The 72,089-nt window shown below is 42.2% G+C and overlaps 1 protein-coding gene across 2 annotated transcripts; it reads left to right on the forward strand.

The window, feature by feature from the left end:
- Positions 1–272: 272 nt before the first annotated feature.
- cyp19a1a (cytochrome P450, family 19, subfamily A, polypeptide 1a) lies at positions 273–28,770 on the forward strand. 2 transcript variants are annotated; one of them, XM_043677368.2, is made up of 11 exons: positions 273–352; positions 4,667–5,234; positions 6,510–6,857; positions 6,932–7,082; positions 7,500–7,654; positions 11,907–12,098; positions 12,678–12,792; positions 13,949–14,063; positions 16,117–16,279; positions 23,530–23,771; positions 27,347–28,770. In XM_043677368.2, exons 3-11 carry the CDS (start codon positions 6,683–6,685, stop codon positions 27,584–27,586), a joined length of 1,548 nt encoding a protein of 515 aa, XP_043533303.1. In that variant the 5' UTR covers positions 273–352; positions 4,667–5,234; positions 6,510–6,682; the 3' UTR covers positions 27,587–28,770. The 2 variants fall into 2 exon arrangements, with proteins under 2 accessions (XP_043533303.1, XP_043533302.1); XM_043677367.2 differs by having other exon boundaries at positions 6,672–6,857.
- Positions 28,771–72,089: the final 43,319 nt, after the last annotated feature.

Raw genomic sequence — 72,089 nt, forward strand, 5'->3', positions numbered from 1 at the left:
CAGAAAGTGCTGGAGAAGGTAAGAAAGATTGAGATCAAAGGTCATGGAATTCAACATGGTGGCCGAGGGTAGAAAGGTGCTAAAGCAGAAAATGAGGTGTTGATCTTCCAGTAAAATAAAACAAGGGACTGTAGATGCTGGAGATCTGAAACAAAAACTATTGAAACGTTACCTCTGCTTTCTTCCCACAGATGGTGCCAGATCTGCTGAGTTTCATCAGCAATTCCTGTTTTGAATTTTGTTGGAACACTATAGGAGGTCTTCAAGACTCACACATCCTCACTTGGAACTAAATTGCCATTGCTGCATTGTCGCTGGGTCAAACTCATGGAAATCCTTCTCGAACAGCTCTGTGAGTATACCTACAGAACATAGACTACAGCAGTTCAAGAAAGCTACCAGATCACCACCAAGACCAAAAGCTAGTCTAACTGAGGTAGATTAGATTAGATTTTTTTTTTAGATTACTTACAGTGTGGAAACAGGCCCTTCGGCCCAACAAGCCCACACCGACCCCGCCGAAGCGCAACTCACCCAGACCCATTCCCCTACATTTCACCCCTTCACCTACCGCTACGGGCAATTTAGCATAGCCAATTCACCTAACCTGCACATTTTTGGACTGTGGGAGGAAACCGGAGCACCCGGAGGAAACCCATGCAGACACGGGGAGAATGTGCAAACTCCACACAGTCAGTCACCTGAGGGGGGAATTGAACCCGGGTCTCTGGTGCTGTGAGGCAACAGTGCTAACCACTGTGCCACCGTGCTAACATATTAGGCTACTTTGTATTTTATATTGGTTTGTATAAACACTGGATTCTAAAACTCAGCTTGTTTTTGTTATAATCTCAATGACATTGTTATTTTGAGTGTTATGCTAAGACTATTTCCTGTTAACAAACATCAAGTCAGGACTCTGAATATTTAAATATTTTTTCCAATTATGGGAACTTTATGGATTCACCACTTTGTTTGCATGTCTTTGGAGAATCCCATGAAAACAAACAGCTTAATGTGATTTCAGATTCTGATTCTTTCTTGATTATATCTATATCTATTTTACAACTTTACTGCATCATATCAATGGTACTAATGATGCATTAATGGTAATTGACATATACTGAAGTGACGATATTGCTGCTTAACTGGTGCCAACCATCATGATGATAAAATATGACAGAAAAAGTATGATAGAATGGTGTTAAATGAAGCGACAAGATTTTATAACATTTTACAGACTTAACATGACTTATGCAGGGTGGTTTATTCTGTAACTATTTCCATATGAAAATTAGATGTGTTGGCCTAAATGACATGCCCCTCTATCACTACAACTCTGTGTGGAGACACACACAAGGCAGGGGCATGTAATATCCAGCCCTCAGAGCTGTAAGGAGTGAGATTTATTGAAAGAGAGGGATGTTGGATTTTAGGTTAAACTGTTCCATGCAGGGATGTAGAAAGGCAATTTGGAGCGAAGGAATTTCAAAAATGTTTGATTGCATTCTGCCCCACACTAAGGAGCAAGTGTGTTTTGGTTATTGCTGAAAAATAAGTGATTAGCATCAGTGGATAAATGAAGAGGCAGCAACACAAACATAAATACGTCTGTTCTATCTAGTTCTCAGTAGTAACATAAACAGCAGCTGTTCCAGTTATCTCCCTCTGTCTCTCTGATCCACTACCCAGCACTTAAAGTGAAGGCAAAGGGTAGTCTCTTGAAGTCTCTAAAGTTTATGCTGTACCTGATATTAGGCCATTGGAAAGATAACAAGTAGCCCATTGAAGTTGAATGGCTAGCATAGCTTCATAAAACAAAACTTTTGAGCATGCTGCTGGTCTGACATTCAGTCCTAGATGAGCAAATATCTCCTCCAACTAACAATTGCAAAGACCAAAGCTATTGTCTTCAGTCTGGGTCGCAGACACTGGCCACCAACTCCCCATCCATCCTTCTCCCTGCTCATTGTTTAAGGTTGAAGGTTCCCAATTGTAGCACTCTGTCAGACTCTGAAATGAGTTTCTGATCACTTATCTGCTCTACAGCATAATTCCAACATTGCCTGCCTCAGCTTATCCACTTGTAAAACACTTAGCAAGGTCTTGGTTATCACTAATCCACTGCCATCTTGGATGGTTACCCAATTCCCACCATCCATCAACTTGAGTGCATTTGAAACTCTTCTTCTATAACTTAACGCACACCAAGTCCATTCACCCACTGCTCTTCTACTCTCTGACTAACACTGGCATGCAGTCCAGCAGCAACTTGATTTTGAAATCCTTAGCCTTGTTCACAAATCCCTCTAGGGCCATTATCAAGTTAACCTCCTTCAGCCTAATCACTCCCTCAAATCTTTGCATTTCTTCATTAATAGCCTCTTGCACATTCCCGATTCTAATCAGTCTAACACTGACAGCTATGCATTTAATAGCTTTGTTCTCAGATATTGGAATCGACTCACTGAAATTCTCCAACTTTCTAACTCTCTTTCTTCCTTTAATGCACGCTCTATAACCCACCTCTTCAATCAGGTAAATTGTGTTTGAGATTGGCTCCCCGTAGAAGTTTCTTGACTATTCTCATGTGATAAAAACACTATTTAAATCTAAGTTGTTGTTGTTCCTGTGGCACTCTGTTACACATGAATAGGCCTACCCTCGTGATCTGCATTCAGAAAACTCACCCAAGTGACACCACAGTGTGAAAAGACAGAAGAAACGCTTGCACTTATATGGACACCAAATCTCCCAAAGCTCTTCACAGCAAATGAGGTACTGTTATAATGGAAGCAATATGGTGGCCAATTTAGGCACAGCAAACATCTACAAACAACAATGAAAAATAAGTAGATAATCTGTTTTGTTTAATGTGATGTTGTTTGGGATAAGTATTGACTAGGACACCAGAGATAATGTTTCTTGCTGTCCTTCAAAATAGTAGCCATGTGAGCTTTTAAGTTCAATTTAGTGTGCAAACGGCATTTTAGGTCAGTTTAGTGTCTCATCAGAAAGACGACACTTCGGACAGTGCAGCATTCCATCAGTATTGCACTGAAATGTTAACCTGGATTGTGTGTGACATAGGAAATGAGGTTTGGCTTAAATGTGACAAATGGGATTTTTTCATACAGATATACCTTCTTTACAAAAATTTTGTAAGCATTAATACACATAGCATTTTTCTTCTTCCCAGTAGGAGTTAGGTTGAAATTCTCTAAAGCGCTTTTGCAGTCTCACCAAATCAAAAATTCTCATCCCATAAATCCTGGATAGGCTAAAAATAAGGTAATAATTCATTTGAAAGTCTACCCTCTGCTTAAGTTCAAGTATTATTAGATACTTGAAAGAATTACAGAGGCTGGAGATAATTCTTTACCATTTATTGAATCAGAGGTGAATGGCTGGATAGACACAATAGCATTCAACATTTTTATTTTACGATCGGTCCAATCCAAAGAAAAGCTATCCAAATACATTGAGCCACTTGCCTGGTTAAATGCAGAGTAACACTGAAGATGCTCAACACCATTAAGCAACCAACTTGAGAAACATTCTATATATTGTCTTTAATATTTCCATTTCCTCATAGTGGCAACCATTTATATGGTGAACTGCAACAAGCCTCCTTCTACAGTACCTTCCAATCCTATGACCTGTACCATTGAGATGGACAGGGCAGTATTGCTGTGGGGAACACTGTTGTGTTCAGTTTTCTCTCCAAGCCGTGCATCATCCTGACTTGGAAATATACACTTATACACTTAATGGTAAGGTCCTAGGGAGTGTTGCTGAACAAAGAGACCTTGGAGTGCAGGTTCATAGCTCATTGAAAGTGGAGTCGCAGGTAGATAGGATAGTGAAGAAGGCTTTTGGTATGCTTTTCTTTATTGGTCAGAGTATTGAGTACAGGAGTTGGGAGGACATGTTGCGGCTGTACAGGACATTGGTTAGGCCACTGTTGGAACATTGCGTGCAATTCTGGTCTCCTTCCTATCGGAAAGATGTTGTGAAACTTGAAAGGGTTCAGAGGCTGTACAGGCTGGAGCTGTTTTCCCTGGAGCGTCGGAGGTTGAGGGGGACCTTATAGAGGTTTACAAAATTATGAGGGGCATGGATAGGGTAAATAGGCAAAGTCTTTTCCCTGGGGTCAGGGAGTCCAGAACTAGAGGGCATAGATTTAGGGTGACAGGGGAAAGATATAAAAGAGACCTAAGGGGCAACTTTTTCACACAGAGAGTGGTACAGTTATGGAATGAGCTGCCAGAGGAAGTGGTGGAGGCTGGTACAATTGCAACATTTAAAAGGCATTTGGATGGGTATATGAATAGGAAGGGTTTTGAGGGATATGGGCCGGGTGCTGGCAGGTGGGACTAGATTGGGTTTGGATATCTGGTCGGCATGGACGGGTGGGACCGAAGGATCTGTTTCCATGCTGTACATCTCTATGACTCTGTATCATTGGATCAAAATCCTGGATTTCAATAAACTAACAGCACAGTCCGTCAAGGACAGCATAAACAGGCAATAAATGCTGGTTTTTCCAGCAACCCTCACATGAAAGAATTTTTTAAATTGGCAAGTCAAAGTGGCCCAATGTTGTTTAAGTACATCCTTAATTTTAATCTTCTTTATAACTGAATGTATTTGTTTGTCATCATAGGTGTTAATTGCCAAGCAACGCTTTGCTTTTGAACTCATGGCACTGGACAAAGTAATTTGCACAGTCCAGGTATCTCCTGATGGGGTAATTTATTACAAGGCAGGTTGCTATGGGAACTCCTGAACAGCTTCTGAAGTGAATCATTCAATTTAGTAAGATTTTGGTTTGCGTTGGAAAGCTGAGGTAAAGCAAAGCTCTCAACTGGAGCAATCAGTAGAAAAGGAACTCCAAATGGACAGCTAATCAACTGGGAGAATGGATTTGTAAAATGCTTTTCACTGATAATTTACCAATTTAATCTTCCAATACCTGTGTTTTTATTGGAAGCATCAAACACCAGTTGAAGGGACAAGGGAAGAATGGATTTTACAAACATGTCCTTGCTGATGACAGCAGCTGTCACTAATTTCCTAGTGTTGTCTCCTGGCAACTTTGCACGTAGCAACCAAAATTAAGCCCACTATAAAAAGGGAACAGGATGAACGCCGGGTTATGAAACAAAACATTTTCAGAACAGCCGGAGCAAGATCAAGAAAGGAATATTCCCTCAAGTCCCAGACCAAGGCAGGTATGTCTGAATGACGGCTATTTCTAATTATTGTATTATATATTAAATAGATTATATGTTGTAAATAAGAAACAATTCAATTAATAATTCATTGAGCAATAGGCTTTGAATAATTGAGTCAATCTATTAAAAGATGTTTCTGTAAGATATACATTGTTTTTTTCATTAGTTAAAACAGGTGATTTTATAATTTTGCTCTAGTCCTGGAAATTCTAAAGGGAAAATATTTAGAGTCACACTTACACAAGTTTAAATACACGTGGGTCTTTTTTTTACTTTGGACCATGTGCGATGCCATTCTGGCAAATTGTTCCTGAACTATTTTAAACAAGTCACCCTGTGAGCAAAATATTTCAGCTAGAAAATAGTTTTTGGTTTCTCTATTAAGTTACTCAAGGCAGGTGTAGGAGAAGCTTGTAAATCCTAAATGAACAGACTTGAGTTGCAATTGTACTGTGCGATTGGCAGGTTTTTTCTGAAAGGAAGATGCTGGGCAATTGATTGAAATAAATTTAAACCACAAGGTGACTCTACCAGTTAATGTACAAAGGAAAACTTTACACTAGGATACGGGCCATAAGGATGGCATTTTTCATATAGATTTGAAGCTGTTTTGGGTGCAAATGAAAATAACTTGTCATTGTAACTCAACTGACGATGGTACTGGCAGGTCAAGTGTGAGAGTCCCTCTAGGAGGTTACCTAATACTGGATTGAATGCAATGTACTTTTATCATTCAGAATATTTCTTAGTCTTTTGCACCAAAGGTTATAGTTAGACAACGTGTTGTACACTGTAATAATTACTTTATGCACGAATAACACAAGATGAATTGCTCACCTGGAATACAGGCAAGGGGTTTGCATGCAGGAAACAAAAGACAGGAGGTTAATAAAAGAGGAGATAATTAGTGACCAGATTCAGTCCTTACAAAGAATTGAAAGAGATGGGAGTGCATCTGGAAATAAATTATCTAGAAGCTAAAAGAAATAAGAATTGCAGATAAAAGAAAAATATTTATGAGCATAATCCACCAAATTTAACAAAAAATAAAATGCACTTAATAATGTTTATAGACATGTCTAATGTATTTAATATAATTATGATCAACCTCAATAGTTAGGCTGAGTTTAATGCCACTAGTGACTGTTCAAGGACAAGATTACAGATAAAAATTAGCACTGAAAAAGGCATTTTAGTTGCTTTATACCAAGGTTACTAAGAATTTTCACTTTGAAAATGTAACTTATCTCTATATTTTGACTTCATTTCCAGTACCTCCTGTCTGAACCCTCCCTATTGCCTTATAAAAATGCATCTCGTGCAAGGCAATTTAATACTGATCGACAACTGCAATACACTTCAACTGCAATACACTCCTGAACAGAAACAGCTTCAACATAATTTGCAATCTACTGTATTTCTTTCAAAATTCAGCTTATGTCGAAATGAGGCAGTTTGCCCTGGGTGATACGCTGTTGCAGATGTCAAAACCAGCCTGTCAGAATCTAACAACTGGGGTGGTGCCTGAAATGGGATCAAGGGCCACTGCTCCTCTGCTGTTTTTCCTGGGGCTGCTCTTCATTTTTGTCAAGACTTTGCAAAAGAAAGCAACTTTGCCAGGTAACAAAAAGTGCATATGTCTATTAAGCGTGTTAACAAGAAGAGCTTTCTAACTGTGCAATGTCTTTAAGCAGGTCCTTCTTTCTGTCTGGGCATTGGACCTCTCATCTCTTATGGTCGATTCTTGTGGATGGGAATTGGCAGTGCCAGCAATTACTACAACGAAAAGTACGGCCAGATAGTGAGAGTGTGGATCCATGGTGAGGAAACCCTTATTATTAGCAGGTAAATCAATTTGCAAGTTTGCAGGAAACTAATTTCCTCCCAAGCATTACTCTGTGATACATTATCTTAATTACACTGGCACTGACGAACAGAAATATGCATTTCCCTTACATTAAAATTAAACAGCTTTTCTGTGATTTTTAGAGTTTTCTATATTTATTGCAATGTGGAAATGGCCAGTTTTCCATTAATGCATCACCAAGGCTTGTGACATATCATTTTCCAACTCTGATTTCTTGTCTAGATCCTCTGATGTGCTTGTCTCATTTATAATTAAACTCAGACAGGTATTTTATGACTTTACTTTGAGTTTATGACTTTTCCACATTGACCTTATCCTGTGCAAATGACCAGGGTTAGACAAGCTGATCACCCAGGGTAGTGATCTCATTCTTTTAATTCCGATTTGTTCTTCAGATCCTCTGCTGTGAACCATGTGATGAGGAAGGCGCACTACATATCCAGGTTTGGAAACAAACAGGCGCTTAAGTGCATTGGCATGAACGAAAATGGCATAATCTTCAACAATAATCCCTCCATTTGGAAAATGACACGTCCGTATTTTGCAAAAGGTAAGAAGCTTTCACAAAACTTGACAGAAATGTGCTACCTCAGGTTTGTTAGTGTCTAATTCTGTTAATAAGATGCTAAATACCGAGGAATTAAGTGTAACAATGAACATGGGCATTGTAAACTAATTGGAAATTACATTCAAATGTGTACAAATTTCAATTTAGTTTCTAATTTCTCTTAAAATCTCAGTTTGAGTTACCATGTCCTGGGGGCTGTCTTGTTTTACTTTGGTTCAATTTGGACTAATTTGTTTACTTGTTTTACCTAAAAGAGGATTCAAATCTATATAAAGCAGAGTCAGCTAGGAGATGACTGAGATTTATAGTGAGTACTTGGTTGAAATAAAACTCTCTCCTGGAAAGTCTACGTCTGCACTTTATCTGAAAGTATTTATCTTCTAGTGTACAACAAGTCTGTCCCGAAGGACTCAACTGTGGGTATGATTTGATGCATACACTTCAGAGATCCATCCATAAAGGTACATGGAATTAACTGCACTGAAACTAGAAAATCTCCATCTTGATTAAAGTGCAATCTTCACTCAACTGTAGACTGAACATTACGAGAGTGTGTAGCAAAGTGTCATTGTCAACTGCCTCTTGGAGTGATATTACAAGCCACTCAGTTGTGTCAACCACTACAAAAAGTATCTACCACTACATGGTTCAATATGAAGGTTCACTATTACCATCTTCGGCCAACTAAGAACCAGTTAACTAATAGAAAACAGAGAGCTGGTCCAAGAGGAACAATGTCAGGATAGCAATCCATAAATAATGGTGTGCTGCAGGAACCAGTGTTGGGCCTACAATTAATTATTTTATATATTCATGACTTGGATAAAGGAAGTTAATGTACGAATGCCTAGTTTGCAGAAAGCTAAACAAAAAGATGGAAGGCAATTTGTGAGGATGGCACAAAGAGACTGCAGAGGGATATCGGCAGTTTAAATGAGTGTGCAAAACTAGTCAGATGAAACCTAATGTCGGAAAATGTGACATTATTCACTTTGGCAGGAATTATACAAGAGATGAAATCTATTTAAATAGAGAAAAAATACATAAATATTTTAGGAAAGACATAATGGCATTGGAGGTATTCCAGGGACTGTTTCTTAGGTCAATCTGCATACTTTTTATGAGGGAAATTGAGTAACTTGTACTCATTGGAGTTTAAACGATTGACAGACAATCTTACTGAAACATAAGATTCAAAGGGGTCTTGACTCAGTAGATGCCAAAAGGGTTATTTCCCCCTGTGGGAGCGTCTGGGACCAGAGCGCCTAATCTCAGAAGAAGGAGGCATCCAGTTAGAAGACAGCAGAGGAGAAATGTTTTCTCTCAGAGGGTGGTAAATCTGGAACTCTGCTACAGAAGACTGTCATAGAGTCATAGAGTCATATAGATATACTGCATGGAAACAGACCCTCTGGTCCAACTCATCCATGCCGACCAGATATCCAGATAACCAGTCTCGTCTATCTTTTCTCATGACAGAGAACTTTAAATCAGATCTTAACTGGCTCAACAAAGCATCAGAAACAAACACTTGATCTGGCTGCTGCACCAGAATGAGAAAATCAAACTTTGATGTGATCTGAGAGTGAGACTCAATAAACTGCAGCTGTAAGGATGAGATGGTTGTGGGATGGGGTGTCATCAGTCTTGACTCTTGGTCATTGTTTTTATGTATACATTATGTGTTCCTCAGAGTATGCTCTCCATACTTAGCAAAGAGAAACGCTGTTCGTGTCAATTTCCCAGCAGTTTGACTTAGAAAACTGAATGGCAATAGATGTCTGCACATGCCATGCACCTCCAGCTGATCATGAACAAGTTTCCTATTTTTATAGTGAGGGACAAGGGCCAGAACGTAGAGCTGCAAAGTGGCTTGCTTGTGTTTTGTTTTAAGTCAGTGGAACCTTCCCATTTTTGATTCTAGGGTGGTTTTTAACTATATTGTCTAAAGAGAACAAGATTCATAAGTTGAACAAGAATCTTTTTTACTTTAAATTCTTGTTGTTGTGGATCGGTGATGAATTTACTGTGCTTGTTTTCCTATTGCAGAATGATTGATTTCATTCAATTACAAATTAACTAAGGCAGAATTTTACTGTTCATCACAACTCATAGTCTATTCCCTTCCAGTGTACAAAGTTAAAAATCACACAACACCAGGTTATAGTCCAACAGGTTTAATTGGAAGCACACTAGCTTTCAGAGCTCCACAACCACCTGATGAAGGAGCGTCGCTCCGAAAGCTAGTGCTTCCAATTAAACCTGTTGGACTATAACCTGGTGTTGTGTGATTTTTAACTTTGTACACCCTAGTCCAACACCAGCATCTCCAAATCATTTCCAGTGAGATTTGGAGATGCTCACAGACCTATACCCCTGTAGACTCACACTCACAGACATACACACACTCTCTCACAGACACCTATAACCTACCCCCTCCCCCAACACACACACACACAAGTTTGTGAGGTGAATCTGTACTTGCAGAATTACATTTTACTTTGCTCAAACACTGCATTAATCCATGTAAAATTCTGTAAATCGTTTTTTTAGATTAGAATCAGTCTGACCATTTGGCACAGACAGTCTCACACAGGGAAGCTCACAGCTTCAATATGTTATCTGGGCCAACATGACACCAATTGTTAAAGTTCACTTGAGAATGTAACTTTTAAAAAGGTTTTGCAATTTACATATGAAAGAACTGAAACCAACATGGTCATTCTAACAGATGAGAGACTTAACAAACAATCCAGGTCTTTTTCAATATATAATTTCAGTTACATCACACTGTAAGCTTTTGCAACAAATTCTGTGTCTTACAATCTTATTCTCCACAACCACCTGATGAAACAGCAGCTCTCCGAAAGCTAGTACTTCCAATTAAACCTGTTGGACTATAACCTGGTGTTGTGTAATTTTTTACTTTGCATTTCCAGTTGTAGTTCTTGACCCATTAATTGTTCCCCAGACTGCAACCTCGGAGAATGGACCATCAGTCACTAAATCCCTCATCTCTAATGCATCTATTCCACTTTGCTACATTCACAAGCTCTTCAAAGGAAACGCTTTTTCTTAAAGTTCTGATCTCTCCATTCAAAAGGAATTGAGATGTTCTCTGCAAGACACACAAGCATAAAGCCCTTCACTTTACCACCTCTCTTCATTTCTGAAGACCTCATAACTCCACTTCTCTCTTTGTATATGTGCTCAGACCTGCTCCTCTCTTTGGTACTTCCTGGTTTTATTTCAGATTTCTAGTGCAGCCTCTTATTTACTTCTCAAATATAATTTATGTTTTTTGAAATAGAAATCTCCATCAGCAGGCCTGGAAGCATCTGTGGAGAGAAATCAGAGTTAACGTTTCAGGTCCAGTGACTCTTCCTCAGATGGTAACTAGAAAAAGGTTGGTTTAGATGCAGAAGACAGGATGGGATTGGGGAGAGGAGTAGTTGATAGATGAAGGTAGAGCCCCAAGAGAGAGCAGAACCGTTGGACAGACAAAGGAGTGGATAATGATCAGCCTGGGAGAATGAATGGCTATTAGTGGACAACCAGTGGTTAACAATGGGTATGTGGAATAGCAAACCATGTGATAACAAGGCCTGGTGTGTGTGGATTGCGCTAAGGACATGGGAGAAGATGCCTCAAGGCCTAAAGTTGTTGAATTTGATATTGTGTCCAGGAGGCTGCAGTGCTCCCAAGCAGAAAATGAGGTGCTGTTCTTCCAGCTTGTACTGAGCTTTGCTGGAGCACGACAGCAAGCCTCAGACAGAGGAGTGAGCCAGAAAACAAGGTGGTGTGTTGAAGTGCTACTAATTGTCCACTAAAAGCAATTTACTCTTCCAGGCTGATCGTTTCCCATTCCTTTGTCTATCTAAGTGTTCTTCTCTCTCTTTGGACTTTATCTGCACCTATTGTTTCTCCTTATCCCCTCTCCCACCCTATCTTCTGGATATAAAAGCCATCTTTTCCTAGCAACCATCAGTTCTGAGGAAGTGTCACTGAACCAGAAATGTTAACTCTGATTTCTCTCCACGATGCTGCCAAACCTTCTGAGCCTTTCCAACAATTTCTGTTTCTGTTTCTGATGTGCAGCATCCACAATTCTGTCGGTTTTTATTCTCCACCATCAGGACTGAACTCTTTCTCCACATTGAATTACAATTAAAATGATGCGTGGTTTTATAGTCATTGTGTACAATGCAGGATTCGTTGTGTGCATCTGTTTCAGCCTTGACTGGCCCAGGTCTTCAGAGGACTCTCGCTGTGAGTGTGGAATCGACTCGTAATCACTTGGACAAATTACTGGGGAGTAACAGCACCACAACTACCAGCACTACAGCCTGTGTGGATATACTGCTGTTCCTGAGAGCAATCACACTAGACATTTCCAACAGGCTATTTCTCAGAGTTCCAATGCACGGTAATTTGAATTTCTATCCTGTTTAAAGCAGTCAACTGGAGTATGAGTAGTTATAATAATGAATATACAGCTTCAAATAACCCAATGCTGAATTTGTCTATGCTGTCTAAATGAGTTAGAATTCACTTTGACACATCCAATGCCAATACTAATGTTATCCGAATAGCAGCCAATCTGGCACTGACAATAAAAACATTAGTTACAAACACACTGTCATCTCACACAAAATCCATCTGCGCCATTTTCATTCATTAATGTATTTGCTTTATTCATGAACTTGATGACACACAATGTCATTATAAATGTTCAGGGACCTCTTGTTCTATTGACACATTAATCAGGGATACAAATTGTAATTCATGGAAATCTGAAGCATCAATGAGCAGGATTGGATTTGACTTATTTTTTTTTAATAAACAGCAAGACAATTTATGACTTCTTGCCAGGCACTTTCACATATTTGCATATTGAGGGGCCATGGCTTCAAATACACATTCAAATTCAAAATTGCAGCATTAACGGTTTGTTTCTGAGGAAAAGGAGACATCGCACATTTGACATTTTATCTTGTCTTTGTAGAGGGCCAAATTGTGTCTAAAATCCAGAAGTATTTCGACACGTGGCAAACGCTCTTGCTCAAGCCAGACATTTTCTTCAAATTCAAGTGGATATATAAAAAATATGAAAAAGCTGCGTGAGTATTATTCGACTATTAGATTAGATAACTTACAGTGTGGAAACAGGCCCTTCAGTCCAACAAGTCCACACCAACCCTCCAAAGAGCAACCCACCCAGACCCATTCCCATACATTTACCCCTTCACCTAACGCTACGGGCAATTTGGCATGGCCAATTCACCTGACCTGCACATATTTCGACTGTGGGAGGAACCCCAGGCAGACACGGGGAGAATATGTAAACTCCACACAGACAGTTGCCTGAGGTGGGAATTGAACCCGGGTCTCTAGCGCTGTGAGGCAGCAGTGCTAACCACTGTGCCACCCATATATATATTGGACCCATTGCTTAGGGTGACTGTAGCTTGGAAGACAGCTTCATGATAAACAAAAATGTCTTCAATATTGCAGCCCTTCAAAATAATGAAACCTATCCCACATTTTAAAAAATTATTTGTAAACTATATGAACCATTAGATTGGAGTGAGTGGTCACCATCCTAAAGTGGACGTGGAGGAACAATTCAGGGCAGATGAGGAAGCAGCGAGGTTTCAGGATGTTGAAGTTGGAACCTTAAAACCTCGTTATAAATTTAGAACCAACTGTACCATGAAATCTCTGCTGCATGTATCCTTATCTTTGTGCATGTTATTTTCTGGCTAATTACTGCGAGCAATCACTCTTTTCCAATACTGTAGCCATCTTTTGCAAGGTTTGTGAAGGTTTGTAGCTCAGGTTGAGATTTAGGGTGTAGGTTTGCTCGCTGAGCTGTAGGCCCATGGGTGTGCCGTTGGTTTGTTTGTAGACCCATGGGATCTCCGCTATCAGGATTCATAGCAGAAGCAGTAATGCAAAGACTAGAACAAACAGCCCTACCAACCATCAAACCAAAAATCTGGGTCTGCAACGTAGATGACACATTTGTCATCACAAAACAAAACAAGATAGAAGAGACATTTAACATCATCAACAACACCCTCACAAGCATAAAGTTCACCAAGGAGGAAGAAACCGACAACCTACAGCTCAGCGAGCAAACCTACATCCTAAAACTGTAGCCATCTCTTGACAAGACAGCATTTCTTGTCTAAACTTACCTAATATTTGCTACCTCCGAGTAAATGTTCATGTGCACAACATTACATTGAGCTGTGATGTGTTCTGTACTTCTAGCCAGGATCTACAAGATGCAGTGGAAGAACTGCTGCTGAAGAAGCAACAAGAACTGCAAGAAGCTGAAAAACTGCAAGACATCACTGACTTTGCGACTGACCTGATTTTTGCACAGGTAATCGCATCTATGAAAATAGCAATTCAAAAGAGTTCACATTGTATATATACAAAGATATCATGGTGTTTATCAATATAGTCATTACATTGATAACCACATTGTCTGAATGTCTGTTTCAGAACATTTTTGACTTGAATTCTAGTGCATGAAATTTCTTTGAATTTCTGAATTTCTTCCAAAATTCTATCGAGTCTAGAACAGTGTGTACATTTGGAGGGCTTCAAATGTGATGTCACCATTTAAAAAAGGGAGGAAAGGGGAAAAACAGATCAGGAAAAACAGGCCTAGCCTAACATCAGCACTGAGTAAATACTGGAGCCTATTGTCTCAATGCTGCTCCTTTAACAAGGTTATGTTGTCCTTGGCTTTTTTCAGAGACGTTGTAAAAGAAACAGATTAAGAAAAGTCTAAGTTGAAAGGCTTTAGGGTCAATTTCATTATAGCTAATAGATACAGCCTCAGGCAAAAGGCTTTTAAGTTTTAAAAAAATCTCTTATACAATGAAAGGGGAGTGGCCAGTTCTCCCAGCTCAGCTTCCATCTCATTTGGTTTAGGTTTAGCACAGTAGAGTTGAAAAGAAGTTGGACCCAAGGAAGAAGGTCCATGCTCATCTCTCTCTGCCTTCTCTCCTGTAAGACCCTGTGTTTGATTTTACCTTTTATGCCAAAGAATGTTTATAGGGATTGTTGCAAGTTTTGGGAATGGCATCACTAAGTCGGAATGATCTGTTGGGTTTTTGGATAGGTTAAGTTATTTGGTATTCTGTTCTCTTTCGTTTGTGTTTCATTTGGTAATTTTGTAAGTAAATTCTGTTTTGTTTAAAACTAAGTGGTTTGATCAACTGCATCCTTCCTAGAATATCTGCATTACACCCATTTAAAACAGCTAGCAAAGTTAGAGTTTGGGCTGCTTTCTTGAAATGTTTTGAGGGGTCTGGCCTGGTCCAAAACACTATTGTAAAAATGTGATAACAGAACATTTGGAAAGCATTAAACAAAGGCAGCTGGGTTTTTTGCACAGCAAATTCATTGGCTGGTTTACAAGCACAAAGTAGATGTGCCTGTGCAGCAAGCAATTCAGAATTTAGAACTAGGAGACACAATCTCAGGATACGGGATAAATTATTTGGGACTGAAATAATGAAAGGTTGATCAAAGTGTCGAATTCTACACTCCAGCAGGCTGTGGAGGCCAAGTCACAATATCGGCAAGAAAATGACAAGCCTAACCTTAACATAAATGCTGTCACTTAATTTGTACTTGAAAATCTGCACAATTTTTGTCTACAGCTGACTGTGCTCTAGGTCTCATCAATCTGATTCAAAATGAATACTGTTTAATGACACTTTGTGAAATGACATAAAAGTCAGCAAAGAAAGACTCGCTAAAAAGACAAAATGTTTAAAGTTCATAAAAGTTGTCACATACCTTAGAGCAATGATGAGCAAGGACACCCATGACAGGAAACAGTAGAATAAGAATATCATTAACTAGTGGCCTTGAGACAATAACATTTACTAAAGGTTAAGGGCTAAGAATATGTCCTATTTCAGAAAAATGTGTGCTGACCAATAAGCCTGAGAGCAAATACGGTTTAAAAAAAAAAGAAGTTTGCTTGTTCCTACATTCAAAAATGATTGGAAATATGTCCACGGCATGATTTCTGCATGCTGAGCTTTACGTTCACATTGTGCTGATTCTGAAGTCTACGCTCAATCCTGGCCCCTCATGACACAGGTAGAAGCCAGTAGTCTGCCTTGATGATAATGTCAGAGGAAAGGTAACAGCACAACAAAGTAAGAATCAAATGGAAATCCAAATGCAAATGTATTATTTTTAGCAAAAAAAGTGAAAAAATGTATTATTTGTTCAACTTTAGTGAACCATTTATGATTTATTTGTGAGGTAGGCAATCACCGTTCTACTATATTTGTATTTTTGTGTATCTCTCACCTGAGGACTGTGCATATCTTGGTTTTGGCCTGTCATGTTTGTTAATATAAAGCTCATATCAATGCCAGAATAACAGTTGCCTTTCTGCTGTTCTGTAGACGCATGGGAAACTGACTGCGGAGAATGTGAGGCAAAGTGTGTTGGAAATTCTAATAGCAGGACCAGACACAATGTCTGTCAGCATCTTTTTTATGCTAATGCTTATTGCCCAACACCCTGAAGTGGAAAAGAAAATAGTTGAAGAGATTCAAGAAGTTACAGGTATGATAGAGAGAAAAAGTTTAAAGCAATAAGTGCAGATTGACTTTCTTAGTTTAACTCATCATTGTTTGAACCTTGTTTCTGGATTTAATTTTGGATTTAATTGTTCAATTGCCATTCCTGTCCTTTGACCTGCCACCTCAAATGACTATAATGTCCCGCTTGATCATTTGTAAAACTGTTTCCTCTTGCCATCATTATGGCTCCTCAAACTAGCTTCCACTGCACCCACAGCATTGCTCAAATTATCAAATGACATCCATGCACCTAGGACGCTGTCTCCATTGTTATAGATAGAATTAGATAGAATCGCTACAGTGTGGAAATAGGCCATTCAGCCCAACAAGTCCACACTAAACCTGAGAAGAGTAACCCACCCAGACCCATTCCCCTACCCTTTATTTCCCCTGACTAATGCACCTAAGCTATACCTCTGGACACTATGGGCAATTTAGCATGAATAATTCACCTAACCTGAACATCTTTGGACTGTTAGTCCAGCTCCAGTAGCTCAGTTGGCCAGATGCTAGTTTGCCATATAGACTGATGCTAATAGCAACTTCCTGCACTGGCTGAGGTTACCATGAAGGCCTCTCCTTCTCAACCTCTCCCCTTGCTTGAGGCATGGTGACCATTAGGTTAAGCCACCACCAGTTATCTGTCTCATTGGAGAGAGAAGTTGCCCTATAATCTGGTAAGACTGTTGTTATTTCATGTTTCATTGCACCAATGTAATTGTTATGTCTGAGTCTCAGCTAAAATGCAGGAGAAGCAGACAGATTTGTCAGAGATGTAGAACAAACTGATTCAAGATTGGAGGACTCAATACACCCCAGATCCAGTACATTCCAAGTCTGCTGGATATACACACAAATGTCATCACTCCAGCCATTGAAGTTCAGCACCTAAAGCAATGCAACAGGATAGTGATAGACTTTGGCCTCTCTCTCCAGGTGCCCTCTTCTCCCAAAGGGACTGGGAGGTGCAGCCAGAGGAGGAACCATATATAGGCCCACTGACGTTTCCCCTCGGAACACTCCAGAACTGGTCAGGCCTCCCACCTCCACCCTGCCCTCAGCCCTATGGAAATTCAAACTGAGGAAGGTGCACCTGCCTTTGGGAAAGATAGACTCAGCATGTTTGGGCTCTCCAGCCACTAATGCTGCTGAGGTGACCCAACCAAAACTCTAAGGCCAATAGGTACCACTTTTGGGTGAGCTCCATCCAGCTCAGCTGTGAGCCTAACACTGCAGTGAGCCCAGTGGAAGGGAACAAAGGTGGCCCAAGTGAAACTCCATTGTCAATATGTTCACTGTTCAATATCAGCTGTGTGAGCAAATATCACTCTTGTTGCAAATACAAGAACGAACGGGGTAGCTACCCTAAGTGCTATACAGTGTTTTATAGCCCAAAGTGTGAAGTGAGCAGCTCCTGCACCACATGCAGGCTAACAGACCTTGCAAAGTGCTTGTCCCCAGGTGCTAAAGGTAGCAATCTTTCAACGTCACAATATATTTCCTATGTCTCACAGCCATTATTGCGATCGATTCCCGATGCTGCATGATGTACTCAAGGGATCCTGGGGCATGGATTTGAACTCCAAACAGTACATCAATGCATAAGGTTCACATCCAACAGTTTGTGCTCCAAAGCAATGCATTAACGTGTAAAACCGTCGTGCAAGTAGATTAGACTTGCACCATGAGGGTACACTGAGGACAGTACATGCCTGATCCCAATATTCATGGAAGAGGGGATGCAGGTAGTCCCTGACCATTGAGGGAGATTGACATGATACTGACTTGTGTCCAAGATCAGGGGCATAAGTCACCAGGTAACCATTCTAACTTCCATGCTGTAAATTACCACTGTCTAGTTTCTATCCGGCGGAGGGTGGGGCAGGGGAATGGGAAGCTGCACATCAGTAAAGTGAGATGAACTAATAATGAGGTGTTAATGTCTGCAAATGGATGCTGATAGACTTCTAACCAACCAGGAGTGAGATTTATATCTCACCGCTCAACACTTGGTTGTAAAGTGGGACATTTCTTTTCCTCAACATTCAGAAGCTCCTTAAGTTGATCTCACCTTATTTTCCCACCTTTTTCACTAAGTCCTTCTGTGACTGAGAAGATGCTGCCTTTAATTTCTCCAAATTGACAAACAATGGCATAATCTTAAGAAATTAAGGAAAACTCAGAGTTTTAATTTTGCAATTTCATAAATAAAACATTAGATGGTGATGGTCTGGTATTGTCACTGGACTAGTAAGTCATTTTGAGTGCACCAGCAATAGTGAGCTCACAATTCACCACAGCAGCCGTGGTGAAATTTAAATTCTAGTAACAAATCTGAAATACAAAGCTGATATCATCAATATTGACCATAAAACATCATTGATTGCCATGAAAGCTCATTTGATTCGCTAATATCCTATAGGGGAGGAAATCTACTGTCTCTATCTGACCTGACCTACATGTGACTCCGGAACTACAGCGATGTGATTGACTCTTAATTGGCTTCTGAAATGGCCGAGAAAGACATTCAGTCCATTCAAACAAATGCTGACATTTCCAGCATTGCCCACATCCCACAAAAGAGTAAAGAAATAAAAGGTGGTTTACGATGCCTGAGACCCTGACCAATATTATCGGATTGGTCTTGTTAAGGACTCAAGCTGCTAAATAATGCAAAAGGAACAGCTAGAGTTTTCTGGGTCACCATCAAGGTTGGCAAGGATCCAAGGAATGGTTGCTGATTGGACCTGTTCTGTACCCATGCACCAACTTGAAGAATCGAAACTGGAGGAACTGCCACACTCGCTCACAGCATAATTTAGATTAGATTAGATTAGATTACCTACTGTGTGGAAACAGGCCCTTCGACCCAACAAGTCCACACCAATCCACCGAAGTGCAACCCACCCAGACCCATTCCCCTACATTTACCCCTTCACCTAACACTATGGGCAATTTAGCATGGCCAATTCACCTAACCTGCGCATCTTTGGACTGTGGGAGGAAACCGGAGTACCCGGTTTTCACAGTTCCTTCTCTAAGGGTGAAGCCAAAGAATGTGCATTCTGCAGTAGGCTGTCCAGCCCTCCTCATCACATGACTCCCTCTGTTACTATCACATGTGATAGTGAGCAATGCCTTTATGAGTCTATTTGTCCATTCAGATTGACCAGTGCAAAATCTAACATCTTTGTCTTCTGTCACTGCACTGCAGGGGGATTGACTCAGACAGATATTTTGTTTCAACTTTCATGCATTGCAAACCTACTGAGTATCTGTTTGGCTAGCCAACAGACCTTCGATGCTACACTGTCAAAAGATGTTATCAGTGTTTTATGACGAACAAAGCTACAATCTATGTTAACAAATGTTCAAATTCTATAATGTCTAATGGTTTAAGAGAGCAACATAAATGCCTACTTGTTTATTTGAAGAACGATAAATACTGGGACAATGGCATTGTGTGTAAAATGCCAATTCAGTGTCTTTTTGGTGACAGTGATGCTAGCGCACTTCCTGATGGCACTGTTCTGTAATCTTGTTTCTGTACACAGTGTCCTCATGTCCTTGGTTTTGCCAAAGCAATTTGCTGCAGAGTTAAAGCTATGATTCCATTTAACTTAGAATCGCATCTTGCCATTAAATGACAATGAAGCAAAGTCCCAATGTAATTCAATTTGGTTTAATTGCTCTTAATTTCCAATGAATAGCTTGTGAGGAGGACCTTAATTCAGTGGCACAGCTGTACTTTCAGATCTCATTGGTGTGACTCCTTCAGACAAATATTCCATCAGTTTTAGCATAGATTGATTTCATTTCAGCGTGTTATTTTAAATGTACATTTTGTCCCCTTCATATTGTGCAGTGGGCACCATTTTTGGAAGAATGGAAGGGACCTCTCTGAGGTGCCTGTACTAAAATGAGTTGAAAGGATGCATTTGAGGGTTTATTTATTTGGAAGAGTGGAGAAGCATTTATTGTTCAATCTCAAGATTTCCGTCATCCATTGGCTTCATTTGACACAGTGCGAATGGTTGAGATATCACGAGGAATATGTCTCTCAGGGCAGCAGTACAGTATCTGAGGTCCTGCTTAGGAACCCTGCAGCTTTCAGAATGTAATATCGAGTTCAATAATTTTAGAACCTGAACACTTTTTCTCTATATCCTTTACCCACCTCCACACCCCAGGCCCTGTCATGACTTGGGTTGCTTTCAGCACACTCATTTTTACCCACCTACCCACCTCTATCAACTCCATTATCATTTTCTATTACACCCAGGCTTACTATCATTCCCCGCTTTGTCTGCCTAATTATCATTCTCCCTCTCTAGGTTCAATCTCCACCTGTCCACTTACTCTTTTATTCTTTCCCCCTTATCATGTCATCAGCATAGATACCACCTTTACTGAGCTACTAACAGTTCTGAAGAAAGGTAACTGGATTCGAAAAATAACCTCTGTTTTCTCTCTACAAATGCAACCAGACCTGCTGAGTTTCACCAGCAATTTCTGGTTTCGGTTCAGTGTTTGGATAATGGTATGACTCGAATGGTCACGGTCACACGCAGCTGTTCCACCTGTGAAACAAGTGGCTGCATCCTTTCCCAATGCTTCCTCAAGCAGTTAGAGGATTCTCCAAAATTCCCAAGGAAAGTTGAAACCTGGGGCCTTACCGCTCGGGTTAGATTGAAACCTGGGGGCCTAGCACTCGGGTTAGGTTGAAACCTGGGGGCCTAGCACTCGGGTTAGGTTGAAACCTGGGGCCTTACCGCTCGGGTTAGATTGAAACCTGGGGGCCTAGCACTCGGGTTAGGTTGAAACCTGGGGCCTTACTGCTCGGGTCAGATTGAAACCTGGGGCCTTACCGCTCGGGTCAGGTTGAAACCTGGGACCTTACCGTTCAGGTCAGATTGAAACCTGGGGCCTTACCGCTCGGGTCAGGTTGAAACCTGGGGCCTTACCGCTCGGGTTAGTTTGAAACCTGGGGCCTTACCGCTCGGGTTAGGTTGAAACCTGGGGCCTTACCGTTCAGGTCAGATTGAAACCTGGGGCCTTACCGCTCGGGTCAGGTTGAAACCTGGGGCCTTACCGCTCGGGTTAGGTTGAAACCTGGGGCCTTACCGTTCAGGTCAGGTTGAAACCTGGGGCCTTACCATTCAGGTCAGATTGAAACCTGGGGCCTTACCACTCGGGTCAGGTTGAAACCTGGGGCCTTACCGCTCGGGTTAGTTTGAAACCTGGGGCCTTACTGCTCGGGTTAGGTTGAAACCTGGGGCCTTACCGTTCAGGTCAGATTGAAACCTGGGGCCTTACCACTCGGGTCAGGTTGAAACCTGGGGCCTTACCACTCAGGTTAGATTGATGCTGTTTATAGTCAGTAAGGAGGTGCATCATCGAGCAGTGGGACCATCATCAGTTTCTAGAGGTTGTTTCAGTAGGACTTGGAGATTACAGAGCAGTGTGTGAGGTTTTGTTGAGATAATGTGTCACTAGTTGTGACTCATTAGCTGTTAGTAGGTGCTAGACTTTGAGGTGGATGTTATCCTGTGCACATCAGTTTGCACAGGGAGCCACTCAAATTGTGTGGGTCTCATCATCCCAGAAACAATTCATACAACTTGCTGGAGGTGGTGACTGTTATGTCTGTGTGACAACTCCTGAGTCAGGACAAACAGCTCCATTGTTGACAGACCAGGGCCTCTGACGCAGTAACTTCCAAATAGAATTAAATTCCAAATAATATTAAAGTGAGCTTTCCCACTTGAAAACCTACAAACTAATGTTGCCAACAAGGTGACTAGATCCTGGGCACCAGATTCCCAATCCAAGCAATAAAATGAATTGGAAAATTCTTCAGAATGACTGATGGCAATGCTCACTGTGTATTACTCCTTTAGGTAATTAGCAGAACTTTCTTTCATTCTCTGGAACTTCCATCATGTCTTCCACTTTTAGATTCATTGCATTCCCCCATTATATCATACATTATTCCCCCCAAAATTACAGTTAATAGGTCTTCTATTATTTCATCAACTACTCCCCCTGCACATCCCCCACAATTTAATCCCTTGCTATTATGCTGGCCATACTTGCATTCCCATTATTGACTGGTTACAAAAAAAAACAAACTTACCAACGATATAGCAGCTTTTACAACCACAAAGTGTTTTACCTGAAATTAAGTACTGATATAGGAAGCACAGCAACCAATTTAGACACAGCAAACTTCCACAAACAGGAACGTGCTCTCAATGTTGTTTGAAAGATAAATATTGGTTACGACAGTGGGAAAGACTGCCCTATGCTTCTTCAAAATAGTGCATTGTATATTTAAGTCCATCGGAGAGAGCAGACTTGGTTTAACATTTTGTCTGAAAGGCAGCACCATCAATAATGTAGCACTCACCCTGTACTGCCCTGAACTATCAGCCTTGAGCCCAAAACCTTTTGGCGCAGAGGCCAAAGTGCGACTCAGTGAGCCACAGCTGACACTATAGTGTTACCACTTCAATGGGGAACTCAGATACCTTTGTGACAAACTGTTGGTGATCATAGGTATCTGAGAGGGGAAAGTGAGGACAGTAGATGCTGGAGATCAGAGTCAAAGAGTGTGGTGCTGGAAAAGCACAGCGAGTTAGGCAGTGTCCGAGGAGTAGGAGAGTCAACATTTTGGGCATAAGCTCTTCATTTTTTGACGCAGATATCTGAGACACTGCTATCCACCACTGTTGGCATTGTGCTGGATGTTACAGCAACCATCTGGGATATTGGGTAGGTTCACTGCCATCAATTCCTCTTCTGGCTATTTGTCTGTGTTACTGATACCCAATAGGGAAGGATGACAACATGAAGTATTAGGCAGCGGATATGCTCAATCTTGACAAACGACAAATAGGATTCTTTCTATTATTTAGCAGCTAGCGCCATTACATCTGAGATACATGATGGTCTCTTGTGACACTGATGACTCTTCAAACTCTTCAAACACTCCTTTATATCCTGATAGTTAGAGTCTATCCTGTGATGTCAATTAACCATTTCAGAACAGAGCTGTCTTAAACAACAAACGAGTTCTGAATCACAGGGATATATCATCTGACCATTCTCTAAGTGCCAATGATGCAAAATCAAGGGGAACTGGAATTATTGTTTTATGTTAATATGTTACTTCAATAACAGCATCAGAAATCAGATGGTCAGCTGGGTTTTCTCTTCCCTTCTTGTTTTTAGGGGAACGGGAGATACAGAACAGTGACCTACAGCTACTGAAGACTGTGGAGAATTTTATTTATGAGAGTATGAGGTACCAGCCCGTGGTGGACTTCACTATGCGCAAGGCTCTTAAAGATGATGTGATCGATGGCTACCCAGTTAAAAAAGGCACCAATATTATCCTTAACCTGGGCCGTATGCACAAAGATGAATTCTTTCTCAAGCCAAATGAGTTCAACCTGGAAAATTTTGCACAAAATGTGAGTTGCTGAAAATTGAGCTTTATATCTAACAGTTCTACAGATGATTCAAGCTTCATGAAGGCAGTTAAAAGACAATATTCATTGTATAAGGTGATCTTTATGTGGCAACATGCTGTCATTTCTCTTGTTCATTACAGCATGTATTGTTGTTTTCACTAATTCATGCTTACTTGATGCTCTGAGTCAGCAAAGCCAACATATAGAGGATAACATTTTTAGAATAGCTTCCTATAGCTATCTCAGGCTGACCTCCATCTTCTCAATGCCAATTACAGAGGGCAATGAATGATAGGGTGATCTTGTGGTAGAGTGTGCATTGTTGCTGGCTTAATGGCAGAAGCTCATTGTTCAAGTCCCACTCCAGGAGTTGTTGGCAACAGAAAGTATATTCATAACACAGCCAACTTGCAAATCCTCTCCATACACCAATGACAGATGGTAAGAGTAGGAATGCCTCCTGGTCAGCTATGCTTGATGTTATGGTAGTCTTTGATGGGCTCATGAAGAAGGGCTCATGATGGGCTCATGAGTCCTAAAGAAGGGCTCATGCCCGAAACGTCGATTCTCCTGCTCCTTGGATGCTGCCTGACCTGCTGCGCTTTTCCAGAACACATTTTCAGCTCTGGTAGTCTTTGATATCAGCCTCGCAATCTGTAGTTAAACCTCGCAATGAAAACAAAAGGAATCATGTGTATGTATAGCGATTGTAACAGGGTCATTCAGCTGGACCTCATAAAACATGAGTTCCCTGTTTGAGGCTGTTAACCTGGTCCAATCAGGGAGCCCTGGCTGACAGATAAGAAGATGAATGTCAGAGGTTCTGTTCACTCTGAGACCTGGCTCTGGGGGAGCTGGATCAGTGTCAAGGATTCTGCATGTGTAAATAAAGGGAAACTTGGTGACAGGATACCAGTTTCTGTGGAGTTATTTCAATATGTCTGTCTGAAAAGTCATTCAAGACAAGACTGTCTCAAAAGCAAAGAATAAATGCTGATCTTACCAATAATGCTTACATTTCATAAATGAAAAATGCTCTGTCTGATTCAATGCTGATCCAGTGCAGTCTGGCTGGAGTGGAATTCTATTTATTGAACAGAGGCTTTACAGATTTCAACAAAGACCATAACATTTCGCCTGATTTACTAAAAGCATTTTTGGCCAGACTTCCAAACAAAGCTGGTTGCTGCTTTCTTTAACGCTGCGTGAGCAGGTGGTGTAAAACTTTTGCCTGACTCAGATGTGAGTGAAAATTGTGCTTGCTGAAAGTGACATACAAGAGCTGGGTCAATGTAGAAATTCAGCACAGTCAGTTCTTGTTTGCCATTTCTCAACTGTGTTGGGTTCAATTCTAACAGTCACCAGTCCTCAGGGCCTGCAAAACAAATATCCTCCCTCAGTTAACGGGTGCCTTCTGTCTTGTGTCATCCATCTTTTACACAGTCAGCCTGCAGATAGATAAAACCTGCACCTGTGCCAGTCAACGTTTTTGTGAACCTTTATGAATTAGCGTATGTTACAGCAAGGACGGGTTTGATTCAGTCAGATCATTTTTAATCTCCTTCCCAAGCATAAAGGAAGCAGTCAAGTGGGTGCTCTGTAAACAATACTTGAGAATTAACACAGACATTCAGGGTGTTGGAAAGAGATAGGTGTTGCACAGAAACCCTTACATGTATACATGGAGGGATATTACCAACAGGGAGGAGAAACTACAAACCTCAGAGTCCCTTTCTTTTAAGTGAAATCCAGGAACCTCAATACAGTTTCATGAATTGTTACTTGTAACCAGAGTCACCATTTGACTCAAACTGATCTTAATACTAGGAGCTCCATTGTTGAATGTTTGTATTATTGAATGGTGCAGTAGGCCTAAGGAGCTGAGTATGTGGATATGTTTGTAGGAACATAAATCAGAGCTGCCATATTAAAATAAATTGCAATTGCATAATACTCTTATTAAGTTTTTGTTTCAAAAATCTGGTTGAATAATCTGTCTTGAGCCATTAAACTCATCTCTTGGATTTAAAAGGGAGCAGAACCTCACTTAGATCTTCTCAAATATGATTAGAGTCACATAGCATTATTACTATGTTTTGTACGTACATAGTATGGTATTCATCAACCTTTTCATCAGAGTTACAGCAAAGTCAAATCATAGGTATTTCAACAAGAACATTTTTCCCCCAAAAATGTCCGTTCATTTTTGCTTCTCTTTCCTTTTTAACAACTTAGAGAGGTTTCATTTATGGTTGAGGCAGCTTCACTCAAGATGACGTTGTTTAGATACAAACGTAATAGTGAGGACCAGCAAACTGTAGGATTATGAAGAAGATCACAGATAAGCCTCCATCTGATGATGAGGCACACAGTGTTTTCAGCAATGATTCCCAGATAATAACCAGGAGCAGAAACTCTTGTTAATTTATCCTTCCCTAACTGTGATGTTCCTACTGTCACTCATGAATTTAGCTTTTTAGTATAGACTAAGGATCAAACCTGAGGTCCAACTGGCTTCACTTCTCCCCGAAATCAAACACACTGTACTTTCAACTTTTAGCCTTCTGTCAGACTTTGAACAAGTCATTGGGAGTAGGGATGCCATTTGTCAGTTATATAAACAAAAGGATACAATTCCAAAAGAGGTATAGAAACAGAGTGACCTTGTGGGTGTGTACATACATCTGTGGTGAAGAATGCAAGTCAGACTGAGAAATTAGTTTACAAGTCATACAATATCCTGGCTGTGAGAAATAGAGGCATAAAGTACAAAAGGTATGTTGTTCTGAAAAATCTTTGGTTTGGCCTCAACTCATACGCCATACTCAATTCTGGGCACCGCAATTTTAAGAAGGATGTGAAGGATTTTGGAGAAGTTTCACCAAGAATATTTCCAAGTTTGAGGAACTTCAGAAGTTTAAGATGAGATTTGACAGAAATATCAAAAATGAGGAGGTTCTTGACAGACTAGATGGAGGGAAACTTTTCCTATTGGGAGAAGGGTTGAGAACTAAAGGACACAGATTTAAGATAATTGGCGAAAGCAACGTGAAGCAAAATATTTTTACCCACTGACTTCCACCTGAATGGGAAATAGGAGCAAAGGGAAGCAGATCAACACTTGACAGGAAACCTTTGGGTGGCCACGGATAAGGTTGGAGACATGGAGCCAGCTCGTTCAGAAAGTCAACACAGACTCGATGGGCTGAATGTCCTCCTATGCTGAAACCATTTTATGTCTCTTGGCAGTCTTGCCTGCCAAGAGCAGACAATAGACATCCGGGCATAAGCAATGAGATGGGGCCTCACAGGTAAAGCATATGAAGCTATCTTGGAACTTGTTCATCATCTGAAAGTCAACAAGGGCCAGGCTAGAACTTCAGAAATTTCTCTGGATCATCTTGCAGTCCAAAGATTTCATCAAATCTCATTGAATATTTTGTCTAGATAGTGGCAATGATTGGAATTAAACTTCTTACGAACTGACATAACCATAATTATTTATCTATAAATTATATCCTGCTCCTACCCATCTATATCAGTGTAAAATAGCTCTAATTCTCCTGTATTTGTAGGTTCCTCATCGCTACTTCCAGCCATTTGGCTGTGGCCCTCGGTCCTGTGTGGGAAAATATATCGCCATGGTGATGATGAAAGGTATCTTGGTGACCATGCTGAAGAGGTACAGAGTGCACTCACATAATGGAACAACATTAGAAAATCTCAAAAATAATCATGACTTGTCCTACCACCCCAATGAGTCATACTCGCTTCCCCGAATGACCTTTACCCCAAGGAATCAAGCAGAGGCCTAAGATCCCAATTTCTATGCAAGCAGCATGCACAAGGTTTCATTAGCATGGTGCAGAGTGACTGGAGGGAAATCATCCAAATTAAATGTGCCACCTTTTCATAAAAGTTGAACCAAAGTGCTGGTTATCATTAGGATTCAAATCTTTGTGATAAAAAGATTTTTTTTCCTTCTTTAGATCCACTGGTATTATTGTTCTAGGGATAGTTTTGAAATAAAGCACTCTATTTGCAATCATGGATTATCATTTTTAAGTTGTAGCTTCCACCAGGACCTTCAACCCACTCCAGGTCTCATCTCGACCACAGGGGGCAGCAATCTGGGAGTGGGCGAGATGTAAGGAGGATGAAATCAGCACAAGTGGCAAGTCAGAGAGTATGATTGATTATTTCTGTTGAGAGACCTGTGAGGCCTCGCCATGCTGTCTTTTCAGCAGAAAGAAGAAGTATACTGTGTGCACTGGAGATATGAAGATTCAGGGAAGAGGGAAATGTGGTAATGGAATTAAAAAGAATATTATTTTCAAAGTTCAGAATCTGTTCCTTATTTTACCAGTCCTATATGGAATTGTACTTTATAAACACTATGGCACTTAATATTAAATTAATAGATATGGAAGAGAATACTGTATAGACAAATAGAAACAAAACCTTCTCAACTTTACTTAATGCATGACTGAGGGGGAGACAGAGAAAAATTAAACTTTCTAGGAGAGAATGATAATGTAGGTGATAGTAAAGATAAAGAAAAACGAGCATTGTCAATTCTGTTTTGGGGAGAGGGAGTTGAGTTCTATTCTGCAATAAGGAAAGGATGTGAATTCTATTCTCTGAGGGTAGGTTCCACTGTGTGCTGAGCATGCCAGAATCATATACCTTCCACATTTGTAAATGGGCTCCATAGAGAGTAGAGGAAACCTATCCATGTGGTCAGGCTCCAGGGTAGCTGGAGGTGACACTTATCAGGCTTTCTGTGCATGGAACATTTCAAAATGTTTATACTTTAAAGACTGAAACATTCTTAAGAAAGCTCCCTAATTAGGAAGTGGCAGAATATTTTTCATATTGCACAGAGATGTTATAAACATGGATGTATAATGTACTCTTTTACAGACTTTATAGCTTTGTACATGTTTTTACATTTTGGGCCAGAGAAATTATTATTAAAATGTTCAGTATTCAGAGCACTGTCAGCACCTTCTTCACTGGCACAGAATGCCAAGTATCTATTTTGATGAAGCTACAATAAAGTTGTTGTTGTGGCTTGGCTTACGATCTTTTCTCTCATATTGAAAACAAACACTGAACCATGGTGAAACATTGTAATGATTTACAGGCAAAATGGTGCTTCAAGGCAATACTAGCACTTTATCTTCTAACCTGTTCAGTCACCAAATGAAAGGTAATCCTGTCCCATTCTGCATGGCTCCTATAGGATTGAAGCAAAGTAAAACAAGTCTGGAAGGAGGGTTGCAGGTGGAATGCGATGCCAAATATTATTGAAAGTACATTTATTGGCATTATTGAAATGCTAATTTGATTGAAAACTTACCATTTACCCCATTATTGTTAACTGAGTTATTCACATTCTAGTTATAAACAATTGTAAAGTGAAAACGATTTCAAAACTAAAACTAGTGATAAGACCTAACTGTTCAGATGTGCCCAGACTTTTTGTGCCCTTCAGATGAAGAACTACACAACAGTTGCTGGGCACTGCAGTTAATTCATGACTACTTATGTAACAACAGACAAGCTCCAATCTACAGGAGCTTCAGATTTTAATGTCTCGCTTGATAATTTTAAATGAAATCCTGGGGGTGATTAGTGATGAAGAAGTATATCGGCTTGGCCTCAACTGTACGCTATTAATTTCAGTCCATTAGAATGAAAACTGAGCTTGCAGACATGAGTATATATTACTGTGTACACACAAGTGTGTATATATAGCACTTTTCATAACCTCAAGGAGTCCCCAAAGTTTCTTGCAGCCAATAAAGAATTTTAAAATCATAATCGCTGTTGTAATGTAGAAGCAGCAAGGTGCTATAAACAATAATGTCATCATTACTGGATATAATTAGAATTATATATTGGGTAAGGGATAAATCATGGCCAGAGCATTGGAGGCAACTCTTCTGTTCAACTTCAGAACTATACATTGGATTCTTTTATGTTCGTGTGACACCACAGTTTATTATTCTTTCCCAGCGCTTGGATCTCCAACACAGCAGCATTCCAACTGGAGTGTTAGCATAGATTCTGAGCTCCAACCTCTGACATGGTACGTGTGTCTCTGACTCAAAAGTGGAAGTGATGCCACTGAACCACAAACGTTCCTTTTATAAATCAAATTGCAGGCAATGTGCCCATGACGTGACATTCCTGACTCAGTCGGTAATACCTTTGCCTCTGGATCCGAAAGTTCACATCTTTGACTGAAAGACTTGAATACAAAATCCATGCCTTACTCCAGTGCAATACTGAGGGAGTGCTGCACTGTCATAGATGCCACCTTTTGGATGAGACATTAAACCCATCTATTCTCCCAGGTGGTTGCAAAAGATCACAAGCTTTATTTCCTGAAGAACTCTGACATTCAGACCAGTGGTTATCCCTCAGTCAGCATAACAAAATGCACAGATTATCTCATCATTATAATATTGCTGTTTGTCGGAGCTGTTTTTGACACGGGAGAATTGCTTCCCTATTCCATAGATACATACAAGCACTCAGGAAATTAAGTGATGATAGGTTATAAATTAAAAGTTTTAGTAAATTCAGAGGTACTGAAATCAGTTCATGTGAGTTTCAACTTACCGAGGGTCAGTGTCTAATAATAACTTCCTTGATGAGCTGAGTCCAGTAGTTTTCTACCTTGCAGGCAAAGTGTAGGTTTCATTCCAGTTGACAACCTGGAGTCAAGGATGGAGTGTTTGAGACTGGCAGCCAGCTCAACATGGAATGCTGCTCTCCCTCTTGAGGTCCAATAACAACTGACTCAGAAGCACACAATTTAAGCACTTCCATCACTTCCAATCTCAGTTATATGACAAAAGAAGGCATTTCAAGTGCTGATGGCTCATCTCAGTGGGATAATTGTAAGACTGCTAAGCTAATAGTGTAACATTACCTCCTCCATTTGAGCTTCCATTGCGAGGTGACCTAATAACTGTAAAAGCATTAGTGCTCATTTTAGCATAATTTGTCTAGTTGTTTCTCGCTTGTCCAGAGCTCGTTGCAAGCACACAGCTCATCTCCAGGCCCTGTATCAATTTTAGCTGAAGTATCTATGCAAAGCAAGGTGTTCAGAAACTTTTAGAAACACAACATGTGATCAGCCTCAGTCATCTTAAGAGTTCAGTAAGGTTGCCAACTTTTAAATGAAACAGAAGTTAAACTTAGAAGTATCAAACAGAATCGAGCTTTATTTTAGATATTTTTTTGTATGTTCTCTTGCCATGACGCCACTTAATTAAATTATAATTGATTAGAATCAGAAATGATCTTACCTTACAAAACAACCAACTATTGGAGCGGCTCAGTGGTTAGCACTGCTGCCTCATAGCACTAGGGATCCCAGGCTTGATCCCAGCCTCGGGTGACTGTCGGTGTGGAGTTTGCACATTCTCCCCGTGTCTGCATGGGTTTCCTCCCACAATCCAAAGATGTGTGGGTCAGGTGAATTGGTCATGCTAAATTGCCCTTAGTGTTAGGAGGGAAATGGTTCTGGGCGGGTTACTCTTCAGAGGATCGGTGTGGACTGGTTGGGCCAAAGGGCCTGTTTCCGCACTGTAAGGAATCTAATCTAATCTCAGTTTTGAATGTTCCTATATCTGAAGAATATTGACCTAGATTTTGTCATCATCACTTCTCTGAAACTTCTCTGTGGGAATGCAGAACTCGTCATCAGTGATTCCATGTTTCCCCATAGAATTCATAGAAGGTGTCCTCCCATCCTGAGTGTGCAGTCAGTAAAAAGTACTGAATGAATTAAAATTTGCCCTTTTAGTCATCTTATTGTAAAACTACAGGAAAAATGTACACCCCATTGAATAAGGTCAGTTGAGCCTTGAAAAACGTTAAGTTCATAATTATTTATGAAAAGTCGCTCTGGCTCTGGAAACCTTTTATATTTGGGGAATGTCAAATTGCATCATTATTATTTTTAAAATAAATTTAGTGATAATTTAATTTCGTGTTTAATCTCATTTGTATGACCCAATGGTTTATTTTGCTCTCTGTAAAATTAAATTAAAAATCAAAAATGATTTTGCTTCCTTGTTTGCGATCTGTGAGGCTATGTCAATGTGATGTGCTGCTTGCTTGATTACAGCACTGTAGCTGGGAAAGCAACCATCCCCTTCCCCTTAATGGGGGAGGTGGTGCTGCAAGTGCTAATGTCACCCAGCTAGTAATCCAAGAAAATGGGTCCAAATCCCACTTTAGCAGAATTATTTTTTTTTAAATCTGGAATTCAAAGCTGGTCTAATGGTGACCAGACAATCATTGCCAACGGTTTTGAAAACCTATCTGGTTCACTCTTGCATAATGAAAAGTAAATCTGCTGTCCTTACCTGACTTGGCCCTATATGTGACCCTTAACTGTCTCCTGAAAAAGCCAGTTCAAGGGTAACTAGAGATGGGCAATAAATGTTGGCCTAGACAACAACAGCCACATGAAGTCCCTGCAAATGAATTTTAAAAAACTTGACATCAGATCCAACCTTGGGAAAAGTTAAATTAATGTCACAAAGGGCACTAGATCATTATGGATAGCTTTCCTCAAGATCAGCAACCACTTTGTCAGTGACCACAAAATCCAAGCCTTATGAACAGGGATTTCCTACACTCACAATTACCAGTGAAGCCATAAAGAAGGAGAACAGGAGGACTGCAGATTCTGGAGATCAGAGTTGAGAGTGTGGTGCTGGAAAAGCACAGCAGGTCAGGCAGCATCCAAGGAGCAGCAGAATCGCCGTTTCAGGCATAAGCCTGATGAAGGGCTTATGCCCAAAACGTTGATTCTCCTGCTCCTCGGATGCTGACTGACCTGCTGTGCTTTTCCAGCACCCACACTCTCAACAGTGAAGCCATAAACCTGTATATTAAGAGTACATTTATGATTTCTCTCCAAAACGTGAGGAGCAGAAAGTCACCCCATAGTGTCCAGTAAAATTGCTAAATTGCCCATAGAGTGCTAGATGGGTTATTCAGAAGGAAATGGGTCTGAGTGGGTTACTCTTTGGAGGGTCGGTATGGACTGGTTGGGCCAAAGGGCCTGTAGGGAATCTAATCTACGAAGTTTAAAAAAAAAGGGGCAGCATGGTGGCGCAGTGGTTAGCGCCAGAGACCCAGGTTCAATTCCCGTATTGGGCAACTGTCTGTGTGGAGTTTGCACATTGTCCCCATGTCTGCATGGGTTTCCTCTGAGTGCTCCAGTTTCCTCCCACAGTCCAAAGATGTGCAGGTTAGGTGAAGGGGTAAATGTAGGGAAATGGGTGTGGGTGGGTTGCTGTTCGGAGGGTAGGTGTGGACTTGTTGAGCCAAAGGGCCTGTTTCCATACTGTAAATAATCTAATCTAACGAATCTCCCATGGGGAACCTTGTCGAATGCCTTACTGAAGTCCACATAGATCACATCTACTGCTCTGCCTTCATCAATCTTCTTTGTTACTTCAAAAAAAACTCAATCAAGTTTGTGAGACATGATTTCCCATGTACAAAGCCATGTTGACTATACCTAATCAGTCCTTGCCTTTCCAAATACATGTACATCCTGTCCCTCAGGATTCCCTCCAACAAATTGCCCACCACCGAGGTCAGGCTCACTGGTCTATATTCCCTAGCTTGTCTTTACCGCCCTTCTTAAACAATGGCACTATGTTTACCAACCTCCAGTCTTCCGGCACCTCACCTGTGACTATCGATGATACAAATATCTCAGCAAGAGGCCCAGCAATCACTTCTCTGGCATCCCACAGAATTCTCGGGTACACCTGATCAGGTCCTGGGGATTTATCCACTTTTAACCATTTCAAGACATCCAGCACTTCCTCCTCTGTAATCTGGACATTTTGCAAGATGTCACCATCTATTTCCCTTCAGTCTATATCTTCCTTTTCCACAGTAAATACTGATGCAAAATACCCATTTAGTATCTTCCCCATTTTCTGTAGCTCCACACAAAGGCCGCCTTGCTGATCTTTGTGGGGCCCTATTCTCTCCCTAGTTACCCTTTTTCCTTAATATATTTGTAAAAACCGTTTGGATTCTCTTTAATTCTATTTGCCAAAGCTATCTCATGTCCCCGTTTTGCCCTCCTGATTTCCCTCTTAAGTATACTCCTACTTCCTTTATACTCTTCTAAGGATTCACTCGATCTATCCTGTCTATACCTGACATATGCTTGCTCCAACTGTCTTTTCATCACACAACTAATGAGGAATCTCTCCTAGTCTTCTAGTCTGCCATTATAGTGGGTTGGGAAAGATTTGCAGGCTTACACAGAGCCAGTTTAGCCATTGTGAAGATAGTCGCATTATGACGATGCTCCTTTTACTATCAAGTCTTTCGCTGGAACTTGATCCTGGCTCAGAGACAGTGATGCTACCCTGAAATGCTTTCATTGACAATTTTTAACTCAGTGGAACATTTACCTTTCGGTTGTAAGTGTGAGTTTGACAGTCATGGGATGGGGAGCATTGTCAGTTAATTTAAGTACCACTAAAATGGAACAAATCTGTTCATTCCTCATTTTACAGTTGCCACAAATAAGCAAATCCCGAGAACCTTAAAACGTTTATAGTATTCCAGAAGGGGAATGCCACAGTGTATAATGTCAATTGCCTGATTATAATAGAAATTCTCGTATGGCAGGTTTCTTCATTGAAAAAGGCAGATAGAGACTGCAGCTCATTGGATTAAACGGAACTCGACTTGATTTTCTGCTTTCTTTTCGACAATTAGCCAAAAGCCCTTGCCCGATTTGATGTATTCATTTGAAGAAATGTGCACTGTTCAATAAATTGAATACCACCAAATGGGATGATTCTGAGAATAATGCATGGTCATTCTCTTGCTCAAAAAATCCATACTATTGAAATGTTTGTGTTAAAAATAAGTGTTGAGTTACACTGAGTTCAGTAGGTGTACTACCAATGCATTTCTGAAAGTCTCTTTGTCCTTGAAGCTGAACACAGCCTCGGTTCATTAGGTTTCATATAATCATTCTTGTGTTTTTTTTTCAGTAAATAGCTTTACACAAAAACTTTTCGAAATAAAATGTTCAACAGAACATGGATTTTACTGTATAAATTCATATTGTTATTACTTCGTTATAAAAAATGCATTTAAGTGAAAAAGTATGCCTTATTTGATGAACATAAGCAACATTAACGTATCCTTCACTTTCATTTGTTCATCTTTATAAAGGCTAGATGTCCCTTTTACAATGAGCTCAAGTCACTGTGGCTAAGCCTTGCTATAAGCCATGTATTATTTACCTGCTGTTTCTATAGTTACCATAAATTATAAACATCCAGTCATACACACAAGCAAGAACAGTCGCTTGCACAAGCATAGATCTCAAGTCTGTACTTTTGTCACCATATACCTACTAGTCTCAAAGTAAAGCCACCTTGAATTTGATAAATTATTTGCATCCTTAAATATAAAGCACAGTTGGACACGTTGATTTATAGGAGGTGCATTGGCATTGAGGGGACTTTGACAACGTTGGCACAACGTGTAGAGTTGATAAGCTTTACTATATCTCAAAGCACTTCATGAACACAATGAGCTACAGCTAATGTTTTTTCATACAGCGTCAAATGGTGGCCATTCTGTTATCAAGAGCCTCCCGCATACCCAAATGAACAAATTAACATTAATCTGTTTTTGGATGATATGGTAAAGGCTCTATTGCTGGCCAGAACACAGTAGCTCAATGGAGGGAAATCAGAGTGAATATTTCAGGTCGTGTGACCCTTCCTCAGAAATGTTGACTCTGATTTCTTTCACAGATGCTGCCAGACTGGCTGAGCTCCTCCAGCAATTTCTGTTTTGGTTTCTGATTTATGGCACCCGCAGTTCTTTTGGTTTTTATTCACAACAGTTCCATAGAAGTTGTAATCTCCACCTGAGCCATAGTCCTCTGGTAATAGTTCTAGGTTGGTAACAACTTTTTGCCAATAAAGGATTCAGTCAGCAGTGGACCATCAGCCTAGTTTGAACATCCAAATCCCAGAATGTGTCTTTAATGTACAACATTCTGACTCAAAGCTGAGACTGCTAACAACCGTAATAAGCTGCACTGATAATTTATTCACATTAAGGCAGATCTTGGCTTTGTGCAGAATTACAGCGGTGATTGTGAGCCAGCATCTCTTATACATTGCTTATAATTTTTATTTCCTTTTACTTCAGCGAGTTGATTTTAAAGAGATTTAAACTAGTTGCTCATTAACTATCACCTGTTTTACACTGTTGAATAAATTCAAATTTTATTTCAATATTGTCTATTTACATAGATCATAGGTGCCAATGAAAAGGTAGTTACTCCTTATTGTAACATTAAATTTAAAACGTCTATTTATTCTGGGGTTTTTTTTTGGTGAGGTTTGGTCTCTGATGATTTTGATGGAATTACATCTCTGATTAAAATGTGTAAAGTTGGCAATTAGGAACTGTCATGTCTGTCAGGGCTGCGCATGCTACAGCATGCAGTGAGCAGACAGAGGGCTGTGCCACTAGTCTGTGTTACTTTGAATAGCAGCAGTTTTTCAGGCTCTTTGGAGCTGTGCGGTGATGTGGATTAGAGAGTACCTGTTGTGAAGTGAATGAAAAACAGTGGCTTGGTCAGGACAAAAGGCCTGAATGAAGTCTGCTCAGCACTTTCAGTGCATGCTGAGCTGAACACAGACTTCCTGTTGCATGTTGGAATCAGGGAGCTGAGTGCTGCTTAAGTTAAAAAAGAACTGTAATTTACCCACTGGGAATCCCGAACAAAGTATCAGAAAGTGGAGATTTCTCTAGCTGTGCAGGATGTTGCATTTTGTGTATTTTTAGATGGAATGAACACCTCAAAATGGCTAAATTATTGATTCTCATAGGATGGAAAAGATGGAAGGATTGAAATTGAATGTACCCAATTTGCACACACGCTGATCAAGGGTTGAAGTGCAGAGTGGAAACGTCAAAAGCACAACTAAGCCAAGCCGAGAGGAGTTGGAAAGCAATTATACAGTCATAGAGTCATAGAGATGTAAAGCACGGAAATAGATCCTTCGGTCCAATTCATCCATGCTGACCAAATATCCTAAATCAATCTAGTCCCATTTTCCAGCATTTCGTCCATATCCCTCTTAACCCTTCCTGTTCATGCCTTTTAAATGTTGCAATTGTATCAGCCTCAACCACTTCCTCTGGCAGCTCATTCCATACACACAGCACCATCAGCATGAAAAAATTGCCCTTGAGGTCCCTTTTAAATATTTCCCCTCTCACCTTAAACCTTTGCCCTCTAGTTTTGGACTCTCCACTCCGGGGAAAAGACCTTGGCTATTCACCCTATCCATGCATTGAATCTTAATAACTTTATAGCTGCTCCAGAAAATGGCATCCTTGAAAATGAGGAGAAAGTGAGGTCTGCAGATGCTGGAGATCAGAGATGGAAATGTGTTGCTGGAAAAACGCAGCAGGTCAGGCAGCATCTAGGGAACAGGAGAATCGACGTTTCGGGCATTAGCCCTTCTTCAGGAATGAGGAAAGTTGGTCCAGCAGGCTAAGATAAAAGATAGGAAGGAGGGACTTGGGGGAGGGGCGTCGGAAATGTGATAGGTGAAAGAGGTCAAGGTGAGGGTGATAGGTCAGACTGGGGTGGGGGCGGAGAGGTCGGGAAGAAGATTGCAGGTTAGGAAGGCGGTGCTGAATTTGATGGATTTGACTGAGACAGGCTGGGGGGAGGGGAAATGAGGAAACTGGTGAAATCCGAGTTCATCCCTTGTGGTTGGAGGGTTCCTAGCCGGAAGATGAGGCGTTCTTCCTCCAACCGTCGTTTCGCTGTGGTCTGACGATGGAGGAGTCCAAAGACCTGCATATCCTTGGTGGAGTGGGAGGGGGAATTGAAATGTTGAGCTACAGGGTGGTTGGGTTGGTTGATCCGGGTGTCCCAGAGGTGTTCTCTGAAACGCTCCGCAAGTAGGCCGCCTACTTGCGGAGCGTTTCAGAGAATACCTCTGGGACACCCGGACCAACCAACCCAACCACCCTGTAGCTCAACATTTCAATTCCCCCTCCCACTCCACCAAGGATATGCAGGTCTTTGGACTCCTCCATCGTCAGACCACAACAAAACGACGGTTGGAGGAAGAACGCCTCATCTTCCGGCTAGGAACCCTCCAACCACAAGGGTTGAACTCGGATTTCACCAGTTTCCTCATTTCCCCTCCCCCCAGCCTGTCTCAGTCAAATCCATCAAATTCAGCACCGCCTTCCTAACCTGCAATCCTCTTCCCGACCTCTCCGCCCCCACCCCAGTCTGACCTATCACCCTCACCTTGACCTCTTTCCACCTATCACATTTCCAACGCCCCTCCCCCAAGTCCCTCCTCCCTATCTTTTATCTTAGCCTGCTGGACCAACTTTCCTCATTCCTGAAGAAGGGCTAATGCCCGAAACGTCAATTCTCCTGTTCCCTAGATGCTGCCTGACCTGCTGCGTTTTTCCAGCAACACATTTCCATCCTTGAAAATGACTTTTATATACTGCAGATGCAGTTAGCCAGTTTGCAAATCTTAATGAGGCAGTAGGGTGTAGGCTCCCTTGCACAGCCCAAATATCTTAGCAGTAAGGGACAGACTAAAACAGATGCACAACCTATCTTATATTTGAAAATCCCTACAATAGCTTCCTGGGGAGATCCCTTGCTGCTGGCATGTGGTCAAACATGGAGTTACATTAAATGTGCCATTGGCTCATGTAGTCTCTGAAGTAGCTTCACTCCCTCAAGAAGGTTACATCTTTTAAGAAACCATGAACCTGAAATTTTCCCAGCTCGGCACTCTCAGGATTAATATCCAGGACCCTGACCACAGCGATTGTAACGTGGTCAGCCAGGTAGACCGCATAGAATATGAGTTCCCTGATTAGGGCTGTTAATCTGGGCCAGTCAGGGAGCCCTGGCTGACAGATAGGGACAGGAGTGTCAGACATCTTGTTTACTCTGAGAGCTGGCTCTGAGGGGGCTGGATTAGTGTCAAGGACTCTCCATGTGTAAATGAATGGTGACTTGGTCTTGGGATATTGGCCTCTGTGGTGAAATGGATGAAAAGATCCCAGCCATTTCTTCGAACACATGGCTGGCTTTGGACAAATGTAAAAGATGCCCAAAGCATATCATTTTCATGAGGGTGAGAGTGACATGGGGATGAGTAGGTTAGTTGTACTGAACTTGTAAAAGATTATGATTGCAGAGTGTTACATCCTAATTCTCTATCTCCTTCAAGTTAGAAGGATACTTGGGATCAGGTTCCAGCTTGTTCCTTTGGTTGGCTTTCTACCTGATGAGAATTCTAACTGCCTTGTTTTGGACAAGGAACCTAACATCTTTCCAAATACATATCATTTTTAGTTGATGAGCGAATCTTTCATCAAGTTATACATGACTCGCTCCATTTTATAATTCATGTAAAGTTAGAGTAAGTAAGTGTTACCAAAAGACGATAAGACATTGGAGGAGAATTAGCTTCAAAAACAGAATTTGCTGAAAAAGCTCAGCAGATTTGGCAGCATCAGTGGAGAAAAATCAGAGTTAGTGTTTCAGGTCAAGTGACCCTTCCTCAGAACTCACTCCACCGAAATGTGAACTCTGATTTCTCTCCACAGATGTTGCCAAACCTTCTGAGCTTTTCCAGCAATTTCTGTTTTTGTTTCTGATTTACAGCATCCACAGTTCTTTCAGTTTAGGTTGTATGAGAGTCCCTCGTGCAAACCACTTTCCCTTGCATGCACACTGCACCACCCACCCCTCCAACCCCCCAGAGAAATCATAACTGTGAAGCCCTGTTTCCCGTTTTTTCATGCTTTGTCAGTGTGACTAGTTAGATTGAACAGTGGAGAGGAGGTAGTAGTAAAGAAGCAATGTTTCTTACCAAGACCTACAGCTATCTTTTTAAAATAAATGTAGAGCTGTTGTGGAGAAATTAGACTCTTCATAAATTCCCTTCCGACATTTCCCTATTAAAAATGTACTGCACAGCATGTCAGTTGTTCACCAGTAGAGGACAGTGTGTGAAAATTAAACTGTGGTATATGTTACAATATGTTTTTTTTAAACATGAAATAATACTCTAAATCATTTGGGCCTTTTTCCATAAAGGATTCCACTAATTTCATAAAATAATGTTACACATAGAAGATATTCTAGAACGAATGTAATAATGATTGTCAATATTCTCTGAGAGTAGGTATTCTGTACTTCCCATTTTTCACTGAAAATCTTGGATAGCCTTTATAGCAGTCTCTCTATAATATTTTACATAGCATTCATCATTAGAAAACATCACAACTGAAGGAGACATAACTCATCACACAGTATTAGAATTGGTAGGATGTAAAACAACTGTGTACGTGCTTGACTGAGGACCCTTTCTGTGCAGGGCTGGCTAATTAACAAAGGCACACATTTACTTTATTCCATCTTTTAGAAATAAGCCAAAGCACTTCACATCCAGTACATTATTCTTCACTGCAATGACTGTTGCTGCGTAGGCAAATCTATTAAAAGGAGGATCAGAAAATGAGTTGAGGGAATCTTTAATTTCTACTCCTACTGCTTTGTGCAGTGCATTTTTTTCACTAACTATATTCTGTGTAATAACCCTCCTTTTCATTTCATAAATAACATGGTGTCTTTTCATAACAATCTAAACACAAGAATATTCCTTTCCTTTTCACTGTGTTGAGCCAATGACCTAATTTTTTGTGTTTCATGGTAGTGGGTGTGCAGAATTAGCAACTTCACAGAACCTCATTATTCACTTCATACTCTAGGCTGCTGCTTTTACATTGAATTCCTGAAAAGAGGAGTAAAGTGTTTCTGGATATAAATATGTGACTTTGTCTAGCTATTTAATCACATCCATCCAAAATCTTTTAAAGTGAGTCTGATTTCTCAAAACTCAGCTGCAGATTTCAACCATTATTCTGACGCTGATTAATTATTATAGACCTTAGACTATAGCGTATAGGAACTGGAGTAGGCCATTTGTCCCCTTGCACCTGCTCCACCATTCAGTAGGCAAACGTGAGGACCGCAGATGCTGGGAATCAGAGTTTAGATCAGAGTGGTGCTGGAAAAGCACAGCAGATCTGGCAGCATCCGATGAGCAGGAAAATCGACATTTCGGGCAAAAGTCCTTCATCAGGAATGCTACCGCCAAGACATTAACCGCCTCAAACTGTCTACCCCCCCCCCCCCCCACTCCAACCTCTCACCCTCACAACGCGCAGTCCTCTGCTCTAATCCCAACCTCACCATCAAACCAGCAGATAAAGGGGGTGCAGTAGTAGTTTGGCGCACTGATCTCTACACCACTGAAGCCAGACGCCAACTCGAAGACACCTCCTCCTACTGCCCCCTCGACCATGACCACACTCCCCATCAGAGCTGAAAATGTGTTGCTGGAAAAGCGCAGCAGGTCAGGCAGCATCCAAGGAGCAGGAGAATCGGCGTTTTGGGTATAAGCCCTTCTTCAGGATTCCTGAAGAATCTGCAGTCCTCACTTTCTCCCACTCCCCATCACCAAACCATCATCTTCCAGACCATACAGAACCTCATCACCTCAGGAGATCTCCCACCCACAGCTTCCAACCTCATAGTCCGGGAACCCTGCACCACCCGATTCTACCTCCTTCCCAAGATCCACAAGCCTGACCACCCTGGCCGACCCATTGTCTCAGCATGCTCCTGCCCCACCGAACTCATCTCCACCTACCTCTATACTATCCTATCCCCCTAGTCCAGAAACTCCCCACATACGTTCGAGACACCACCCATGCCCTCCACCTCTGCGAAGACTTCCGTTTCCCCGGCCCCCAACACCTCATCTTCACCATTCCTGATGAAGGGCTTTTGCCCGAAATATCGATTTTCCTGCTCCTCGGATGCTGCCTGACCTGCTGTGCTTTTTCAGCACCACTCTGATTTAAACCCTACCATTCAATAGGATCCCACATTCCTCACATCCACTTTCTTGCCCTTTCCCTTGATCCCTGACTGATCAAAAATCTATCTCTGCCTTAAGTATCCACAAGGACTCTGCCCCAACAGCTCTCTGCCCCAATGAGTTCCAAAAACACTCAACCCTCTGAGAGAAGAAATTCCTCCTCATCTCAGTCTTAAATTGGTGCCTCTTTATTCTGAGACTATGCCCTCTGGTCACAGATTCTCCCATGAGGGGAAACATCCCCTTAGCATTTACCCTGTCAAGCCCCTTAACAATCTGATATGTTTCAATGAAATCAGCTCTCATTTCTCTAAACTTCTGTTCCCACCTGTTTAGCTTTTTGAATAAAAAGCAATGAATCAGTGCTGGTCTGGGACCTAATCATTATTGTTCATTATTTTCATTTATTTTGGCATGTAGGTAAATTCAAAAATAGCCACCAATAGCTATACAATTTATAAATTGAAGATCTCATCTTCAAAAAAGTTAGCACTGCTGCCTCGCAGCGCCAGAGACCCGGGTTCAATTCCCGCCTCAGGCGACTGACTGTGTGGAGTTTGCACGTTCTCCCCGTGTCTGCGTGGGTTTCCTCCGGGTGCTCCGGTTTCCTCCCACAGTCCAAAGATGTGCAGGTCAGGTGAATTGGCCATGCTAAATTGCCCGTAGTGTTAGGTAAGGGGTAAATGTAGGGGTATGGGTGGGTTACGCTTCGGCGGGTCGGTGTGGACTTGTTGGGCCGAAGGGCCTGTTTCCACACTGTAAAGTAATCTAATCTAATCTAAATTTTGAAGGATGGTGGAGGCAGAAACCATTGCAACTTTAACAACAGCTTGCATTTATGTAGCATCTTTAATGCAATAAAAAGGTGCTAAGTGCTTTCACAGACTCTTTATGAAACAGAATTTGATACCGAACCACAGGAAGCCATGTCACGGTATGTGATCAGAAATTTGGTCATCCGCTCATTTTGTGTCACTGAGGGTCATGAAAGACTGAAGCTGTCTACAAGGCACCAGCAGCTAAGGGAGGCAGTAGCCATGATGAGACCTGTCGCTGCCTCATAGGGCAGAGGAGACAGCATCTCAGAGGGCCAGCAGCCTCACCCAGCACAAAGTTACCCAAACAGCCAAGCTGATGGCAATGCACACCATCAATTGCACACCACATCCGAACATCACACACCCCCTCCCATTCTGCACCTTCTCCTGGGGCCTCTATATACTGAAATGAGTACCAACTCATGTCAATGGTGAGAGGAAGAGGGAGACATTCCTGATCAACCATTACCATTATCTAGAACTCCTGACTACAAAATGTAGAAAGAAGTGTGTGCTGGGACATAGATAAGGTGAATGACAAACTCCTCCAAGGGTGAAGGAGTTCGCATGTTTAAGGTGAGAGGAGAAAGATTTAGCAAGTACATGAGGGACAACCTTTTTACACAGAGAATGGACCATGTGTGGAATGATCTGCCAGAGAAAACAATGGATACAGGCACAGCTGCAATGTTTAAGAGACAATTGGATAAGTTCATGGATGGACAAAGATTGGAGGGATCGGCGTGGATTGATTGGACTGAAAGATCCATGCTATATCACTCCATGACTCTATAATTTGAACTCAGTAGGGAGTGGGGTGGGGGTGGGGGTGGGGGTAACCAGATCACCAGTGTGGATTAGATTGGGTTCGACAGCCACTCTGGCCGAGGTGACTTTTGGAACCTGCCTCTTTGTTGTACCCGAGGTGGAGTTCACAATGCTGAACTTTGGACCTTCCATTCGGGGAGAAACTCGTTCCAACAATTTCTAACCTATGCCTGTAAATTAGAGGATAAGTGTGTGGATTCAACACAGAGTGTTAAGTGATGGGAACACAAATCAGAAATTCAAGCACAGATCTGAGCTGATCTACAATAATTTTGGTGAACAGAAGATTACGCAAATCCATGTTGGAAATTCCACTGCCCAGCCTGTTACGCCAGGTGTGCTCAGGTGTAAACTAAACAAATTCATCAAACTTATAGCAAATGAAAAGAAATACAGAGCATTTTACTGTATCGCTTTGCCTGTTTCATAGTAATTACTGTGGTGAAATAATGAAATAGCGAGTTAATAATTCCCCTGCCTGCCTTGGCACAGTATCAAGCCACTTGACAAACAAGTGCTGTACTCAATTTCATGCCAGCATTAATGAGGAAATGCATGATAACATTAGATTGAACTGTTAAGAAAAATCCTGATTTTAATCTACGCTAGCCAATGGGCATGAGACAAGTTTGGGTTAGTTTTATCCAATTTTGACCAATCTTACTTGTTATTAAAGTCAATGGAGCAGAAAATCATAAAAGTATGAATTAAGGAGAGCATTAAATTCTAAATGATAAAATCCAACATTGAAAGAACATTTAATCCAAATTTTTCCATTGCCCAATTGTTTGGTTTAGATTAAAAATTGGATCCAGAAAGTTATGTTTCTGCTTAAACCCATATTATTGTAATTGCTTGAGAATTATTTCCCCTTTCTGTTTCCTTTGACTCAGATGGCAACTGTGACAAGCACAGATGGCTGAAGCTTTTATTTTGGTGGTCGTTTGGTGCACAGCAGAACTAAGAGAAATTGTACTGGGGAGCCAGAGATTTCACATCACGTCATGCATGCTTCAGCAATATGTGTTTCAGTGATTTAACAACTCACAAAAAAAGTTCCAGAAGTCCTAAAAATCTGGATTCCACGGGTAAACATAAAGTCACCATGGTCCTACTGGGCCATAGGGCTGCTGTCCCATTAGAGAGATGCCTGAGGATGGTTTAACCCAAGAGTCACCATACCACAGGTGAGGTAGAGGTCAAGAGTCCTTCATGGTCACCTCAGTTGGTGTGGAATTGAACCTAGACTGTTGGCCTTATACTGTGTCTCAAATCAACCATCAAGGGTGCAGCTCCACAAGTCGACAAAGATCTAAGGGCAGCGAATGAGGAGAAACTTGGGGTTAAAAAAGGACTAGTGGAGAAATTGATTGAGAATGTATCAGTGGGTGGCATGTTAGTGTATCAAGACATTTATTGTGAATATTTGCTAAGATGATTGGACAGATTGTGAGGGATTATCCTCACCAAAGTTGATTCCTCAGTCACAAGATTAAGCTAATTTCTTGGTCATTATCATATTGCTGTTAGTAAGCATTTGCTGTGTGAAATATGGCTGTCACTTTTCTGACATTACAACACCTTAGCATCTATGACAATAGCTGGAAAGCATTCTGAAGATGCTAGCGAAATGCAGTTTCTCCTTTTGGGGCAAATAGCTCAGTCTTTAAATCTCTGCCATTTACATCAGGAAAAAAACGACACAACATAAAGATTCCCTGTAGCCTTTAATAATAAAAAAATGAACTGAGTACATTGTTAGACTTTTTACCGAAGAAAAATACATATCTGCCTCATGGTGTAGGCAATGGAAGTTCACCAGGTTGAACCTTGGGATGACAGTCTCAGTCCATGAAGAGTTATAGAGCTGGATGGTCTTATTATCACTAGGGATTTGAAAAATATAGGGTAATCTCATGAAGAATGTGTAAAATTCAGGACTGGTTGTCACGTCAAATGCTTATTAGCCAATAGGGAACAGAGCCTCAGGGAGGGAGCTGTACATGGTGGGATAGTGACCAATGCCACAGCGTGATCTGTAATCGAGGCTACTGTTGGGAAATTTCCATGGCAGCTGGGAATCTTTGGGGAAGACATTCATATTTCACCTGCTATTCTCACTGGTCTCATTCCTGACTGTCCCCCGGTCCACTTCACCACCTCCAAGCCTGGCACCACACGGTTGGAAATAATTCAAACCAAAGAGACAGTTGCCCGGGGCTGGAGAATCTGGAAGCTAGGGCTACAATTTGAGAATAAGGTGTCAGCCATTTTGTCAACAGAGTTTCGGAAAAGAAGGACACCACTTTGATTGGGACAACACATATATCCTGGGACAGGCGAAACAAAGACATGCACGAGGATTCTTAGAGGCATGACATTCTAACCAGAACTCCATCAATGAACACATTGATTTAGATCCTATCTACCTTCCCTTGAAAAAGAGAACTGGTAATGACATCACCTTCTTCAGGAAGGCTCATGCCCGAAACGTCGATTCTCCTGCTCCTTTGATGCTGCCTGACCTGCTGCGTTTTTCCAGCAACACATTTTCAGCTCTGATCTCCAGCATCTGCAGTCCTCACTTTCTCCCAGAAATAGAGAGGCAGAACATACCACCAGCACTTCACCAGAGACCCTCACTGACGATGTTACCTAGTCATGGTGATGCAACATCTGAAAACAAGCCTTCCAGCTCAGCGAGTTAACTTACATACTTATTATCAGCCTGATCTACAAATCTTCTCAAGAATTGTTGATAGAGAACTCTCTCCAGTCAAAGGGTTGTGCATCGTTGGAATTTTTAAAGCTGGAAACCTATAGAAATTCCGATGTTGAATATATTCAAAACTGAGATTGATACATAAGGATACACTAAAGACAGAATCTTCCCAGCCAGAAAATAGTGGGCTATGGTGAGAAAGTTGGAGGTTTCATGTGAGACAGCTAGTGAGTGCTTTCTGAGAGCAACCATCCTATTTTCTAATGAAACAGTGGAATGAGGTTCTTTTGTTAAATGACAAGAGGCCTATTTTCATGCATTAGCATCTGATTATTAATTAATATTGATACTGTTATGGACCAGACCAGACCCCACCCAAGATGTATTAAAAAGGTAGACTTGACCCTAACTTTTTCTGATTTTAAATGTTAATGTAGGGTGCTGTTTTTTTCCGATGCAATTCGATTGCTCAAACTACTTGAGATTAAGCAAAATGCTATTTATTCAAAAACAAAGAAAGAGGAGCTTGGAATAACTTAACAGAATAATAGATCATTTTATTACAAAACAGTAACTGTTCCGGTATAATAACCTCCCATAAACACACCTGCGGAAAAAGACAAATTCAGAAGATACTAACAACGTAGGAAGGGAAGGGAGACTATTATAAAGTTAGGCAGGAATTTAAAAAGGAGGTCTTTGAGATTGTAATATCTGGATTACTCCCGGTGCTACAAGTTAGTAAGGGTAGGAAGAGGAGAATAGAGCAGATGAATGAATGGCTGAGGAGCTGTGCAGGGGAGAAGGGTTCACATTTTTGGATCACTGGAATCTCTTATGAGGTAGAAATGACTTGTACAAGAAGGACGGATTGCACCTAAATTGAAAGGGGGCTAATATACTGGCAGGGAAATTTGCTAGAGCTGCTCAGGAGGATTTAAACTAGTAAGGTTTTGGGGGAGGGGGGGGGGACACCCAGGGAAATAGTGAGGAAAGAGATCAATCTGAGGCTGGTACAGTTGGGAAAAGGAGCGAGTCAAATATTCAGAGCAGGCAGGGACAAAGCAGAGAACAAACTGTGTTTTCTTCAATGCAAGAGGCCTAACAGAGAAGGCAGATGACCTCAGGGCATGGTTGGCAACATGGGACTGGGATATCATAATAATTACAGAAACATGGCTCAGGGATGCAAAGGACTGGCTACTTGATGTTCCAGGATACAAATGTTACTGGAAGGATAGAAAGGGGGGCAAGAGAGGAGGGGGAGTGCCAGTTTTGATAAGGGACAGCATTATTGCTGTGCTGAGGGAGGATATGCCTTGGGAATACATCCAGGGAAGTTATTTGGGTGGAACTAAGAAATAAGAAAGGGATGATCACCTTATTAGAATTGTATTATAGTTCCCCCCCCCCCCAATAACCAGCGGGAAATTAAGAAACAAATTTGTAAGGAAATTTCAGTAATCTGTAAGAATAATAGGGTGGTTATGGTAGGGGATTTTAACTTTCCAAACATAGACTGGGACTGCGATAGTGTTAAGGCTTTAGGTGGAGAGGAATTTGTTAAGTGTGTACCAGAAAATTTCCTGATTCAGTATGTGGATGTACCTACTAGAGAAGGTGCAAAACTAGGTAAAAACAATGACTGCAGATGCTGGAAACCAGATTTTGGATTAGTGGTGCTGGAAGAGCACAGCAGTTCAGGCAGCATCCAAGGAGCAGTGTGCTCTTCCAGCACCACTAAGCCAAAAGGTGCAAAACTTGACATACTCTTACAAAATAAGGCAGGTGACTGAGGTGTCAGTGGGGGAGAACTTTGGGGCCAGCGACCATAATTCTATTCATTTTAAAATCGTAATGGAAAAGGATAGACCAGATCAAAAGTTGAAGTTCTAAATTGGAGGCAGGCTAATTTTGACGTTATTAGGCAAGAACTTTCAAAAGCTGATTGGGGGCAGATGTTCGCAGATAAAGGGAGGGCTGGAAAAATGGGAAGCCTTCAAAAATGAGATAGAGAAAGTTCAGAGACAGTATATTCCTGTTAGGGTGAAAGGAAAGACTGGTATGTGTCGGGAATGCTGGATGACTAAAGAAATTGAGGGTTTGGTTAAGAATAAGGAGGAAGCATATGTCAGGTACAGACAGGATAGATCGAATGAATCCTTAGAAGAGTATAAAGGCAGTAGGAATATACTTAAGAGGGAAGTCAGGAGGGCAAAAAGGGGACATGAGATAGCTTTGGTAAACAGAGTTAAGGAGAATCCAAAAGTATTTTATAAATAGATTAAGGATAAAAGGGTAACCAGGGAGACAATAGGGCCCCTCAAAGATCAGCAAGGCAACCAATGTGTGGAGCCACAGGAGATGGGGGAGACAGTAAACAAGTATTCTGCATCAGTATTTACTGTGGAGAAGGATATGGAAGGTATAAAATGGAGGGAAATAGATAGTGACATCTTGAAAAATGTCCATATTAGAGGATGAGGTGCTGGATGTCTTGAATTGCATAAAAGGAGATGAATCCCCAGGACCTGATCAGGTGTACCCTAGAACTCTGTGGGAAGCTAGGGAAGTGATTGCTGAGCTCTTGCTGAGATATTTGTATCATCGATAGTCACAGGTGAGGTGCCGGATGACCGGAGGTTGGCTAACGTGGTGCTACTAGTTAAGAAGGGCGGTAGAGACAAGCCAGGGAACTATAGACCAGTGAGCCTGACATTGGTGGTGGACAAGTTGTCAGAGGGAATCCTGAGGGACAGGATGTACATGTATTTGGAAAGGTGAGGACTGATTAGGGATAGTCAACATGGCCTTGTGCGTGGGAAATCATGTCTCATGAACTTGACTGAGTTTTTTGAAGAAGGAACAAAGAGGATTGATGAGGGCAGAGCAGGATACATGATTTATATGGACTGCAGTAAGGCAGTCAACAAGGTTCCTCATGGGAAACCGATTAGCAAGGTTAGATCTCATGGAATACAGGGAGAACTAGCTATTTGGATACAGAACTGGCTCAAAGGTAGAAGATAGAAGGTGGTGATGGAGGGTTGCTTTCAGATTGGAGGCCTGTGACCCGGTGCTGGGTCCATTTCGTTTGCTCATTTATGTAAATGATTTGGATGTGAGCATAAGAGGTATAGTTAGTGAATTTGCAGATGACACTAAAATTGGAGGTGTAGTGGACAGCAAAGAAGGTTACCTCAGATTACAATGGGATCTTGATCAGATGAGCCAATGGGCTGAGAAGTGGCAGATGGAGTTTAATTCAGATAAATGCAAGGTGCTGCATTTTGAAAAAGTAAATCTTAGCAGAACTTATACACTTAATGGTAAAGTTCTGTGCAGTGTTGCTGAACAAAGAGACCTTGGAGTGCAGGTTCATAGCTCCTTCAAAGTAGAGTCGCAGGCAGATAGGATAGTGAAGAAGGCGTTTGATATGCTTTCCTTTATTGGTCAGAGTATTGAGTACAGGAGTTGGGAGGTCATATTGCGGCTGTACAGGACAGTGGTTAGGCCACTGTTGGAATATTGCGTGCAATTCTGGTCTCCCTCCTATCCGAAGGATATTGTAAAACTTGAAATGGTTCAGAAAAGATTTACAAGGATATTGCCAGGGTTGGAGGACTTGAGCTACAGGGAGAGGCTGAATAAATTGGGATTGTTTTCCCTGGAGCATCGGAAGCTGAGGGCTGACCTTCTAGAGATTTATAAAATCATGAGGGGCATGGATAGGATAAATAGACAAAGTCTTTTCTCTAGGGTGGGGGTGAGAGGGAAAAGATATAAAAGGGACCTCAGGGGCAAGTCTTTCATACAGAGAGTGAAGCATGTATGGAATGAGCTGCCAGAGGAAGTGGTGAAGGTTGGTACAGTTACAATATTTAAAAGGCATCTGGATGGGTATTTGAATAGGAAGGGTTTAAGAGGGATATAGGCCAAGTGCTGGCAAACGGGACTGGATTATGTGAGAATATCTGGTCAGCATGGATAAGTTAGACTTGTGTAGCATAGACAAGTGTCTGTTTCCGTGCTGTACAACTATATGACTCTGAGAGATTGTGTCACATATAACTGCCGTAGCCGACAGAGAATCTCCAGCTTTTGGCTGTAACCGAGAGAGGGAAAAGTAGCTTTCACTTCCTCCAGGCCCCAACAGCAGCTGCTGAATGCTAAGCTAAAAGCCCTGGTTCTGTGGGAGCTCAAGCCCACCCATGCAGGCTGCTTCTACTGTTCCAACTTAAAATAAACCCCAAGACCTCACAAGCTGTTTACTTTCTGAAAAACTGCTCGGAATTTCTCACTCAATTTCTCTTTTGAAAAACCAGGACAAAATAACCTCTTAAAGCCACAGCACCACCACAGGGCACAACTTTCCTTTCTTCACCTGCCAGTACTAGGTAGAGCTAATTCATGACATGATCTACTTGATGACTCTAACTTACTCCTCTGGGCTTCCATCTTGGACACCAGGCACCAAAATCTCAGCACACGCTCCACAGTCAATGAGCTGACGGATTCGGAATTATTATGAAATATATAACCAATCTTAACATTCTCGACCTCACCCTATATTGACCCAATCAGCAAACTCAAACAAGAGACTACAGTCAAGAGAGTCACTACTGCGCAAAAGCAATTGTCATAAATTTATATTGCTACAGGTGTGGACCCATTTACACACTCAGGTGTTTGTAAAAGATCCAGGTTTACATTGCCAAAGTAGGGTGACAATTTGCCTCTGCCTGACATATCTGGAGCGATTGATAGGAATCCCAAAAGGCAACTGCAGACTGCCAGCATGTGACCAGGTCACGGCTGGGTTTTCAAGGTAACATTGGCAGCACGGCCTGGAATCTCAGGTGGTCCCAGCAGTAGTCAGTACGTATGCCCATGATGGATGGAGTGCCTCAGGGCATGATGCACAGTTAAGGAAGCGAGCTCAGGAAGATAGCATAGAAAACCCGCAAGGCTTTGCGGAAAGAAATCCGCCAAAATTGGCACTTGTAGCAAGATTCAGCCCGGAGGAAAGAAGGACTTGAGTAGGAAACTGGAATCACTATAGAAGAGCAATCATTGAAATCCCTTCCCTGATGGCATCTGTTGTGCTCCTATATCAAATGGACTCAGCAGTTCATGAAGCCAGCTCACCAGTGCTAACCCAAGGGTAGCTGGGTTTGGGTAAAGAAAGGATGAGTCAATGACACTCACACCTCATGAACACATTTTTTAAAATGATCTAACTGAATGGCAGATCAGATTCACATTGATACAAATCCTCTTGTGCTTATATTTCTCACATTCTTACAATCCTCAAGCTATATACCGAGAGCAGAATATCTAACCAATAGGATCTTAATCAACTCAGAAATTATATTATCTCCTCATTCAAAAGAATATAATTTTCTCTTTGAAGTACCTGTTCAAATGCTACAAACAGTTAACATTTTGCTTGAGCATTTTATTTGAGATTCCATGTAAAATAACACTGGACAAATCAGGTTTTTAAATCTATTCAAATGGCATCTTTCCCACAAACTCTGATTATTAAATTCAGTAGCTGTTGCAGTTCTCCTGATGACTCAATAAGTGTGTGTAGTGAGAAACTGAGTCATACAAACTTCGCAGGCACCAAGTTCCACTGCTGCCTGCGATGTCTTAATCAATCACATCAGGAAGACCAACATAGCTACTGGCGTCAGTGGTCCTGGGTTAATGAAAAGAAAATCAACCGGAGCGCAACTTCCATCTTGAGACTTTAGCTGCAAGTAAAAAATATCCCAAGTCACATCCCAGCTACAGGCAAAAAGAAAATGGAGGCTGAGCCAAAGATTGGTACAAAGGCCTGATGACAAGATCAATAAGGTCACTTTTACAGAATGGCTTTTAAGGAGGAGAGTGTGATGGAGGAGATTGAGCAGGAAGTTACAAAGTATGAGGCAGTTTGAGGGCTTGTTGTCGAGCGGACAGGGCACTAAACAAGCCATTGCACTTAAAGGAACCAAGAGCTTGGCAGGAATGGAGGGCTGTTGGGAGTCAAACCAATACATGTCATAGAAACATTCAGAGTGGAACTGTGACTTACAAGAGTGTATCAGAAATAGGAGCTCTTTTCTCTAAGAATAGAAAGGGGAACTACCTGAAGATTTCATATTAAGAAAGAGTTTGACAAAGTAGACGTAGGGAAGATAATTCTACTTGTGGAGGAGACCAAATGTGGAGATCGTGATTCTCAGAGAGTAACTATTTAATTCAATAGGAATCTCAAAAACCCAGAGAGCGAGTACGATTTGGAACCCATTACCACACAGGGAGGGTGAGAACAACAGCATAGAGGCTTTTCAGTGGAAGGTAGATAAGCACACAAGGAAGAAAGATTTAGAGGATTACACTGATATTTGATGAAGAGGGCTGGGAAAAGGCTTAAGGTCCAGTTAAACATTGGGATGGACTGGTTGATATAAATAGTCTATTTCTGTGCTATTGTCTATGGAAACCCATATAACGTGAGTCAGTACATCCTTTGTCATTTGTATAAAATGATTTATAAAATGCACTTTTGAGGGACTAACCTTACAAGTGAGTCCTACCAGTGGCAAGACTTGCCCCAGTGAGTCAAAATGATTTCTGATAGCTGCAGCAGTGGCTCTCCCTGATGGGAGTATGCATCCTAAAACATGGCTCTGAGGTATTTGTCAGAACAATCAGCCTGTCCTTCATATTCTTCTGTTTAAGGCTGAAACAGTCCAGTGCTGAAAATGTGTTGCTGGAAAAGCGCAGCAGGTCAGGCAGCATCCAAGGAGCAGAAGAATCGACGTTTCGGGCATGAGCCCTTCTTCAGGAATGAGGAAAGTGTGCCAAGCAGGCTAAGATAAAAGGTAGGGAGGAGGGACTTAGGGGAGGGGCGTTGGAAATGCGATAGGTGGAAGGAGGTTAAGGTGAGGGTGATAGGCTGGAGTGGGGGTGGGGGCGGAGAGGTCAGGAAGAAGATTGCAGGTTAGGAAAGTGGTGCTGAGTTCGAGGGTTGGGACTGAGACAAGGTGGGGGGAGGGGAAATGAGGAAACTGGAGAAATCTGAGTTCATCCCTTGTGGTTGGAGGGTTCCTAGGCGGAAGATGAGGCGCTCTTCCTCCAGCCATCGTGTTGCTATGGTCTGGCGATGGAGGAGTCCAAGGACCTGCATGTCCTTGGTGGAGTGGGAGGGGGAGTTGAAGTGTTGAGCCACGGGGTGGTTGGGTTGGTTGGTCTGGGTGTCCCAGTGTCCAGTGCCTACTTTGGCAAACACGATGCTGAGAATTTATGAACTACATACATGTAAGAGTACATGAGAATCCACATTTACAATGTGAACCAATTCAAATATTACAACTGTCTGATGAGGCAAAACAGAATATTGTGTTGGAAGTCCCATTCAAGTCACATGGAATTTACGGAGAGTACTCTAACATATTGAAAGATGAGAAGAAAAGTAGGATTTAATATCCCTATTTTTGACGTAAGTATTATGCTTCGCTAAAGCTCATCAGTTAGCTTTTGAAAGCCATTCTTAAGCATTTGAGAGGGAATTAGACAAAGACTTGACAAGAGAAAATATTAATAGGAGAGCAGGGAGATGGGATTAAAGTGATTGCTTTGATGTGCAGTTTGCTTCAGAGCATACACAGGGCTAAACAACTTCATTCTCTGTTAAAATATTCTTGATTCTGTGACCAATTCAAAAAGGCAAATTAAAAAAATATTTATACTAATTTCTACCATTCATACTAATGAGTGGCAGATTGACAAACATTAAACTACTTTTAAGGGGTTTCCTTTATCAAATTTCTTTTGTATTCACTTGTTCTGCTGTCCATTCCGAATTCAGTCTCGTGATTGTAACAAGGTTAGCGAAGTGGACCTCATAGAGTATGAGTTCCCTGATTGGGACTGTTAATCTGCTCCAATCAGGGAGATCTGGCTGACAGTTATGAACAGGAGTGTCTGTTTCTTTTCTTCCTGTTGGTGGAAACTGAATAAAGATTTGTGCACCTTGTGTCTTTCACTGTGTCTTACACCTGCACACACACAACATAAAAAAGAAAAAAGAAAAGAAAAAGAAAAAAAATGAACAGGAGTGTCAGAGTGTCTGCTCACTCTGAATGCTGGCTCCGAGGGAGATGGATCAGTGTGAAGGACTCTCCATTTGTGTCAGGGGACTGACTCTGAGCTGGCTGCCCACATCCAGTGTGTACTGCTGTGGTTTCTGTTTTTTTGGGGGCAGGGGGAACCTGATTCCTAAACTGGCTGAACTATATAGCCAGGTTTTATTGAGGACTGATTTTTAAACTGGCTGATTTCACAATCAATGTGTTTCAGGTGTAATTCAGCCCTCATTAGGGGACTGTTGTTTCATGGCTGCTTACAGCCTGTGTGTTACTTTTTTCTCTTTTACTTTGAGAAAAGGACTATGCTGATTTTGTGGCAGGGCTTAGCCTTTGCATTCTGGTTTTGTTTGTTTTTTGCATGTGTTTTCACTTTAGTTTTTGTGTTTAGACTGAGCCCCTGTGAGAAAACGCACCTTTCCACCTACCCACTGTTCCTCTGTGGCTAGGTGCATTTGCTGTCATTAGCAGTAGACTCTGCATACCAGAGTGGACCCTGCCTTTCGTTGTGGACTCTATTTCTGCATACTGGAGTGGACTGTGTTCCTGGAATGGATTCTGCATTCTGAAGAGAACTGTTTATGGTAATGTGTATCAGAAAGGACTCTGTTTGTTGGTAATTGACTCTGTCTTGTTGCTTGTTGGGTTTATCACCTGCACTGTTTTGTGTCCCTGGGTCTGGCAGGCCTCACTGTGAGTGGGAGGCTCATAGGTCGTGTTGAAAGCTGTCATCCTGAAAGCCAGAGGCTGGGTAGGCCATCCTGTGAACCTGACTGTTGGTAGACTGCCCCGAAAATCAGAAGGTGGGTAGTCCACCCGATGCCAGTTGCCTTGAGAGCTGGCAGGTGGGTAGGCCGTTTTGAGCGCTGTCATCCCGAGAAGGGGTAATCAGGACGGGCTGTCCTAGAGGTTGTCGGAAGATGTGGCAGAGCGACCAAGAGCCAGAAGGTGTGTAGGGGCTGGCTGAGATCCGGAATGCTTGTGGACTTCCCTGCGTGTTTTCGTCCCAGGGAAGGGGGATGGGCTGTCCTAGAGGTAGCCGGATGGTGCATCAGACTGGGCAAGGGCTAGATGGTACGTAGGGGCAGACTGAGAGCCGGAAGGCGGGTAGACTGTCCTCAACTCTGTCAGCCGAACAGGTACCAGGGCAGGCTATCCCAGAGGTGGCCGGAAGGTGTGAAGCATGGTTAGGGAAGCCGGAAGGTGGGTAGGCCATCCTGATTGCTGTCATCCCGGGGGGAGTTGGGGAAACAGGACGGGCTGTCCAAGAGGTGGCTGAGAGGTGTGTCAGGACGGACCGAGAGCCAGAAAGGGGGGTTGGGCGGGCTGCCTTAGAGTGGCCAGAAGGTGGGAGGGACGAGTGGGGGGTGGGGAGGTAGGGGAGGGGGTCTGTATTCTATGACTGTTTCTTATTTGATTGGACTGTCTTGCATGTATTTGTTGCTGTTAATTTGTGATGAATGAAGGTGGGATTTGAGATTTGTCATTTCCCTGGAAACTGGCTGAAAGTTGGGGTTTGGGGTCTGGCTTTGCCACCCCTTTCCCCTGTAAATTACTGTTTCTTTTATATGGCTGTTCATGTTAATCATTTGTTTGGAATTTGTACTGGTTAATAAAATTAAATATATATATATATATAAAAGAAACAGGAGTGACAGAGGTTCTGCACACTCTGACATCCACAACGGATGAATGGGCACCGCACAACAATCAACAGACAGGAGGGTTCTCTCCCAGTTGGGGAACACTTCAGTGGTCCAGGACTTTCAGCCTCGGACCTTTGGGTGACCATCCGCCAAGGTGGACTTCGGGACAGGCAGCAGAGAAAAGTGGCCGAGCAGAGGCTGATAGTCAAGTTCGGTACCCATAGGGAGGGCCTCAACCGGGATCTTGGGTTCATGTCACATTACAGGTGATCACCATTGCACTACACACACACACAGATATTCCTACACACACACACTCTCACATACACACAGACACAGGTACACTCAGACGCACACACAGACACTCACACACACCCTTATAGACACACACTCCCACACTCACACATGCATCCCCTCACAGACGTAAGACACTCTGCACTCACTACACACACACACACTTTCTCATACTCACAACTCCCACCCCAGACAGACACATACACAAACAGACAAAGACCCACATGCACACATATATTTTGTGGGGTGAATTTGTACTTGCAGAGTTACATTGTACTTTGCTCAAAAACTGCATGAATTTATGTAAAACTCTGTTATCTCACTTTTTAGATTAGAATCAATCAAAACATCATGGTATAGACAGAGAACACAGGGGGCTAACACCTTCAACATATTGTCTAGCTATCACCATTGTTAACAGCTAACCTGAGAATGCAACTTTTAAAAAAAGGTTTTGAGATTTACACATGAAAGAAGTGAAACTATCACTGTATTCTAACAGGTGAAAGGCTTAACAGACAATCAATTTTTCAATGTATAATTTCAGTTACATCACACTGCAAATTTTTGCTATAAATTCTGTTACGATTGAGCCCTCCACTATCACCTGATGAAGGAGCGTCGCTGGTGTGCTAGTCGCTAGGAAGCTAGTGTGCTTCCAATTAAACCTATTGGACTATGACTTGGTGTTGTGTGATTTTTAACTTTGTACACCCCAATCCAATACTGGCATCTCCAAATCACTCTGAGATCCAGCTCTGATGCAGCTGCATCAGTGTGAAGGACTCTCCCCATGTAAATAAAGGGGGACTAGGTGATGGGATTATTGGCTTCTGTGGAGCTATTTCAATGGCAACAAGAGAAAGGCATGATCTCATTGTCTTTGAGTTGGATTAAGCATTTCTGGCAATATGCCATTATTTGGTAAACTTGATTCATTCAATCCTGCCATCAAAGACAAGGCCCAATATGTGGAAAGAATGTGTTATTGTTTTCTGGGCAAATGACGTTGGGACAGATGAAAAGCAGCTTGTGGAATGCAGTTTTGGTTATTAGGAGCCTGACATTCCCTGAGGCACCAGATACTAAAGCGATGAAAGATTTAGTTAAGGAATATTTTGACCCCAAGCCTCCTCTAATTCTGAGACACAATTGCTTTTACTTGGCAAATTGAGAACCAGGGGAATCTGTGTTGGGATTTTTGACTAAGTTATGATGAATGGCGGAGGCATGTGACTTTGGTTCAACCCTTAATGGGATGCCAAAAAACCATTTGCTATGTGGGATTAATGATTTAACCATGAAAAAATGCCTACTACCTGAAGCCCAACTGGACTTCAACAGGTACTGCAACTGGCTTTATCATTGGAAAATGCAGCAAGAGGAGAATATGTATTACAGGGTATGCCAGTGGAAGAGGATACTCTCGCCAGGCCGACTGAGTATGGGAGACACCACTTGAGTGAAGGCGATTGTTTAGCCTCAATCAGGATATATCCTGAACAGGAGGACTCCAGGCCAGCCAACAGCAAAACTCCAAAACAAAGCCAAGACTCGGCTAAAATTTTCTTCTTGGCTGGCAAGACATTGTAGTTGCTGCCAGTATACAGACTCAACACAGCAAAAGAGTCCCATTAGACCTAGATTGAGCAAGAAAACTCATCAGCTGGTAAACAGGAGAGTGCACAACCCAGAAAGCCCACCTACATCTGGTTTGATCAGTTAAATTGTTTAGCAATATCCAAATCAGAACTAACCAAAATAAACATCTGGTTGAATGGTTACCTGGTTCTAATGGAGGTCGATACTGGCGGAGCCATTTTCAGACATCACAGAACCAGACTTTAACAAAATTCGCTCTGGACCCCAACCCTTAGGTTTGCGCAAGACCTCGACTAGACTGAGAACCTACACCAGGGAACCTTTACAGATTTACTTCACTTCCGGTCTCTTATGAGAAGCAGCTTGTTCAGTTCCCACCAATTGTATTAAAAGGCTTGGGCCCAAACTTGATGGGGTGAAATTGGTTGAGAAAGATTCACCTTGATTAGAAGAACAGCTTCAATTAGTAAATGGTTGCCTGAGTAAAATTCCAGTTAAATACCTGGGAGATTTTCAGGAAGGTCTCGGGACTATCAAAGAAGCTTGGGGCAACTTGCACGTTGACCAGGAAGCAATTCCACGGTTCTGCAAGGTCTGACCAGTGCCATTTGCCTTACGGGAAAAGGTAGAGGCAGAAATCAGGAAGCTGGAGAGTGAATGAATCACCAAACCAGTCCAGTTTGTGGAATGGACAACGCTAGTTACTGATTATGGAGCCTGACTGGTCGATTCGCCTTTGAGGGGATTTTAAATAAACGGTAAGCTGCATTTTGCATCTGGATAAATATCCAATCCCTTGTGTGAAGGGTTTATAGACAAAGCAGGCGGGAGGTGGGGGGCTAACCTTCACACGCCAGATATGAGCCTTGCATACTTGCAATTGCAGTTAGATAAGGATTCCCAGGAATATGCTACAATTAATACCGATAAGAGTTTGTACCAACATACAAGACTGCAATCTGGGGAATCGTCAACCTGTGCCATTTTTTAACAGACAACAAGGAACGTCTTACAAGGTCTGCCCAGGTCACCACTTAGCTGGAGAACTTGCTAATAACAAGGAAGACCAATAAAGAACACTTAAAGAACCTGGACATAGTCCTTATATGTTCCTCCCAGGCAGGCGTACGCCTTAGATGGGAAAAATGTGTTTGCCATGGGCTACAGTGTCAAAAAAACAGGTCACACCTGCAGAAAGATAGAGTGAGGGCAATCAAAGGTGCCCAGTGTTCCCCGTCTGTAACAGAGCTTAGGTCTTTCCGTGGGCTGGTGAACTATGACGGATAATTCATACATAAACCTGGTGTCCATCCTGGCACCTTTGCATCAAATCTTAAAAAAGGGTCAGCCTTGGAAATGGTTGCTTGGCCAATCCCTAATGTTCAGGGAAATGTAGAAACAGCTGTCATCCTCTAAGGTGTTAATACACTATGATCCTAAGCAAGATCTAGCATTGACATGCGATGCTTCTCCATAAGGCATAGGGTAGTATTAGCTCTGAAGTAGCCCTATGGAGAGGAATAGGAGAAAGTGAGGAATGCAGATGCTGAAGATTAGAGTAAAAACATGTGGTGCTGGAAAAGCACAGCCTGTCAGGCAGCATCTGAGGGGAAGGAGAGTCGACATTTCAAGAAATACCCAACAGCATTCCTAGGACTTTGACTAATGCAGAGTGTATATACTCCCAGATAGGGGAGGAAGGTTGACGGTCATATTTGGAGTCAGGATGTTCCACCAATACCTTTATGGATGTAAATTTGTAAGAAGAACATACCACAAACCCCTGCCAGGTCTACTTAAAGAGGACAAGACCATGCCGCCCATAAATTCAGACTGACTTCAGCAGTGGGCTCTGATACTAAGAGCAGATAATTACAAGTTGGAACACTATCCAGGAGGCCAAGTAGCAAATGCAGATACATTGTGCTGCCTCCTGCTGGCAGGTACATTGTCAGTGGTACTGCCACTGGAAGAGTCTGTAATGGCTTTAAATTTTCTGGACACACTTCCAGTCACAGCTGGCAATGTCAGAATTTGGACACAGAAAGATCCGGTCCTGACAAAACTGAAACAGCTGGTAATGATAGGGAAAACCGAAAGGCTGTCACAACCAGAACCGAAACCATTTTGGACCAGGAGAGACCAGATCATAGTACATAATGGGATATTGATATGGGGAGCAAGACTGATTGTCCTGAGCAAAGGTCGCTGCCAGATACTGGCTGAACTCCACCAAGGGGCTTCGAAAATGAAATGTTGATGTGAAGTTATGTCTGGTGGCCTGAATTAGATGCAAACATAGCCGCATTGGTGGAGCAGTGTCCACAGTGACAAGGAGGAGAAAAATTACCACCAGCAGCTCCCTCACATTCGTGGAAAGGTCCGGATAAACCCTAGACTTGGTTACATGTTGACAATGCAGGTCCGTTCATAGGCTCATTGTTCTTAGATATTATCGACACCCATTCAAAATGGTTGGATGTACATAGAGTTTATTCATCAAGTACGGGGATGACGATAGACGAACTGCGCACAACTTTTGCAATACACGGACTCCCACAAGTGTTGGTGACAGATAATGAGGCACTGTTTACCTGCAGGGAATTTGAGTATTTCCTAAAGTCGAACGGTATTCACCATTTAAGGACAGTCCATTTCATGCAGCATCTAATTTTCTGGCCGAAGGAGCAGTCCAAAGTTTGAAGGCAGTCTTAAAGAAACAGCTTACAGCTTCACTAGAACTGTTCCGGTTCCTATTTCATTATTGGACCACCGTCATGCAACCACAGGGACAGCTCTGCATCAGGTTAAATCTGATCTTCCTGGACCTGGAGTGGAGGGGTGAAACAGCATCAGGAACGCCAATTCTGGGCACAAAACTCTGTTAAACAAGCGAGACAGTTAACTTGAGGGAACAAAGTTTGGTGCAGGAACTATAGGAATGGGCCTGCATGGGTAAGAGACATGGTCAACACGAGGTCAGGTCCAGTAACGTATAAAGTTCGGGGAGGTGCGATGGTCCTGAACAATCTTAAGGACCAGTCAAAAGCTGCAAATTAGCAAAGTATGCCTGGTTCCTCGTCTGCCTTACTGACTGTTCCAGAACTCATGGCCTCTCCAACTCCGTTATGTATTGAAGCTACTTCGGAATCTGAGATGGACATGGCAGACATCGCTGTCTCAAGGTCTGGAGAATGAATTTCTTCTGAGATGCCCCAGGGCATAGAGGTAAGCTACTGTGCGTTACACACCTCCCATATCGGAGGCAGAGTTGGCAGAACCTGACCTGGTGCTTAAACGCTCCAGGAGGAGTGACAAAAACCAAAACGGCCTAGGTTTTCGGACTCAGAGGGGGAGTGATGTAGTGAGTGTCACGAGGTCAGCCAGGTGGACCTCATAAAATATGAGTTCCCTGATTGGACCAGATTAACTGCACAATCAGGGAGCCCTGGCTGACAGATATAAACAGACAGAGGTTCTGTTCACTCTGACAGCTGACTCCGAGGGAGACAGATCGGTGTCAAGGAATTTCCACGTATAAATAAAGGATGGCTTGGTGATGGGATGCTGGCATCTTTGGAGTTATTTCACGATACATCAAATGAATATTTCCAGGTTATTTGACTTAAACAGTGACAATGCTCTTAGTGACTGTTATACGATTCAGTACTGCAAGTCCCTTCTTCAGTTAGGTAACTAGGCTGCAAAATAACATAATCCAAATATCCAAAGAAACCTTTCTAGAAATATTAGTGTTCAGACTTAATCTGAAAACTAAAAGAAATACTTCAGGGTTAGGGATATCCTAGTGAGTACAGGAATCGAACAGTTAAAAGTTATTGGCTGCTTGCACTGAAGGATGGGAGATACAGGAAAAAACACATTTCAAAATTCTTGAACATGACCTACAGGGTCTTCAGGCTGAGTGTGAAGCATTTTCCCCTCTTTAAAGGTCTGGCAGGTCAGCTATGATGTTGGACTTCCTGGATTCACTGCTTCCTTAATTCTCCCTTTGAAACCCCCAAGATTACAAACTGACCTTTGGAACAATAGGTTAATGTGTTTATGTTCAGGAGGCGCCTTTGCAGCCAGCAAATGATATCTGCAAGGAAGTTAGAGGCAGTTTGGATATTGCCATTATACACAAGAGGGTGAATTTGTTTATTGAAAAATTGATACAGTCCAAACTTAAAAAGGTGTACAGCAGCAAGATGGCAACGGAATCACCAGCAATAAGGGGAAAATGAATGTTAGAGTTTAAATGTTACAATGCAGATCTGTTTCCTCACATTTCCTTTTGAATGAAAATAAACTAATTACAGAGAATCCACAGCTGCATAAACAGATGGATGGTGAACCGTTGTCAACTGATCAGATTGTTTCTCGCTCTTGGACAGATAGACAATATGCAGTAAATAGATTTGGTAGAACTCTTTCAGTCAGCACATCTGGAATAGAATCTTAATTGATGATTTTAGAGGCAGAAAACCCTTCTGACAAATGCAAATCTGATTTATTCTGATTTAGAAAAGAAAACAATTGCTTTTAATGGTGGAGGTCATTACAATACTCAATAGTTAGCCCACCCACCTTTCACGTTGAACATCTAACCAGTATTTTCACTTAACATGTTATATATTTGTTCATGGGAGATAAGCACTACTTAAAGATGAGATTTGCCCATTATCATTTAAGAGGATTCTTAACCTATTTTCATTTTTAAATCAATATCTCTGTTACATCTTAATACAGAAATTACTCTTTGAGAAGTGTTTTTGTGTTTGAAACAGCAGGAACACCAGATCCACAGAACATAGAACATAGAACAATACAGCGCAGAACAGGCCCTTCGGCCCTCAATGTTGCGTCAACCTGTGAACTATTCTCAGCTCATCCCCTACACTATCCCAAAATCATCCATGTGCTTATCTAAGGATTGCTTAAATCTCCCTAATGTGGCTGAGTTGACTACATTAGCAGGTAGTCTACATTCCACGCCCTTACCACTCTCTGCGTAAAGAACCTGCCTCTGACATCTGTCTTAAATCTATCATCCCTGAATTTGAAGTTATGCCCCCTCGTACAAGCTGACGTCATCATCCTAGGAAAAAGACTTTCACTGTCTACCCTATCTAATCCTCTGATCATCTTGTACGTCCCAATCAAATCCCCTCTTAGCCTTCTTCTTTCCAACGAGAACAGACCCAAGTCTCTCAGTCTTTCCTCATAAGACTTTCTCTCCAGACCAGGCAACACCCTGGTAAATCTCCTCTGCACCTTTTCCAATACTTCCACATCCTTCCCGAAATATGGGGACCAGAACTGTACACAATATTCCAAGTGTGGACGCACCAGTGTTTTGTATAGTTGCAGCATGATATTGCGGCTCTGGAACTCAATCCCTCTACGAATTAAACTTAACACACCATATCCCTTCTTAACAGCAACATCCACCTGGGTAAAAGTGAGGACTGCAGATGCTTGAAACCAGAGTTTAGATCAGAATGGTGCTGAAAAAGCACAGCAGGTCAGGCAGCATCCGAGGAGCAGCCTCAGATACGGCCTGACCTACTGTGCTTTTCCAGCATCACTCTGATTTAAACTCTATCCACCTGGGTGGCAACTTCAGGGATCTATGTACATGGACTCCAAGATCCCTCTGCACATCCACACTACCAAGAATCTTTCCATTGACTAAGTACTCTGCCTTCCTGTTATTCTTCCCAAAGTGCATCAACTCACACTTAGCTGCATTGAACTCCATTTGCTACCTTCTGGATCAGTGGTGCTGGAAGAGCACAGCAATTCAGGCAGCATCCGAGGACAGGCAAAATCGACGTTTCGGGCAAAAGCCCTTCATCAGGAATAAAGGCAGAGAGCCTGAAGCGTGGAGAGATAAGCTAGAGGAGGGTGGGGGTGGGGGTGGGGAGAGAGTGGCATAGAGTACAATAGGTCAGTGGGGAAGGAGATGAAGGTGATAGGTCAGGGAGGAGAGGGTGGAGTGGATAGGTGGAAAAGGAGCTGGGCAGGTCGGACAAGTCCGGACAGGTCAGGGGATCGGGTTGCGGGAGGTTAGAAGCTAGGATGAGGTGGGGGAAGGGGAAATGAGGAAACTGTTGAAATCCACATTGATGCCCTGGGGGTGAAGTGTTCCGAGGCGGAAGATGAGGCGTTCTTCCTCCAGGCGTCTGGTGGTGAGGGAGCGGCGGTGAAGGAGGCCCAGGACCTCCATGTCCTCGGCAGAGTGGGAGGGGGAGTTGAAATGTTGGGCCACTGGGCGATTTGGTTGATTGGTGCGGGTGTCTCGGAGATGTTCCCTAAAGCGCTCTGCTAGGAGGCGCCCAGTCTCCCCAATGTAGAGGAGACCGCATCGGGAGCAACGGATACAATAGATGATATTAGTGGATGTGCAGGTAAAACTTTGATGGATGTGGAAAGCTCCTTTGGGGCCTTGGATAGAGGTGAGGGAGGAGGTGTGGGCGCAGGTTTTACAGTTCCTGCGGTGGCATGGGAAAGTGCCAGGATGGGAGGGTGGGTCGTAGGGGGACGTGGACCTGACCAGGTAGTCACGGAGGGAACGGTCTTTGCGGAAGGCGGAGAGGGGTGGGGAGGGAAATATATCCCTGGTGGTGAGGTCTGTTTGGAGGTGGAGGAAATGTCGGCGGATGATTTGGTTTATGCGAAGGTTGGTAGGGTGGAAGGTGAGCACCAGGGGCGTTCTGTCCTTGTTGCGGTTGGAGGGGTTGGGTCTGAGGGCGGAGGTGGGGGATGTGGATGAGATGCGTTGGAGGGCATCTTTAACCACGTGGGAAGGGAAATTGCGGTCTCTAAAGAAGGAGGCCATCTGGTGTGTTCTATGGTGGAACCGCTCCTCCTGGGAGCAGATACGGCGGAGGCGGAGGAATTGGGAATACGGGATGGCATTTTTGCAAGAGGTAGGGTGGGAAGAGGTGTAATCCAGGTAGCTGTGGGAGTTGGTGGGTTTGTAGAAGATGTCAGTGTCAAGTCGGTCGTCACTTTCCATTTGCTACCTCTCAGCCCAATTCTGCAGTTTATCCAAGTCCCCCTGCAACCTGTGCTCAAAGGTAGAAGATAGAGGGTGGTGGTGGAGGGTTGTTTTTCAGACTGGAGGCCCATGACCAGTGGAGTGCCACAAGGATCAGTGCTGGGTCCTCTACTTTTTGTCATTTACATAAATGATTTGGATGCGAGCATAAGAGGTACAGTTAGTAAGTTTGCAGATGACACCAAAATTGGAGGTGTAGTAGGCAGCGAAGAGGGTTACCTCAGATTACAACAGGATCTTGGCCAGATGGGCCAATGGGCTGAGAAGTGGCAGATGGAGTTTAATTCAGATAAATGCGAAGTGCTGCATTTTGGGAAAGCAAATCTTAGCTGGACTTATACATTTAATGGTAAGGTCCTAGGGAGTGCTGCTGAACAAAGAGACCTTGGAGTGTAGGTTCATAGCTCCTTGAAAGTGGAGTCGCAGGTAGATAGGATAGTGAAGAAGGCGTTTGGTATGCTTTCCTTTATTGGTCAGAGTATTGAGCACGGGGTTGGGAGGTCATGTTGCAGCTGTACAGGACATTGGTTAGACCACTGTTGGAATATTGCGTGCAATTCTGGTCTCCTTCCTATCGGAAAGGTGTTGTGAAACTTGAAAGGGTTCAGAAAAGATTTACAAGGATGTTGCCAGGATTGGAGGATCTGAGCTACAGGGAGAGGCTGAACAGGCTGGGGCTGTTTTCCCTGGAGCGTCGGAGGCTGAGGGGTGATCTTATAGAGGTTTACAAAGTTAATAGACAAAGTCTTTTCCCTGGAATCGGGGAGTCCAGAACTAGAGGGCATAGGTTTAGGGTGAGAGGGGAAAGATATAAAAGAAACCTAAGGGGCAAACTTTTCACGCAGAAAGTGGTATGGAATGAGCTGCCAGAGGATGTGGTGGAGGCTGGTACAATTGCAACATTTAAGAGGCATTTGGATGGGTATATGAATAGGAAGGGTTTGGAGGGATATGGGCCGGGTGCTGGCAGGTGGGACTAGATTGGGTTGGGATATCTAGTTGGCATAGACGGGTTGGACCAAAGGGTCTGTTTCCCTGCTGTACATCTCCATGGTTCTCTGACTCTATGTCCACTACTCCACTGACTTTAGTGTCGTCTGCAAATTTACTAACCCATCCACCTATGCCTGCATCTAAGTCATTTATAAAAATGACAAACAGCAGTGGTCCCAAAACAGATCCTTGTGACACACCACTAGTAACCGGACCCCAGGCTGAATATTTTCCATCAACCACCACTTGCTGCCTTCTTTTAGAAAGCTAGTTTCTAATCCTAACAGCTAACTCACCCTCAATTTCATGCAGCTGCATTTTCTCCAACAGCCTACCATGTGGGACATTATCAAAGGCTTTACTGAAGTCCATGTATACCACGTCAACTGCTCTACCCTCATCTACATGCTTCATCATCTTCTCAAAAACTCAATGAGGTTTGTGAGACACGACCTGCCCTTGACGAAACCATATTGACTATCTGAAATCAAATTGTTGCTTGCTAGTTGATTATAAATCTTATTTCTTATAATCCTTTTCAAGACCTTTTCTATAACAGAAGTAAGGCTCACTGGTCTATAATTACCTGGGTCATCTCTACTGCCCTTCTTGAACAAGGGAATAACATTTGCAATCCTCCAGTCCTCTGGTACTAAACCTGTAGACAATGACGACTCAAATATCAAAGCCAAAGGCTCTGCTATCTCTTCCCTAGCTTCCCAGAGAAATGTCGGATAAATCCCATCCGGCCCAGGTGACTTGTCTACTTTCACTTCTTCTTGAATGGATAACACCTGTTCGTAACTGACCTTGATCCTTTCTAGTCTAATATCTCGTACCTTGTTCTTCTCCTCTACAATATTCTCCTTTTCCTGAGTGAAAACCATGAGAAATGTTCGTTTAGCACCTCTCCGATCTCCACAGGGTCCACACTCAACTTCCCACTTCTATCTTTGACTGCCCCTATTCCTACTCTAATCATCCTTTTATTCCTCACATACCTATAGAAAACGTTTGGGTTCTCCTTTATTCTATTTGCTAAAGACTGCTTATGTCCTCTCTTTGCTCTTCTTAACTCTCTCTCTTTAAATCCTTTCTAGCTGATTTGTAACTCTCCATCGCACCATCTGAACCATCTTGCCTCATCAACACATAAGCCTCCTTCTTCTTCTTAACAAGAGAAGCAATTTCTGTAGTAAACCACGGTTCCCTTACCTTATCACTTCCTCCCTGCCTGACAGGGACATACCTTTCAAGGACAGGCAATATCTGTTCCTTAAACAAGCTCCACATTTCCATTGTCTGCATCCCCTGCATTTTGCTACCCCATTCTATGCATCCTAATTCTTGCCTAATCGCATTATAATTGCCCTGTCCCATCGGTAACTCTTGATCTGTGGCATGTACCTGTCCCTTTCCATCGCTAAACGTAACTGAATTATGGTCACTCTCTCCCAAAGTGCTCACCTACAACTAAATCAAACACCTGGCCTGGTTCATTACCAAGCACTCGATCCAGTGTGGCCTCCCCTCTTACTGGCCCTTTGACATACTATGTCAGGAAACCCTCCTGTACACATTGGCCAAAAAATGATCCATTCGATGTACTAGCATTTCCAGTCAATGTTGACAAAGTTAAAGTCCCCCATAATGACCACTAGCAATGAAGAGGAAGTGTTAATTAGTCTAAATTAGGAAAAGTTGGAGGGTGTTTAACATGTTTAAGAAAGATGGCAAGAAAAAGCCAGGGAATCACAGACCGGTGAGTCTGACATCAGTGGTGGGCAAGTTGTTGGAGGGAATCCTGAGGGACAGGATTTACTTGTATTTGGATAAAAGGAGAAAGTGAGGTCTGCAGATAATGGAGATCAGAGCTGAAAATGTGTTGCTGGAAAAGTGTAGCAGGTCAGGCAGCATCCAAGGAGCAGGGGAATCGACATTTCGGGCATGAGCCCTTCTTCAGGAATGAGGAGCAGGCTAAGATAAAAAGTAGGGAGGAGGGACTTGGGGGAGGGGCATTGGAATTGCGATAGGTGGAAGGTGAGGGTGATAGGCTGGAGTGGGGGTGGGGGCGGAGAGGTCAGGAAGAAGATTGCAGGTTAGGAAGGTGGTGCTGAGTTCGAGGGTTGGGACTGAGACAAGGTGGGGGGAGGGGAAATGAGGAAACTGGAGAAACCTGAGTTCATCCCTTGTGGTTGGAGGGTTCTTAGGCGGAAGATGAGGCGCCTGATGAGGGATAGTCAACATGACTTTGTGCGTGGAAAATCATGTCTCACAAACTTGATTGAGTTTTTTGAAGAAGTAACAAAGAGGATTGATGAGTGCAGGATGTTGGATATGATCCACATGGACTTCAGCAAAGCATTTGACAAGGTTCCTATTGGGAGACTGGTGAGCAAAGTTAGATCTCATGGAATACAGGGAGAACAAGCCATTTGGATGCAGAACTGGCTCAAAGGTAGAAGATAGAGGGTGGTGGTGAAGGATTGCTTTTCAGATTGGACATCTGTGACTGGTGGTGTGCCATGAGGGTCAGTGCTGAGTCCACTGCTTTTCCTCGTTTATGTAAATGATTTGGATGTGAACATAAGAGGTATAGGTATAGGTAGTTATAGGTATAGGTAGTTAAGTTAGCAGATGACACCAGAATTGGAGGTGTAGTGGTGAGCGAAGAAGGTTACCTCAGAGTACAACAGGATCTTGATCAGTGGGCCAATGGGCTGAGGAGTGGCAGATGGAGTTTAATTTAGATAAATGCAAGGTGCTGCAGTTTGGAAAAGCAAATCAGTGCAGGACTTATACACTTAATGATAAAGTCCTGTAGAGTGTTGCTGAACAAAGAGACCTTGGAGTGCAGGTTCATAGCTCCTTGAAAGTAGAGTCGCAAGTAGATAGGATAGTGAAGAAGGCATTTGGTATGCTTTCCTTTAATGGTCAGTATTGAGTACAGGAGTTGGGAGGTCATCTTGCAGCTGTACAGGACATTGGTTAGGCCACTTTTGAAATATTGTGTGCAGTTCAGGTTTCCCTCCTATCAGAAGGATGTTGTGAAACTTGAAAGGGTTCAGAAAAGATTTACAAGGATGTTGCCATGGTTGGAAGATTTGAGCTACAGGGAGAGGCTGAATAGGCTGGGGACTGTTTTCCCTAGAACGTCAGAGGCTGAGGGGTGACTTTATTGAGGCATTGATAGGATAAATATACAAGGTCATTTAGTCCAGAACTAGAGGGCATTGGTTGGGTGAGAAGGGAAAGATATAAAAGGGATATCAGGGGCAACAGTTACACACAGAGAGTCATGCGGGTATGGAATGAGCTGCCAGAGGAAGTGGTGGAGGTGGGAAAATTACAGCATTTAAAAGGCATCTGGATGGGAATATGAATAGGGAGGGTTTAGAGGGATATGAGCTGGCAAATGGGACTAGATTAATTTAGAATATCGGTCGGCGTGGACAATTGTACTGACAGGACTGTTTCCATGCTGTACATATCTATGACTCTATAATAGTCAGGGAGAGTTAAAAAGTGAGATATTTCTAACTTTCATTCCCTGGTTATCATGTTCACAGCATTACTTGAGTTCTATCCATGGGAAAGACTAAACCTTAGTTAAATTGAGAGTGCAGCATAAGTGTATTAAAAACAATTGCAGATTGTGACTGTGCAACCATTCTTTCTCCAGAGCTCCAGCAGGTAGCCTGACCAAGTACAATTCACTTAAAGTTGAAGGTACTCTGTCGGTACTGTGTGTTCACAATACCATATATGTAAGACCTGGAGTTTTGCAAAGGAAGTGTGGAACTTCAGCATAAACAAATTTGCACCAGATTCCTGATTCCAGAAGGTCCAGCCCTGAAACAGCAGCCACCATTTCAGAGGTTGCAGGGAAGGGGTGGAGGGGTAGTGGTGTGGTTTTTGTATGGTGTGTCCATTTTTTCACAGATTTCAGAATCAGCTACTCATGTAAAAGTGCAGCATGGTTTGTGTGCTTTACACATTCCAACAGAATGTGTAAACCTTCCAGAATTCTTTGGAGAGCAGACTCAATGGGCCGATTGGCCTCATTCTGTTCATTTATCTTATGGTCTACATTTTAAGGAGAGGTCACATACTCTTTAAGTGAGGTCCAGGAATACCTCTGAGAGCTGTTTGGCAGAGGTTGATTGCCATTTAGAATTGTTAATAATTGATATGAATGTGGGTCGAATGGACAGAACTTCATTAGAACTCTCAATCCATCGGGGCATTTAAATCCCCTTGGGACTGTGAACTTGTCAAGGTGTTTAAATCTCCTGGTCAAGAAAGTGAAACAAAAGGCAATCTGCAGTTATGGAATAAAAACAGTGATTGTTATTTCATTCTGTTGGTTGACATTGGTTTTTCAGACCAATACTATAAACTAGTGCTGAATGACTGATTCTACAACCAATCATCACAGTGGGATATGTCTATCCATTCAAAGCTTGATCAATAAATCCAGATGGTTATAAAATCTTTGATATGGAGCTGAAAACACAAATTCTTTTCTTGTTACAGATAAAGTAATTGAAGGAGTTGAAAAGTAGTGTTTTTTTTTAAATCGGAGAGAGTGATTCTTTTTTCCAGTGACATCATCAATAGGAACTGAGAAATTTATTTCCTCTCAGTCTGGATTTTGAAATCTCCCCCTGGATGATGAGTTGGTGTGGAAGGTGTAAGAAAAAAAAAGGAATAGTGCATGAGGGAGGGGTCATGGATTGGCCTGAGTTGGCAAAGGGGCTATATGTGGGCATTGTATTGGGTATAGGTTGACATAGGGGATATTAGGGACTATGGTTGAGGGGTGCAGGCAATGGCATGTGTTGCCAAGGACATTGGGGACAGTGTATGAGGGGGTGTTTGGTGAAGGGACCATTACCCCGAAGTCAAGCCTATGGAGTTGGGAATTGCCCTAACTGCCCAAGTTTCCAATGAAAAAGAATTGTACTGTTTGTTGTTTTCAGTGAAATTGTAAATACAAGCTTTTTCTCAAGAAGTAGGAAGCTTAGGAAATATTTCTATTCTTCATGACACACTAATAAAAACTGCCGAGCCAACTGTAAAATTGAGTAGATTTCAAACATACTATTTTGCAATTTTCCTGAATGTTTCTTACCCTCCTCATCACCTTAAATAAATTGAACAGAATTCGTGGTGTGTTGGTTACCATATATTTAACAGTCTTTTGTCATGGGTAAGTTCTGGGATTGATAAATAAGAAGCTAATAAAGTAGAAAATCAAGCCAATTCAACTCACATGATTAATTAATCTATCAGTGATTTCAGTAGCTTAATGTAATTAGAGCAGTCTGAATGGCAAAGTCATGGATGCATTTATTAATTACTTTGAAACAAATAATTACAATTCTCTGAGCCAGCCCAAAATCAAGCAGCAAAATTATTGGTCAAGGTGATGTGGGAGAGATACCAAGATGTGGGTGTTGGTAAAGGAGGAGCATGGATCAACAAGGCAATAGTATTGCTGTGGAGTCTGGGGACTCCATTAGGCAAGGAGACTAGGACCCGTGGACACAGCCTTAGAATTAGAGGGGGTAAATTCAGAACAGAAATGTGGAGACATTTCTTCAGCCAGAGAGTGGTGGGCCTGTGGAATTCATTGCCACAGAGTGCAGTGGAGGCTGGGACGCTAAATGTCTTCAAGGCAGAAATTGATAAATTCTTTATGTCACAAGAAATTAAGGGCTACGGGGAGAATGCGGGTAAGTGGAGTTGAAATGCCCATCAGCCATGATTGAATGGCGGAGTGGACTCGATGGGCCGAATGGCCTTACTTCCACTCCTATGTCTTATGGTCGTATGGAATATTCTACCACCTCCTGGATCCACAAAGATCATTTTATCTTACATTCTGCCAATTCACAATCTGAGTCCCCTTTACATTAGGAGATTTTGATCTTCCTATTAAACTGTCTGAAAATACAAAAGACATTTTGAAGATGACAGCCATTGAAGGTCAATAACATTTAATGGGCCTACAATCATCAAGTCTTCCAAATCTACACCCTAGGGTTACAATAAACCAGAACAACACTGAACCAGCTATGTAAATACACTGACTTTATTAGCAACGAGTGATTTACCACTGAATTCCACTATCTACAAGGCACAAGTCAGGAGTACGATTGAATACTCTC

The sequence above is a fragment of the Chiloscyllium plagiosum genome, unplaced genomic scaffold (assembly GCF_037043375.1).
Source record: "Chiloscyllium plagiosum isolate Xiang-an unplaced genomic scaffold, Cpla_swu_hap1 HiC_scaffold_39, whole genome shotgun sequence".
NCBI lineage: Eukaryota > Metazoa > Chordata > Chondrichthyes > Orectolobiformes > Hemiscylliidae > Chiloscyllium > Chiloscyllium plagiosum.

Bases quoted from the DNA above. Each gene is read 5' to 3' on its own strand.
- cyp19a1a (XM_043677367.2), top strand. From the start codon at position 5,159: ATGAAACAAAACATTTTCAGAACAGCCGGAGCAAGATCAAGAAAGGAA. The intron at 6,858-6,931 runs GTAACAAAAAGT...GTCTTTAAGCAG, and splicing joins AAAGAAAGCAACTTTGCCAG to GTCCTTCTTTCTGTCTGGGC. The intron at 12,793-13,948 runs GTGAGTATTATT...CTGTACTTCTAG, and splicing joins AAAAAATATGAAAAAGCTGC to CCAGGATCTACAAGATGCAG.